Source organism: Seriola lalandi, unplaced genomic scaffold (assembly GCF_002814215.2).
Source record: "Seriola lalandi dorsalis isolate HSWRI2012SDOR001 ecotype SW California unplaced genomic scaffold, Sedor1 jcf7180002054486, whole genome shotgun sequence".
In the NCBI taxonomy this organism is placed as follows: domain Eukaryota; kingdom Metazoa; phylum Chordata; class Actinopteri; order Carangiformes; family Carangidae; genus Seriola; species Seriola lalandi.
The window spans coordinates 1165143-1237231 of record NW_019525039.1 but is presented as its reverse complement, the minus strand read 5'-3'; the positions used below and the strand labels follow the sequence as shown (position 1 = coordinate 1237231).

Sequence of the window (72089 nt, the reverse complement as noted above, 5' to 3'; positions counted from 1 at the left end):
GTTCTGGTAAACAAAGTAAACAAATAAGTGAAGTCTGTTAGCTTTTACATGTCAAATGAGCAATGTTCTTTGAGGTACAGGTTTCACTAGTAGCTAAATCATTATCAGTAATGTGGGATATTGAAATGAAAATGAACAGGTAAATGATGTCATGAGTCAATAACCAGACTTGGTAGAAGCAGCCAGTCTTTTACAAATAAAAATAATAACTGTAGACAATAGTCTAGAGTTTGACGAAGCGCCAAAATTGCACATCTAGCGTTATCTAAGCATAGCATATGGTGTCTCAATTTTTGAAGCAACGTACTTATTATGCAACCTTTATTATGACTTTCTTCTTAAAATATTGTGACTGTCTCCATTGTGTACACAGAAATGATCTCAAAATGTTGGGTACTGGAATTGACTAAACCAGATAGATTACAGTGCAATAGAATAGATATAATCATCTCAATTAGATGACTACAGTAGATGAATGTATGGGGAAATATATGTTTTAGTTCAGGACAACAGTAACACAGGCAGGAAAGTAAGATATATGCACATTAATTCATGGTTGACCAGCCTTGGTTATATATATATATATGTTATATTATTATTATTATTTTTTTTAAACTTGTCTTCACTTACTCATCATGCTGTGATTCATGTTATGCATTTGAGTCAGTGTAGTTAACATGGATCCCTCTCATGTTAGAGCATACATTCTGCGCAGTTCATTTGACATGGTGATTACACTGAACAAGTGCTTTAACACACTTCAGTAAATGCGTAGCTCTGGATGTGGAATTAAACATTTCTGTTTGACTGTCTCTTTACCTAATATAGGCCCCCATTTTCTCGTTGATAGTATCATTGAAACTAGCTGTGGGCTAAAAGATAAATTTGTCTGTACAAAGCTATCTGCTTGCCTGATCATCATGCCAATTACTGCACAGGATTGGGGGTGGGGGGGTCGGTCAAATTTGAATATACAGAGAAAACGCAGTTATACACGCTTTAAAAAGAAGAATTGCAATCCATATTTTTGCTTAAAATTGTCACTGTCATATTAGAGCTGATGCCACGGATGTTACACAAGAGCAAGACAAACACAGTGCTATAGAGCTAAATGTATAGTGTAACTTTGGGTTTAGGTAATAAAGTCTTAAGTAAAACTGCACTTAAGAAGAAACCCAGCCAACTATCAATGACCCTGAGTAGTTCACTAAATCAAATGTTAAATGGAGTGCTGGCACACAGCTGATGGCCTTGCGCTCAATTGTTACTACTGTCTTTATGCCAGTAATGCAGCATTTATGGATGTGGAGGGATATGATGCCTGGAGCCAGGATTAGTTACGAGGAAGGCAAGGTGTTTGAGAGCATGTATTGGTTTTTTAAAATTAGTTTATTAAGCCAGGCATATCATCTCATAGGCATCCCTATGGGGTGGTGTAAGAAAGGAGAGGAAAAGTCTGAAAGACAAACGATTGGATCCCTTTTTTTCTGTTAGTAAAGGCTTAAATAATAGAAACTGAATATCCTAAAGCAAAGAATACAGTGTTAAGTAATTAATTTTGTATTTTCTTTTATGTTCAATTCATCCTGACAGCTTCAGTGGTTGAGAGAAAAGCCCGAGTATAAAATATTACCCCTGGTAGAGGAGAGTGCTGTGTCCTGCATGAGACAAATTTCTACACCATGCATGTTGGCCAAAGCTTAGACTTGGAAGGCTTCCTATTTGGCTTGACAAGGAAGTGGCAAGCACATTTTGCTGGACTTTGGGTGAAGCAATATCTGTTTTAATGACAGCATTATCAAAACTCTTACATTTAACAGGGCATGGCATGATGTGTCCTTTTTCTGCAGTCAAGTTTTGTGATGAGCGGATTTGTTGTGGCTTTTGGATGTTATGACCTGGAGGCAGGGAGGCAGGGAAGCAGGGAGGCAGGGATGGAATGATCTTTTGGAGCAAGGGATTAATATTCTTATTCATTTTGTCTCGTTTCCTCTCTCCCCTCAAGGGCCAGTGTGACTTTCATTCTCCTGACATCCTGGAAAATGCTGTTAAATGTTAATGGGGACTATTTTTACATGGGTCGCGACCATGTCTGGCACACACGTATATGCCGCACACGAATCTGGCCATTTGCCTACGCAGACAGACACATTTGCAGACAGTCGCACACACACATATACACCCACATGCACAACTACACAGCCTGCTAAGCTCAGTCTTGAATAAAACAAATTTATGACCGTATTATTATTTCCGAAAAAAATGATCAAATAATCCCCACTTCCCCAGGCCCCCCTAACCTCTGCAAACCTCTCTCAGTCAAACTTTTCTTCTGTCTTTTTTCTATTATCTTCAATTTAAATTCAGTGATGGTGCTGACTTTTCATTTGATATCTTTTTTAATGTTTCAGGGGACACAGAAAAAGCTTAGACATCTTACAAGCCCTCTGCATGTGTCTGCTTGGTGTAGCTCTCATCGTCTGACGTAGACACGTATTATCACCGACAGCGTGTCTAAGCCATTCCTTTCTGCAGGCTGAAGGCTGGAGAAATTCTAATGTAGTGAGAGCCACCCGCTAAAGGTGACATGCTGTTTAAATCAAATAGACTTTACATTTCTTGGACTTGGAGACGCTACATGTTGAGTGTTCTTTTATGGTAGACTGTTGCGTTACACTTTTAAAGCGATGGGAGAGGGAGATAATGACATATAACTAAAGAAAGCAGCAGCTCACTTTGTTTTGACACATTTTAAGCTGGTGAATAGAATAGAAGCCGAGTGAGATCACATAATAAGTATCATGAGTCAAGGATGACTGATAAAAACGAGTGAGTCAACACTACACATATATTGCCTGAAATCCTGAATGTCCACCAGGTACAGCTATGTCCTGCTCTAGCTCAACAAACACGAAAAAAAACCCAGAAAACCCCATGGTGTCAGCAATATGGGGACAACTCAGGGCAGATGTGTCAAATACTCCCCACTGCCTGTAACTCAGTGAATTGTCATTGCGTAATTGGTAGTAAGCAAAATAGTACACCAGAAGTACCACAAGTAGATGTAGCGAAGGCAAATGCAAGAGAGGCAAAATAGTCTTTACTGGCATGATGGATCAGGGCTAGTGTAACCAGAAATGCCAAGTAACAGCTCTCTTTATGATTAGAAATTTTTCATCTCAATAGTACAGAGAGTATAATGTCTCAGTGTGGTGAAGTATATTTTACATATGATAATTCACCACACACCACATACTGATACTCTGACAGTATGTAATATAACTTAATATGCATGTGAGCCACTCACCACTATAGACTCTTCATGTGACATATCACATCCAGTGACATGCAATTTGAATGAAATGTTTCTGGTCTCTGAATGATAGCTTAGTTGTTTTTTTTTTTTTTTTTTTAAAGATGAAAGGCATAGCCTTCACAGGGTGGCTGTATACAGTGATAATGATGACGATGGATAGAGCTGTGGACATAAAAACAGGTCTGTCTCTATGCTAGACATGACAACAAACAAAGAAAACAACATCAAAAAAGCTATTATTCTGCAAAGAAAAATGCCAGAATCATGCGCCTCAGGTGACATGCAATTAAAATCAAGTGTGCTTGACAGTTGGACTTTGTGGCATCTTTTTCTTTATCACAAACAAAAGCTATGAACAGAAAGTCAAACAAACAAAAATTACCTGCTATTACTCTTTAGAGAAAGTTGCAAGTGTGAACCACCGCGGGTAACATGCTATTAAAGTCAGAGAAAGCCACACTGTAACAATGAGACTTGCCACAGCGCAACAGTTGCACAGCAATAGCCCTGGAATTATAGCCTATACCAAGGTCTGCATCCGTTCAGTTACATTAACCCTGGATTGTTTACAATGCTGCAAAGTCAAAATCAATAGAGCCTGCCAAGAAGGGAACAGCCTAATGTTCCATTAGAACTCTCTGCTATTCAATTACAGCACCAGAGTTGGAGAAGTTTCAGCTAGCTCAGGTCTCCAGAGGAGAAGCACAGAGAAAGTATGAGCCAGAGAGAGGGAACAATAAATCTAAAACTGACAAACAGCAAAAATGAAGTTATGGCATCCTCCTACCTTTACCCACCCCCCACATTTTCCTGTCTTCCTTGAAGCTGCAGTGCACGATATGGATGAGGAGTTCTTCAATCTTTGTTCCTTTGAACTTTTTCATTATGTTTCATACATTTTTTTTTTTCAATCTTACAGATCTCTTTGACCGTTTTAATTATCCTTTTAATGGGCTCCACCTACTAAGACATGCCTTCTTTTATACCTTGCCTCACTCACGTTACATGCATACATCTATCCTATCAAGACTGTGTGCACCAGGGAATTTTTTTCCTCGCCAGGAAGTGAAGCCCTTACCCAGGCAGTCTATTGCACACAACTAGGCCTCTCTCCAGAGAGCAGGCAGCACTACAGGGGAGGGAGAGAAAGAGAACAAACACGACACAGAGAGAAGGCAGTACATAGAAAGAAATGTCATAGAAATAGGGTGGAGGAAGAAAAGGCCTAATAAAAGGGAAACGATCGGCATAAAAAGAAAAGTCAAATCAAAAAGAGGGACAGCAAGAGAGCAGAATAAATGAAGTTTTCTTTGTGCCTCCTGTGGCGGTGATAGGTCCTCATGGGGTCCCTGTGGGGACAATTATAGGACCTAGTGGCAAGAGTCGGTGTTTGTGTGTGTATGTGAATGTGTGCGCTCATGCGTGTCACTAAAGACAGGCCTTTGTGGGAATAGAGAGGAGAGGGTGAGATACAGAATGAACGTTGCATCCACAGCATGCCTTTAAAATACACCTACACACCGTGAAATAATTCTGCTGCTCTAATGATAATCCCTCTGGGTTACAATGGAATCATCTTCCAAGTTAATGTATGCTTTTAAATGCAGTACGTATACTATGTATATTCCGCATATATACAGACTGTAAGACAAAGAGAGAGAAGAAAAACAATACTCAAAACATGCTGAAATTCAAGTACAGCATCCAAATCTGTTTGTTCACCTAATTCAAACTTGCCTGTTGATCAACGAGCCTGTAATATCAATCAGTGAAGTGCCTTTAGCCCAGCCTGTTAATTTTGCATCCACACATTTTTGTTGATCTCTGCACTTTTGCTATAATTGATCTGTCCACAATGTGTACCTTGAATGTGACTCATCTGTCCTACGCCATGTGGCTCTACATTTATTGTCCGAACGCATCTAGTGTGCTGTGTCTGATATCTTCCAAGTCCTGGCTTGTGATGTTGCTCCCAGGGCTGGCAAAGATTTTGGCTGCTTTACAGCTTTATACAGTAGCCACACAGTCTTTGCCCCAGGTCATGTGTCTCTCAAAGCTTCCCTGGTGCCTCCAAAAGCCCGCTGAGTACTTTTCTGTGCTTCTCCGGTGCCTTACAGTTCCTGGCTGTTGCCTTGCAGTGCTTCCTTGCCAGATGATCTGTTGCCTTGCTGCCAATTGCTCAAGCGACTCCTTCCTACTACCTATTGTGTTTTTGCTTGATGGGTGCCTGAGACAACTCTCTCTCCCCATCCTGTTCAGTGCCTTACCCAAGCACTGGGATTTAGTGACGACTGTGCAAGTTATGCTCTGGTTGTTAAATAAACTCTGTATTATAGATTTGATCTTTTATGCACTGTTTGTTATTATGACCTGTAAACACACACACGATTGCACACACCCACACACGCAAACGTAGGAGTTATCAGCAAATAACTCTGAACACATAATCAGAACTTACTTAAAAACAAATCAAAGCATGTTTGCAGCAAAGGTTTGCTGTGCCAAAATTACCAACAATGTCGATTTATTTGACCTCACACTCAAAGTACACATCATAATATCAATTTACCTGCAAGGTAGGTATAGGTATAGCAAAACAAAACAAAACAAGACCGTAATTAACCCATTTGACCCTTCCAGCAGATATGGAAATTAAGGCCAACATGTAAAAAATGTGATACACAATCACAACTCTGGCACATTAATGGCACATATTGGGGTGTTAACCTGTCTTAGTTTCTCTGTCTCTCAGCCTTTTTCATTTTCCTTTATTTTTCTCTCCTTTTATTGTATTCACACATTCTCTGCTAACTGTTTAGGTCTGTTTGCCTCTCTCTGACCCCTTTATTTCCTTCCAACCTCCTTTTTTTGTCGTTTTTCCCCCTTTCCTTCTTCTCCACAGTTATCTTTCTCTCACCCTGTCTTTTTCCCTCCCTCCCACCCAGCCAATCTAATTTCTCAGTGTGTCGTTGCTGTTGTTGTTGTTGCTGTTGTTAGTGTGTGGTTTATATGCAGCGTTCTGTATTTAGCTCTCTCTGGGAGTCACAATGTTCCATTTACCTCTCCCACAATGCACTGCTGGGGGATGGCCCCGATTATGCTAAATGTGCATGTGTGTATATGTGATGTTTTTGAATAAGGCATAATACATCTGCGTGGGAGGGGTGTCATCTTCATCCGCTCCTACAGCTCTTTGTATCCTAAAATTTATTTCCTCAAATTTTAAATTAAAAAGAGCTTAAACCTTAGTTATTAAAGTGCACTTACACTTTTTTGATAGGGACACCAAACTGGTCACATAGTAAAGAGTAAACCTACCTAACGTACCACACTTCCCTTTCAGAATAGAGTTTACCACGTTTTTGGAAATCATAGCACATGGGAGTACCATAGCACAGGTCATACTAAGTATCATGAAACAGACAACACTGACAACAACAGAGAATAGTTGAAACTGATTGGCAGGCGGATGTTAATATCCTAAACTGGGATGCTTCGAAAACGTTTGGTTATCCTTCCTAAATAAGAGATAACAACATAAGCAATTACCAAGATGGTTCAACCAAATATACAGCATTAGCCAAAATAAGTTTTAAAAAAATATTTTTTTTTTTACTTTTTCTTGATTTTAAAACCTTTTGCCTAATGTCTGACTGGGCCATAGCAGTATCTTCATCCCCAAAACAGAGGTCCAACAGAAGAAGTTTGGTAAGCACTTCAACCCAACACGCTTTAAGTTGAAGCTTACTAGTCTTGTTTACCTCTTCATCAATGAAAGTATGAATGTCTGAAAACCAAATTTAACCTCAGTCTCCTCTTTACTGCATCAAGCATGAAAACACTGCATCCATCTTTTCTATTCTCTCCATCCATCGTCTCTACTCTCTCATCCCTTCCTTCCTTCCTAGGTTTCTCTTCCTCTTACCATTTTCTGTCAGTATGTCTCTTTCCCACCTCTCTATCACTGTCCATGTTATAGTACTCTTACCTCCTGCAGTTGTCCAGGCACAAGGGATCCTCTTTTGTTTGCTGAGTGTGTTTGTCTCCCTCTTTTTTTCAACATTGTCTTGGCTAATGACATGGTGTCATTTCAGCGAGTTGTTCGTGTGTATCCCTGTTACTATTTTCTGGTGTAGCTGTAAGCCTATAGAGTGCTGCAGAAATTAGTAAACCCCGGAAATTAGTTAGCATCTTAGCACTACCGGTTGCCCCATCTATGGTTTTTTTAAATGGGTTTTTGGTTAGATGACTGACATGTGGTTAAGATGCTTGAGTCATTTTCACATTTTATCTTATGAATAAAATATACCACCGCAGGCCATGACACTTCACCAAAAGCTCTAGGAACTAACAAAACACATTGTTTCTTTTCATGAATCTGTTTCTTTCTGTGTCTGATGTAAATATCTAATATGCGGTGAGTTATTCATTAACACTTGTGGTGTTGTGGTACTCAACAATTTAGCTCATGCTTGTCACCTTAAAGTAATTAATAACGGTAACACTTGATTGCCAATTTCAAGTTCATGTCAAGCATAAGTAACATGTAAAACATGACCTATTGTGATGTGAATTTGATTAAATGCAACAGAGTCCATGATAAATCCAAGATGCTACATAGTCTTTTTCCCATCCATCCATCGTTTTCCACATATTGTTATTTTGAAATCATCACAAAGGCAGAAGCAGAAAGTAAGGTTTATTGCCAGGTAGGTTATCAATTTCAAGATATTTGGCTTGGTGTTTGGAGCAGTATCCAATTAAAGTATTTTTAGGAAATAACAATAAAAAGGTAAAATACTGCAACAGTCAAAAATATAAATATGCATCGATGCATATACTGCAATGATATAAAATAAAACTATGAAAAAGATTCTACGAAAAAATACTATATGTACAAAAGTGTTTTAGAATGACATGATGTACCTGATGTACAAAAGATCACAGTATGGACAATATGTGTTTTGTGCAGTGATAATACTTCAAGGTGTTACTGTAATGTGGTTGTTGATGATGAGGCCAGACGCACAGGAAAAAGCAGATGTTGGTCCACCACTGGGGATGACTGGACTGGAATTGGTCCTGAGACAGACAAACATGTGATAGGCATGTGTTTGGATCATACAAGTTCTCTATATTCAAACATGTTAGGTCTGTTGTGTGTGTATAATAAATAGTAAGGGTAGATATGAATATGCTAACATAAATACAGTATGAATATTGACATTAATATGCTGAGATAGACACAGTTTGAACACAAGTAACAGTGTGAATATCATGAAATGTATGAGGTATAATAAGAATTCAATGTACACACTATATAATTAATAAACAATAGAGAGTAGTACAAATACGTATATACTGTAAAATACAGAACCAATACAGGCAGTGGTATAACTTTGGTATAAATATTCATTATTATGAATCAGCAGTATGAACATGTATACACTGTGGGTCTGATATAATCTATATAATTATAGACAAGTAGTGCAGAGTGGAGCAGGATGAAAATAGATGTTACTCACCAGTCTAAAAGAAAAGTTGTGAGCTAGGCATCAAACCGCATCTCTTTACTCGCCAAGTGACGTCTCCAGCGATGGAGAGCCACGCCAAGATTTACTCGTGTTTTTCTTCGCCGTTGAACGAGGTTTCTTGTCAGGAGCAATCCTTTGGGATACAGATGAAGATAGCTTTCTAGGAGCATCTCTGCGTTTCTGTGATGCTAGTCGGGAGCTGGAGCATAACTTCAAGCTCTGGAGGAAGCTGTTCTTCTTTGTAGGCTGAGGGCAGACTAGACGCTACACTGACTCACACAGTATCTAGTGTCATAAAGTGGTATTACAACACGGGAAGAGTCAGGCTTAGTTTGTTAGCATGCTGATGTCAGTAGATATCTCTGTAATACAACAGATGGAGGTCTGAGTCATGACATGACAGTGTAAGTTAATTTTTTTTAAACATTATAAACTAAAACTCTTGCCAGATCTTTAAGTCGATATGTAGAAGTGAATGAGCATAACATGCCAGGAAAGGGTGCTTCACTCAAGTAGCCACTCAGGACCATCAGATTTCATGTGGTGGTCCTACATAAGGGCTGAATGAAGCAACTTTGGCTCTGTGCTGTCTTTGTCCGTATGGAAGCTTGTTGGGTGGGCCATTGTATGAGGTCTACTGTATGTTATGGATGCTTGTGTGGTCATGTAATGGGCATCGTCTGGACATTTGCATGACAGCTAACTCATATTGGATTTTGCATATGTTTCATGTTGCTGTCTGAATTGTGATCTGAATACAATTAGTTGTGCAGCCAAGCAGATGACGTTTGGTGCATGGATATTTGTAGTTTAATGTACTGACCTTGCAATTCTCTCTTTGATTTACCTTTTTACAACCTTTATTTTTCTGCATAGTCACTATTTTTTCTTTCCCATTTCTTCTCTGTAGTTCTGTCTTTTGTCTCCACACTTCTCAACAGCATATCTCTTCACAAAACAAGCAGTAGACTGTTGTGTCCTCAGGGAGTTTAGTGGATATTTCTGATTCAGCATGCCCCCCCCCGAACACCCCACCACAACCACACTTCACAGTAAAAGCGCGATGACTGTCAATATCAAAATGAAAGCACGCCTGCTGTTTAGAAAATGTGAGGGCAACCTGCTGTTTGCTTTCATGAAGCAAGATAAGCAGTGCCTCACATATACACTCAAATGCACACAAACCTGCACATACACAAGTATGCATTGGCTTCCTCACAGACACAAAACATTTATATCTGCTCAAAATAAAGTATAAAAAATAAAGCATGAAAGGAAACATATCAACAGATACTTACAGGTGCATACAACCCACATACACAGACTTGCAAACGCAATGGTTGACAATCACACACTCACATACACATAGAGTGTGCATAAACAGATTACACCATTATCACACAGTGTAAAGCTTTTACAGGACACAAAACTGCAATGTGTAAAAATACACATATATACACACTGCACATATACTGTGTTGTAGATTTAGTTGTAAATTGATAAAATTCCTTTTTTGCTCATTAATGTACGCTCAGACACACATAATGAGTAAAAGTGAAAAGAAACAAACAAACAAACAATAATCTATCTCAAAAAACTAAATGTAAAACTAAAAACCAATGCATAGAAATAAAGGGGGGTTGGGGATAACCAAAATATTTACATACTATTTGGCCCTATGGGTCTAAAATGAACAGTGTGAGGTTGGCAGTTGGATATGCCTGGAACACAAAATTGTTCATGAGAGTAAAAAACAAATCTCCCTTTTTTCTTTGCGGTATTATACAAAAGTTAACACAAACATTAAAAATCTAATTATTCGTTTTTTCATGTTGATTATCAAAGATAATCCAAAAGTAATATGCAATTCATGTTTGTTATGGGAGAAGTGGTGTGGAGAGGGTGCAAAATATGTTATGTTTAATATCAAATGTGGATGCATCATTATGCCCTAAAGTGTGTTTGTTGGGAGTTAAAATGGATAGAGTTAAATCTGCTGTAACACAACGCTTGATACAAGTGGCTTTCCTTTCCTTTCGGATCATCCTTATGATGTGGAAAGTATGGAAGCCAAATTGTTTTCGTTTGATTTACTGGCTAGAGAACTTCATAGACCTGATAATGATGGAATTTGTGTTATCAGCCCTGCAGGGGCTTTATAGAGATAATGGCTTAGATCATGGACACTTATAAAAGGCTATATAAATAAAAGGTATTTCATTTAAGAGATGATTTGACTGTTGAAGAAAAAGCCAGTATAATGAATTGAAAAATTAATAGAAACATGAAAAAAGTATATTACATTTATATCTTTTTGTTTTTTTGGCGTGCAAAAGTATTCAGCCCCCGAGTCAATACTTTGTAGAACCACCTTTCGCTGCAATTACAGCTGCAAGTCTTTTGGGGTATGTCTGTACCAGCTTCGCACATCTAGAGACTGAAATTTTTGCCCATTCTTCTTTGCAAAATAGCTCAAGCTCAGTCAGATTGGATGGAGAGCATCTGTGAACAGCAATTTTCAAGTCTTGCCAGAGATTCTCAATTGGATTTAGGTCTGGACTTTGACTGGGCCATTCTAACACATGAATATGCTTTGATCTAAACCATTCCATTGTAGCTCTGGCTGTATGTTTAGGGTCGCTGTCCTGCTGGAAGGTGAACCTCTGCCCCGGTCTCAAGTCTTTTGCAGACTCTAACAGGTTTTCTTCCAAGATTGCCCTGTATTCGGCTCCATCCATCTTCCCATCAACTCTGACCAGCTTCCCTGTCCCTGCTGAAGAAAAGCATCCCCACAGCATGATGCTGTTACCACCATCTTTCACGGTGGGGATGGTGCGTTCAGGGTGATGTGCGAAGTTAGTTTCCCGCCACACATAGCATTTTGCATTTAGGCAAAAAAATTCAATTTTGATCTCATCTGACCAGAGCACCTTCCTCCACATGTTTGCTGTGTCCCCCACGTGGCTTTTGGCAAACTGCAAACGGGACTTCTTATGGCTTTGTTTCAACAATGGTTTTCATCTTGCCACTCTTCCATAAAAGCCTGATTTGTGGAGTGCACGACTAATAGTTGTCCTGTGGACAAATTCTCCCACCTGAGCTGTGGATCTCTGCAGCTCCTCCAGGGTTACTGTGGGCCTCTTGGCTGCTTCTCTGATCTTTGCTCTCCTTGCCCGGCCTGACGGCCATGTCTTGGCAGGTTTGTAGTTGTGCCATACTCTTTCCATTTTCGGATGATGGATTGAACAGTGCTCTGTGAGATGTTCAAAGCTTGGGATATTTTTTTTATAACCTAACCCTGCTTTAAACTTCTCCACAACTTTATCCCTGACCTGTCTGGTTTGTTCCTCGGGCTTCATGATGCTGTTTGTTCCCTAATGTTCTCTAACAAACCTCCGAGGCCTTCACAGAACAGCTGTATTTATACTGAGATTACATTACACACAGGTGGACTCGATTTACTAATTATGTGACTTCTGAAGGCAATTGGTTGCACTGGATTTTATTTAGGGGTATCAGAGTAAAGGGGGCTGAATACTTTTGCACGCCACAATTTTCATTTTTTTATTTTTAAAAAAAAATTAAAAATCATGTAGCATTTTCCTTCCACTTCACAATTATGTGCCACTTTGTGTTGGTCTATCACATAAAAAAATCCCAATAAAATACATTTACGTTTGTGGTTGTAATGTGACAAAATGTGGAAAAGTTCAAGGGGTATGAATACTTTTGCAAGCCACTGTATTATTTACTGCTATCTTGGAAGCAATGCACTGGGATGAAATTGACTTTTGTTTAATCATGTTGCTGTGAGTGTGACTCTGTATTTATGTTCCCTGAGTAATAACTGTTTAGTGAGAGATGATTCCTACATGAACATACCATTAATGTCAGTGACACTGGAATGTGCAGACAAACTCATTTGATTAAAGTTAATTTTATTAAAATTATTTTTGTTTTACAATTAAACGATTCATTTGATTCAATATATTGAAAAGCACAGTTGCACATTGTGTTAGATATATTTGGGAGCTTGAATCCCGACATGTTTCACATTGTATTTTTCTTACAGTTGAACTGTTATGTATGTCTGATTAGTGAGGGCGATTACAGGAATTTGACTGGCATATCTTCAATGCGAAGAAAATGTACAAAATGTGTGGAAACAAATCAAAGTAGGGAAAAATAACAAAGCAGCAACAGCCGAGGGAGTGAAAACCTGATTTATGCAGCACTTGAAAAAGAGGAGGAGCTGCATCCACAGTATACAAGCACTCTTGATAGCTCTTTGCAAAGCCTGCTGAAAACCTTTTTTGTGGCATCTCAGCCTTTTCCACTGCCCTCCATTGTCCAGTAAAGAAGTATAAAATGTAAGCAACATTTTTAGAGATCTGAGTTTGAAGCCATTTCTCACTTATCTATTCCACTAATAACCGTGTCTACACAATCGTTTGTGATACTGTTATCTCCTCTTAGATGCCTCTTTCTTCTCTTCCTCTTATCACTCTTCTCTTCCATAATTACTTTTTTCCCATCATCCTTCACTTTTACTACAACACCTTTTGTCCCACTTCATTCCTTCTCATCACTGCTGATCATCTCTCTCCACCTCTTTTCCTCAATTCTCTCTTTTATTGTTTTGCTCCACTTATTTTTCTCTCTCTCATTGCGTTTTAATCTCAACCATCCTCCTGTTCTTTTATATCAGTATGTTCTCACATGCTCTATATGTTGTATCTCAGTACATCATACATATAGTATATCTCCACATTCCTCCTGGTATTATTCCTCTCTTTTCTTTTCCTTGCCGCTACTTATTCTAGTTTTCTCTAGTCTGTATTTCTGACTACAGTCACAAACCACACACTAACCGAGCACTTTCTTGAGAACACCATACTAATACTGGGTAGGGCCTCCTTTGCTCTCAAAAACAGCCTCAATTCTCTGTGGTACAGATTCCACAAGATATTGGAAACATTCCTTTAAGACTCTGCTTCATTTTGACATGATTGCATTACGTCATTTCTGCAGATCTGTCAGCTGCACATTCATGCTGCCAATCTCCTGTTCTACCACATCCCAGAGGTGTTCTATTGGATTCAGTTCTAGTAACTAGGGAGGCCACTGAAGTTCACTGAACACTGTCATGATCATGAAACTAGTTGGAGAGGACTTCTGCTTTGTGACATGGTGCATTATGATGCTTGAAGTAGCCCCTGGAAAATGTTCAATTCTGGCCATAAAGGGATGCACAGGGGCAGTAATAATACACTGATAGGCTTTGTCATTCAAACCATGATTGATTGGTATTTATGGACCAAAAGAAAGGAAGAAGAAAGAAAACATTCACTGCACCATTACACCACCAGCCTGGATTGTTGACACAAGGCAGGGTGGGTCCATGGATTCATGCTTTTGATGCCAAATTCTGACCCTACCATCTGCAGCCTCAGCAGAAATCCAAATTCATCAAACCAGGCTGCATTTTTTTCCATTCTTCAACTGTCCAGTTTTTCTGAGCCTGTGTCCACTGCAGCCTTGGATTTCTGTTTTGGGTGACAGGAGTGGAAGCTGACGCGGTCTTCTTCTGTTTTACTTAATCTGCCTCAAGGTTCAATGTGTTTTTCATTCTGAGATGCTTTTTCTGCTCACCACTGTAAAAAGTGGTTATCTGAGTTACTGTAGACTTTCTGTCAGCTCCAACCTGTCTGTGGACATTCTCCTCTGACCTCTCTCATCAACAAGGTCTTTCTCTCCACAGAACTGCTGCTCACTGGATGTTTTTTGTTTATAACAACATTCTAAATAGACTCTACAGACTGTGTGTGAAAATCCCAGGAGGTCGGCAGTTTCAGAAACACTCAACGCAGCCCGTCCTGCACCAACAACCATGCCAAGGTCAAAGTTACAGAGTTCACATTTTTCCCCCATTCTGATGTTTGATGTGAACATTAACTGACCTGTATCTGACTTGCTTTGTTGAGTGTATATGATATACAGTATATATAATTATATGATGAGTATATAATATACAGTATTCATGTTCTGGCTTTGATTTTATACTGTATGAGTAAAAACATGTATCTCTTTTGTTGAGAAAATTTCCAAACCCACTCAAATCGATGAATATAGCTCACAACAGAAGCCTGTTATGCTGTGTGTAGAAACTTACACCGTGGGTAAGGCTTTTGTGTATATTGCACTGAAGTGCAGATTATGTTTCAAGTTCTTCCACATGTTCTACAAAAGCATGAAGTGTTAGAAAAAGCAAATATGTTTTACTTCTATTAGGTAATCAATCCCTTCTATCAGTGTTGGTCCAAAGACAGGAGGGATCATAAGAAGAAGCATATTAGCATTCTTACGTATTCCATAAGCTTTCCAAGCAATGTAAGATTTCGGTGTTATACTCATTTATCATCACACATTTTTTAGTTTAACAGCACTGAAAAATAACACCACAGCTGTTTGGGGTATTATATCTTTCATAAATATCCTGTCTATCAATTGTCATCTTTCTATCCTACTCCATCACACCATTAATCTCTTAATGTCCAATTGAAATCCCACTCCCTCCACACACACACACACACACACACACACACACACACACACACACACACACACACACACACACACACAATATGTTTGTGACAGTGTGACACTATTAAAGTCAATCCCCCCTGCTTACTATTCATACATATGAACATACACACACACACATACACACAGTGTCACAGTGTCCAATATAGGGTGACATAGTGTCCATGTAGTCACAGCTGACAGGATCGATGCTGATTCTGTGAGTGATAAATGAAGATATGGAAGAGGATGCTGGATATATGCTGGATACTATGCACCACTATAATATGCCACATACATAACAAATAGACCCAGACAGCTGGGAACAATATCTGATTTCTGCTCGTTTTAGGGGTTGGAACATACAGTAGTGCTGTACACACACACACACACACAGACTCACATATACACATACGCATTTTTGCAAATGTATTCAAACTAAAAACTGAAATATCACATTGAGAGAAGTATTCAGACTCTTTGCTACACATGACATTTAGTTCAGGTGCCTCCCATTTCTCTTGATCATCTTTGAGATGTTTCTTTGCCTTGATTGGAGTTGACCTGTGGTAATTTCAGCTGATATGTCATGATTTGGAAAAGAACACACCTGTCTACAGAAGGTCTCTCACAGCTAACAACACATATCAGAGCAAAAACCAAGCCATGAGGCGGAAGGAACTGCCTGCAGAGTTCAGAGACATGTTTGTGTTGAGACACGGATCAAAAAGGAAGGTCTGAATATGTTCTGAATGCACTGTATGTACTGTACATCCTCAATGTATGACTTAACCAAGGACACACGCAATACAATACACAGTACAGTACAGCATATACTGAGAGAATATGAAAGCAGCTGAACCTGAAAAGACTGAACTGACTGAAAGGACGACTACATTTACATCAAAGCTCATACAGATGAAACCACACAAAGAATAGTCATACAAAGCATGTTTGTCTTCTACAGTGCAGCATGATTTTTTGAGAAAACAGACATACAAAAACACACACACACACACACACACACACACACACACACACACACACACACACACACACACACACACTCACAGATGTGTAGTCTTACCCTACGAGACTGGATCTCTTTGACGTATAAAGGCAGTAAGAATTCAGACACTCCCTCCAATCTGACACCTTCCTTTGTCACCCGCAGATTCCCCATACCATCCTAAAAAGACAAAGACACATACAGAGAGAAATCCAGTGGTTATTTGGAGAACAAATTAAATAATCAAAATATTTTGTGGATAAACTGTTTCCTCATCGCCATCGAGTGAGAAACCATTCATTTACTTCATTCATTTACTCATTTACTTTCTGATGAGTTTTCTACTAGTCATATTTATAGATCATATAAAAATCTATTACCCAAAGGGATCCATTATATCATTCATAGTAATGCACACATATAAAGCAGAGAACAGTGGGGGGATGCAATTGCCAAGTTATCAGTTATTCATACAAGTATGTAGTTATGACTTGTTTATGCAACTTCAGGTTCCAGATGGCCTCATTCAAAGACATTTGAGGGCTCATTTGAGTGTAGATTGATTGACTGCAAGAATGCTAATTTCAGCCATTTAAAATTAAATCTGCAGGAAAATAAAACGTGACTCAGAATACACTGTTTGCCCAATATATGTAAAAAGAAAACATTTTTGAGTGCTTGTGAGTATTACGACAAAATCCATGTATTTCCTTTTCCTGTAAAACAATGATAACTCATCTTGACCACACTTTGTTAGTCCCACTCACATCTTAAATTTATGAAAATACACATTTCATGGCATATGTCTAGTTTCATTTGCTTTATCTTCCAAACTTGCCTTGACTAAATATCACACTGGATGTCAATATTAAAGACATTTACACTTTTTAAGGTCTTGGGTTTATACAAATTATAATGTGTTGAGAGCTTTTGAGGATCTCTAAAAACCCAGTAGATACTTATTAACATTAGTCATTGATGAGCATTGTAATATTGATGTTAGATGGGAATATCATGTACTCACACAGGTCATCCACAGCCGGATCCTGTTTTACAGAGAACATTCTTAACAGCCTATTAGGAATATATTTTTAATGCAAGCATGTGATTATTAATACATTTATTCAAACTCAAGGTGCATCATAGAACATAGAAAGAAAAGGCCTATTGTCAAAGCCTCATGAAAGCTGTAGTTTTAAAATGCTAACAAAAGAGCTGTTTTATCTCTGTCAAAATGACAAGGGGCGTAAATTTTATGTAACTATTTCGCTTACAATTCAGACATAAAGCCCCAGGAATATATTTTTAGCTTGTCAGAGAGACAGAAAGACAAGAAACTCCTGCTGAGAAAACCCACTGAGTTATAGAAGCAATTGGAACAGGGGTTAGCTCGGGAAAGAGGGGAGGATTTTGGCTCTCTATGGGGGGCCGCTTCAAACAAAGGTCAGCACACTAAAACATTACCTTTGAATTAGATCATTTTTAGTACATGTGCATTCATGTTTTTAGACCTTTACTTTCATTTTGCAATGACTGAACTACTTAAAAAAAAAAAACCTTTCTTTCCTTATTAATCATCTTAGAAGTTACCAAAAAAGAATGATGCCTTATGCCATTTGTGTTGTAATGTAAAATGAAAATCAAATATAAAATAATTATCAGGTTGGTGCAATGCTGCATAAACACATTTGTGTTCCACTACTATGGCAAGGACTAGTTTAAGTTTGAGTATCAGACTTTGAACTGTGTAAATTTAAATGTGAAGCACAAATTTGGGCTGTGCGCTTTACTGCACTATTTCTGATCAGCTGGCCGGCTTCCTGTGATAAAAATGGCTTTGTGCTGGTTTATGATCAGTTGCGCAGAATTTTACAGATTCTACTCGAGTGAATGCTTGAAAAATTGTTGGATCAGACTTACATGGTAAGATTGAATTCCTTTCGAACAGCCATGCAGGGTATTAGGATAGTAGGGGCTCTTACAGAGCAAAGAGGCAGCTACTGCACCATGTCAAATTGATGCTTAGGAGAGTGACAGTGCAGAGAGCATAGCAATGCAACAGCTGCTCTAACTGTGGGCTTGGACAGAGTTTGGTGAGGCTTCTGGGTATTGTAGTATATGTCGGGGAGAAAAAAAAAAAAAAAAACTTCCATAAAATAACATCATAAGTAAGTAAGGCAGTTCTATGGCAAGAGAAAATCATGTTTTTGAAACTGTACACAAAGTAAATATAAATGTCCACCAACAATCCTTTTGTTAGCATATTGTACCAGTGCTATTTTTATTCTTCTTAACTTTCTATTATTGAGAAAATATTACTGAAAAGAACAGGTGTGTTCCTGGTTGCCTCAGGTCAAACATTTTCAGAAAAAAAAATTGCAACTGTGAAATAGAGTTCTTTTTGGGGGGTAAAAACTCAAACAAACGCTGTGGATTGAACCAATTCAGCCTTCAATTGGAATAACTCTCCCACAGCCTGTGTCGCTCGATGACAACAAATTAGTCTTGCTTCCCTGGTTCCCAGCTTTCTTTTCATGTTCACAAATATTGATGAAACTGTCCATGAAGATAGGAATACTGTTCAGAGTGCTGCAGTGAATTATCATTAATTCTTAGGTGCAACAAACCAACAAAGCCTTTCAAATTGGAAATGTACTCAAGGCACGAGAGAGAGGAAACAGTGAGGGAGAGAAATTGGGAGGATGAGTAAAGAGGAAGAGGAGGAAAAGAAATACAGATGGGGAAGTGAAAAAATCAAAGAGGAATAAAACAGGAAACTGGAGCAAAAAAAAAAAAACAATGCCTCGTGGTTTATGCCTCCAACAACCAGTATAGTTGTAGTTAATTGCTGCATGAATTCTTGAGTTATGGCCAAAAACGTGTTTTGTGTTGTCTCAGAGGCCTTGACCTTTGACCACCAAATCCTAATCCATTCATCCTTGGGAACCATCAAAGGGAACGTTTGTGCCACATTTGAAGAAATTGCCTGAAGGTGTTACTGAGATTTTGTGTTCATGAGAATGGGACGGAAGGACAGACAAACCAAAAACATAATGCCTCCGGCCATGGCTGTCGCTGGCATGAAAAAGACCAAAATCAGAAAGAGTCAAGCTCATCAACTGACATGCCTGTAGTGCTGGGCAGTGGTGGTGGTGAAGGGGAGCTGGGGGAATAGATTTATGTGTGGGGGTGGACCAGCATGCTACACATCAAAAGGAAAAAAATGAAAAAATAAATAAAAAAAAGATTATAAAAACTATTTTAATTAAAATGTTCTACTTTTTCACAGTTAAACGATATGAAAGACGAAGCAGTGAAGTGAGTGAGTTTCATATATACACTCCTACAGTCCAATCAAACGCAGTGTTAAATGAGAAGAGTTTTGTTAAATACATATCATGCTTAAGATAAGTAAAGGGTTCATCTCCAACATGAGAAAACAGGAACAGGATAAATACTGGGAAAACAAACGCTTTTGTATTAGACCTTATTATAGAAAAAAAAGTGTTATGAGTATGTGTGTAAATAAGTCATTTATGTTATGTTATTTCCAGGTTTCTATAGTAAAAATGGATTACATGAAATATGAACATTCATTCCTCACCTCATTTCATGTATGTGTGTTATTGTTGTTTGGTGTGACCTGTGTGGACTTGGATCGTCATTTTAATGCCTCATGAAGGTTTAAATTTCTGTGTTGGTTTCAGAGTAAACTTTCTGGTGACAGTGTGAAGGGGTTTATCACCTTCTCCACAGATGATCAGCATTGATCCATTTTATTACAAATCTGTAATCAAGCAAGTGGGCAAGCGCGACACTCCAATATGTGATTTTTTTTTAACAAAACACCAATACTAACCACATACATTCATCAATATGTAACCCACAGACACGCACATTCTTACAAATGGGAGCATACCGAAGTGATAAGTGTGTCAGATCAATACGTTAAACCAGCCAGAGGTTTCCAGTGTTGTTGTTAGATCTATAGTCATTACACCGAATATACAGTGGAGCATGGAGCTCATTCAATAAGCTATAACACAGCCTGAGGAGCTGTAGAATCACAAACTTAGTCACTGCTTGAAACACACACACACACACACACACACACACACACACACACACACACACACACACACACACACACACACACACACACACTACTAGCTACACTCGTATATATATCCATATAAAGAAACACATACTATAGTAGAACATGCACACACACGCAGAGGGAGAATGGCATACATACAGAATGAGCTCAGTCCGAACACATTCACACTCACTACTTACCCCTGGAATGCCTCTCTAATCCCCTCCTCTCTCCAACCTCTGTCTCTTAATTCCAAAAACATGAAGACCATAATGTTAACTTTAATCAGGTTGTTTTATTCTACCTCACCTTTCCACTGTCCAACACTGAAGCCTCATTCTGATTGATTGAACATGACAGCTCTCCCTCTTTCTCTGTATCTCACACACTCCTGTTTTTTTTTTTTTTGTTTCATTTTCAATCCAGTATGCATCATTGGCATGAATGGTACATGAACAATATTGCCTAAGCCTAGAATACAAAGGGAATTCTTCAACAAAAAGAAGAAAATAAGTAAATCTCACCATTCATTCATTTATCTCATTGTTCAGCTCTCACTCCCTCCCTGAATCTGTTTATCCTACTTCTGTTCATCTCTCTCTCAATCTCTTTCTCAATGTGAAATTAGTTTTGGAAAACAGATCAGAGGTTGTAATGTGCCTTATTGCAGGTATGTGCACACTCTGGTAATCATGTTGAAAGGGACGTTCATGGCAAGACATGATCAAAAATTTAAATGATTTGGCGCTCCCACCCTGCACAGTCAAAGATTTGCAAACAACTGAAATCAAAAGCTTTATGCATATTTTGCATGAACTCCATTAGGGACGGGAATCGAGAACAGGATCCATGTGAGAACTGCTTCCAAATTGTCCAAGCCATCAGAGTCCAAGCTTATCAATTCCTTCTATCGATACCTGCATGTTTCTCTGAGCTGGATGGGCCCATTCGCACACCACACACGTTGCCTAGGACCCTGTCTCCCCCTCGTGTTAAAGTGGGTGTCAGCTGGGTGTTTACAACTTTGATGACAGGATGAGCTATCCATCTGATCACAAAAATAGAAGAAGAGCACCATGAGAGTGAATAGTGGAAGCAGCAATAAGGTAAATTTAAACTCTTCTCTCCAAGTTTGATGTCAGTAAATAACAGTAGGCTAACATTAAGGTGCTAGCTCGCAGTGCATCTCTCTCTAGTCTGTCTCTGTCTCTAACCTATCTGGGTAGTGTGTCTCTGTCTTGATTACCAGCCACTTCCTTGCATTTTGTTTATTAAATGCCACTCAAAAAGATTATCTCGTTTCTCAGTCAAGGTTCACTTACAACTCTGGAAAAATAGATTCTTCTCTGTCCTGCCAGAATGTTATTAACGCAAGATGGATTGACATTGACTATTGATTAAATATTGAATTTAAAATTTGATTTGCTTGGCATATCAGGCAAAATGGATGCACGTCTCAGTGAATTCAGCCAAATCTGGGAAATCTGGGAGAGTCTGTTTTAATGGGTCTGATGCAGCTGGTACCATGAATAATAAAGCTGCAGCCATAGTGTTTAAGCTTATGTTTAAATTGTACAGCTTATAAGTCAGGTGTGACTGTTTGGCAATAACTTATGCTTTTTTTTTTTTTTTCATACCAAAAATTGATCAGGAATCATTAAGGGAATTGATAGAGAATCGGACTGATAAGCAGAATGGATATTGGCATTGGTATCAATAAAACTCCATTAACTATTAGATAGCCTTTAATTTAGAAATGTTCACTGCTACAGAGGTACAAAATGCACGTACTGTATGCTTTTAGACATTGGTAAAATGGCAGGTCTTAACAATGCTCAGGCTTCTTTATTAAATTAGCAGAGGATGTTATTGATGGTCCATTTACATCACTTTTTTAAAGGTATCTTTATTCACAAATGACATCCATTTTATCTGTTTTCCTGCCATTGCTAAAAGCTGGTGACCCAACATTGTTAAATTATAGGCCCATTTCCAAACCGCCCCCCTCACCCCTCATCAATCAATTTTAAGAAAAGAAAAAAGCACTAGCACAGCTGCCTTTAAAGTAGTTAACAATTATGTTCATCATTTAGACATCTGGCATCACTGAGCAGCTTTTGACTTATGATACCGTAGCCATGCAGTTATGAAACAGACTGTTCAGTACTGGTTTGTCACATATATTTGTTGCTGATTTGAAAATGACTTGCAGTGCAGTGTGCACAAGCTGACGGGATCACCAGTTGCCTGTCACTATCATTCTGAATTTTTTTTAATTGTCTAGGTCAAAAGAGGTCTGCTGCAAATGTCTGTTTTTATGCAGATGATACACTGTTACATTCTTTCACCTTTCTGCTTCTACGTAAATTCAGATCCTCTCTTGGCTTTGTCATGCCCTTAATATTTTCCAAGAATCTCTATATAATTTTCAGCTTGCAGCTTTTAATTGAAATTAAAACGATAAAATTAAAAAAATTGCATGATTTGGGTGTGTGTTGCTTCAGATGACAAAATTAAATATAATACAGGAATGCCAAACACACTGTCTTCCTCTTTCCCCTGCCTTTGCCATTTCGGTTTGGCTGCATTAGCAGTGAATGCATCCTTTTGGCAGTAAATCAAAATGAACAAATAAAAATAATCAACATAATAGCAGGCAAATCAGTTAGTTTGGCAACAATGACAGCACTAATCAGACAACAAACTATCCTCTGCTTGGCTTTGTCTGTTTGTCTGTTTCATTTTTCTCTGCCAACTGAAATGGGCTTCACTGGTATAAACTCTACAAGTGTTTCTTTGCCAAAGAAAAATCAACAAATCCCAACAATGATAGTAATTGTTCATCATCACCAAATGAACTATACTCTCCTGTATCCTTCCTTTTCTTTCCATCAGTGCATTCATGTGTGAGTTTACATTCAGCAAGCTTTTGCAAGTCTATTTAACTCTCTATTTAAATGACATGGAAAAAGTAATAAATACACCTATATATGTACAGTAAGTACACATATGTTTGAAAAACACACTGTCAAATTGAATAGAATTATGGTGAACAAAACAGATATTGCTCCATACACTTGATACTTTGGATCAACAACTCCCTCTTAGAGCTGGTCAAAGGAATCATCAGTGGTGGCCTGTAGCCCTCGTCCCCTGAAAGTTAAAGTAATTTTTATTTTGCCTTTTTCTGAAGAGTTATACACCCCACTAATGCTAACTGCAAGACTGGTTCACACGTATACATCATTTGTTTGTATGCAATGCTTGAATGTGTGCATACACAAAAAAGCACCTAAGAAAAAAAAAAAGAATGTACACAGTAATACATACACACTCACGCATATGCACAGTGAGTATGTAGATACAGTATGATCCCCGTCACACAATGAGTATTCAAACACCTACAGAGTCCTGTTATGGAAACTGCTGATAGATGTGCAAAAAGAACCTTGACTGGAGTAAATTGCATGTGGCTTAAATTATGGACCATGTTCCTGTTTCATTCCTCCTAACAATGCTGCATCTCTCTGCCCATATTGAAAAGCACATGAGGGAGATTTTCAGAACCAATAAGCCCTCAAATACGAAAGACCTCAGGGTTAAGTTCAAACACTAGAACTTCTTACTTATAAGCAAGAAAGAGAGAGATGATATACAAGAAGCACTGCCACAGGATAGATCACATGTACAGACACACTTTCTTGAAAGTGCATCAGCAGTGGTTTGGAATAATGATTTGTCCTCTTGTGAAACAGGAAGACTCATGAATAACAGGTAGCAAGAGCATTGCTTTCAGTAATGGAAAGCAATGTTGTTTATTGGTGCAAAACAAGTAGCCATTCATAGCGCAACAAGCATTTCACACCATAAAAATAGAAATAAACATAATTTGTTTTTTGTGCTAACAGCACTTTAAGAGACAATTGAAGGACTCAGGAGCAAAGCATCTTTTAAACAAACAATGTCGAAAAATCCCATGGTTGACAAACCATGCAATCAAATAAAGAAAAAAAAAAAAAAAGATTTCAATGACATAAACAGGAATTGACTTGTGCTGCAATCTGCAATATGGTGAATGAAATGCCATACCATGTCCACTGTACATTTAACGTGGCTAAATCATATCTTGAAAGTGTCTAGACACGGCACATCTTAATGCCAGCTATAAAAAGGTGCCTGTGTGTGTGAGAGTTTTGTATGTGCAAAGTCACCAGAGTGTGTGAACGTCCTCTTCAACGTAGTATCTGTGGCGATAATGATGGATTCCCCCATCATGGCGAGGTTAACTGGCAAACTGTCCCATTAGGTGAAAGCATATCATGTGCAAGGTTATACACACAGAACATTCACACCAATCATAGACAAAATACCGACATGTTTATCACCATGACTTTAAGGTGTCCACACACGTGCACATATCACACAAACACACGATAGAACCATGTGTCCCTGTGGTGATGGATAGCCTGGGAAAGTATTTTGCAGGCACTTCTAATATTCAGGACTGCTGTAATTTTTCACACAACCTTTTATGTCAGCCAATAGACCCAGAGAGAGAGAGAGAGAGAGAGAGAGAGAGAGAGAGAGAGAGAGAGAGAGAGAGAGAGAGAGAGAGAGAAAGTGTCACCTTTTCCTTGGGTAAACAGCTGAGAAAATAGCTGAAGGGATGCTCAAATTAGGAAATGCAGAAAATGCTTTGGTCGTCCTTTGCCTTTTTGACCATTTGGAGACACAATAGGTGGTTCCTGACTGAAGAAATGACTTTGTATAACTTTTTTTCTAACTTTATCTCAAGTGTTTCATTTGGTCCTTCAAACTATTTCCATGTAGAGTTAGAGGATAGAGGATGAAAGTCAGCACAATTAATAATTCCTATAGACGTTCTGAACCCATCCTTTCCGATACTGATTCTGATACCTCAACTTCTGCATCGGCCAATACAGAGCACCGATACGATACCAATGCTGTAAAAAAAACAAACAAAAAAAAACAGCTGTAGACTACTAACCAATGATTGCTGTCACTGTCATATGGAATGGTGCAGGTAAAACATGAACAAAAACATGAATGCCATAGCATTTTTCTTTTCACAGTGGAAAATGCTTATATTGATCAAAATGCTTGGGGCAGAATGATTCTTATACAAATTCTGTTTAAATAATTGGCTTTGGTAATCAAGTCGCCCACTTACAGTATTCATTTTCATACTTGACAACATTTGGAAAAAGAATTTAAAACTTTTGTAGCCTACTACTGCAAGCTGTCATATTCTCTCTGACTCATTTCTCTTACTGTCTCGTGTTTCTTCTCACCTTGTGTATCTCACTGACCAAGTCGAGTTGTGACTGGCTGAGTAGCATCATGTGACAGAAACACTCCAAGATATAATTATTCTTAATATTTCATTGGTTATAGGTCCAGACTCCAACAAGACAACAACTGGACCCAGACTGTGGTCCGCCTATTAGTGATCTTGGCCAACATCTAATATTACGCTATTCATTAGAAATCAATTTTTCTTTGCAGTTCTTTAACAGTAAATGCTGCTGGCTGCACAGTGCAACTTCATGTGTAGGCTACTGTTTTAGAGCAGTGAAGAAAAAGTAATTTCTGGAAAAACTATAATATCATCTGGGTGTGAAACTAAAATTTACATACACAATACATGTACAATATATTATGTGGTATCAGATCAGTGCATAGACTCATGTACTCGCTGATTCCTGATCCAGTATTTTAGGCAGTATCAGATGCATTTCCAATACTTATATTGGAATCTGAATTCTAACAATTTCATGAGGAATTCATTAGCAATTAAGCTTTACCAGATGCTCAAAAAATACCAGATTTACAGTTTGTACTTGGAATGTTTCAAATGTCATTGGCCTTGGCCACAGTGGTTTCATCATTATAAATTCATATTGAAATTGTGATTGGATGGTGAGTCACTAGAATTAGTTCATTCTGGATATTTCAACCTCATACTCCAAGTTTCTGAAATCAATTTTAGAGGCAAACACCTTATTGAAATTATTGACAGCTTCACAGGAGGCAGTTTGCTTAGAGAGTCACGCTACCTTAACAGCTCCCCGGGGCTGTATGCCAACAGCCACAGCATGTCTAGCATCTTTTTTTCTTTATCTCTCTCCTCTCCTCTACTACACTTCTTATCTTTCTTCTTTGCTCTCTCCTAAAATTGCACAACTTCCTCGATCTTATGGTGCTCTGGCATGGCACTAACACTGCCAGAGTCGGATTAAGGGATGGATTTTAACTTGGTTAAACCATGTTTAAAATGAAAGCAGGCATGGTATGCTGTGTCATGTTATTAGCCAAAGTAATTTCCTGTAGCAAGAATTTAGGGTGGGTTTAAAAAAAAAAAAAACTCTCAGCACAAATAAGTAAAGTTGCAATACCGTAAATTCTTAAATGGTGTCCAGGTAGAGAACCAGGACTTTATTATTGAGGACATGCCTTTATTTCTAATTCCCCCTGTTTTAAGAGTAGACATTGTTCATCTGCTCCCATATGCTGCGTTAATTTGTTGTTGCTGCCATTTGCCGTTAATGTAAACCCAGCAATCCCTCCATCTGTTACACATTAAAATACTTTGGGCTATAGAGGGGGGTAGAATTCCTTCACCTCCCTATAAGGGTTCCTATAAGAATGATGAAAACTAAGGTTACTGATAAAAAGAGAAACTCAGTACTGATTGATTTAATGCTGTGGAACTGCACATTACAGTGCATTGCAAAGCTTTTTTCCCCTCTCTTTCCTCAGTCTATATATTTATCTGAACACATGTTTATGCATACCTTATTCCTTATTTTGACATTTCCATGTATGAAATATTTGGTGCATGTGTGATATATTGATTAGATCAAAAGTTAGCTATGATAAAATAGTGCCCAAAAACTGGGAAGTAAGAGGATCACAGCAACCAATCCAAGCAATCTCACTTTTTTTCTGAGTATAACAGTTTTAAATCTGGTGTTTGTGTCGATTTTCCTGCACTACGCACCAGTAGCGATGTGTTTAGCATCGAACAGCAAGTTTGCAAGAGCTGAAGAGGGCAGCAACTGAGATGGAGTAGGCTGCAGGAACTGGTAGTATGGCAGAGCCTTTGGTGGAAAATGTCAAAGATTTCTGACACCTCCGATTAAAAAAAACAAACTGTGTTCAGAGAAAGGATTAGTCTGGGAAAGAAAAAAAAATTGACAGTGAGGACAAACACTGATTACCATTTCCTTTGGCACTACGTTTTCTCAACCGTTGAACTTCCATTTCCCTTTGCATAAGCACACTTACTTCATGCACGGTATTACTCCGCAGATCAGCCGTTTGAGTCATAAAAGGCTGTTTGACAGAAATGTAAAGTAGTGTAAATGTTAAAAATATAGTGTACACTTAAACTCATACTGTTTTTTTCTGTGGATATTTTTTTTTTTTTTAGATGGCAAAGATACATTTTCTGCTGTCCCAATCCACAGCAGTACATTGCTCAGCGTCTGTGCCAGAACTCCTGCCTGCTTCTCCAAACTGGCAGGGCGCTGACCCGAATAGGTAATACACTGACTGTGGATAAGTGCCTCATACAACCCCACGTCAAACAACCTGAACAAAACTTTCAGTTTTTTCAAATCGACAAGTGCAAATCTGACTTCTGTGTACAGCTAAAATGGCCAGACAAGATTTTCTCAGTAATGTGTCCATTTGTAAGTGAAGTTTTAGTGAAAATGATGCACCTACTGGGGAGAGGCTATATGATGTGTCAGCTTTCCCAGGAGGACGGATATTAACCTTTCTAAAGTACAGCACTGTGCTTTGTGTTTGACCGTGGTTATACATGAACAGACAGGCCTTAGTGTCCACAAATGGAGCACTCACTTGTCTCCGATGTACGAGATAGCACCTGCGTCCTGAATCACCTCTGACTGATAAATGACAGCAGAGAGTTTGCTGCTGCTTCACTCACTCTACACAAACCACTCACCCGCTCAAAATCGCAGGCGAAATCACGAAGGAACAAGTTGACAAGTGCAGTTAACATCACCTTGCTTTCAACAACAGCTGTGTCCCACTTTCACCTCTGTAGCCTGTGAGACAGTGTGAGTGACAAATGACAGCAAAGGTCTAATGCCTCTTCACACTTGTGTTTGTCTGCTTGCTTCACCACTTTCACCCCACTCTCTCTTGTCATGAAAAATAAAATAAATCTAAAATACTAGGTCAGTAGGGAGAGAATGGAAGTAATCCTGCAACACTCAGTGGTTAGATGAAGGCTCTCCACCCTCATTTGTACAAAAGAATCAAAAACCTTTCAATGACTTTAAAGATGTTGGAGGAAATATAAAACTTCTGGAGGCCACATATGTATGGTTTTGTCAAGTACAGAGAGTGCAAAAATGTTAACATATTTTCAGAAAATTCATCCTTTTATTTGTTTTTAATTCAGACATCTAAAACATATTCCTCTAACTCATGCATTTATACTTTTAATCAAAATAAGATTTTCCTACAGTATGTTGTTGACTGAAACCTTTGCAGAGATAGCGAAAGAGTTTGGACATCCTCCACTGATTTTTGCTGTAAGTGAATATAAGAGTGACATGACCAGTCTCAGGAAATAGTGACAGGTTTTCTGTCAGTAGCTCTCCGTCTGCTCGCCTCAGCGCTTCCTGTTCAGCCCCTCTGAGCTGCAAAACATGTTCTAAGACACAATCAGAAACAGGCTGAAACACTGATGTCAGAAGGAGAAACAAAACAGATTTACGCCTGTTGGATCAAACTTACATTCTGCCCCACATATTTTGTAAAACGTCTTGTGTTAAACTGCTTGCTAATGAAAAAATAACAGTTTGGTGAATAATGAATTCAAGTTCTTATATTTGAAACAGCAGTAGCAGCAGATAATTAAGACCTAAAGCTAAACCTCTACTTTGTAATAATGACTGAGGTTAAGAGGGGGTAAGTTTTAAACTTTCACATGATGGGCTAGAGTTTGATTTACATTTGAATGGCAGGGGCTGAGTGATGCCCAAATGTAAAGAAAAAGATCACTTTGTGTTTCTTTGCATTAAAAGTATAATATCCTAATATTTTTCAGCACATCTCCGGTGTATTTACTCCTAACTGACCCATTCATTGCTTCCGTTCATAGTGCATGGGGTTTAAGCTGTAGCTGGTACCTCCAGTGCCTGAACTCAGGCTTTTAGATTATGGACACTGCCTGTAATTTGTAATTTTCTCTACTCTGCTAATTTTCAGTCAGTTTTATTGCCATTGTCTGTTTTATTTTAATAGTAGCCAAGTAGTGGGAGGTGACCACAGTCACTGGAAGCCCAATATTTTATATATTTTATGTATTTATTTATTTAACCAAAGGGCAAAATCTAGAAGAAAATAAATCCTTGAAGTGGTAGAAATGAATAATTGCCCAACTCCACAATGACTCCTCTACAGTTTCAAAGGTATACATTATGAAAGCAACATAAATTACAACAGCAACTCAGCCCACACATTCAAGTTCTGCATTAACTAAACAGCCTGAACTGGGACTTTTTAAAAGCTGACAACCCAGAGTGCTAATATTGACTTGCTGATATTCAGAGCGGCTGCAGTCATTTATTTGCCTTCCTAACACAATGATCACATTTAATACATAATGCATCCGAGTTTCTGAAACTTGCGTTCAGCACAAGGATATTAATAATCACCTCATGTGAAACATTTTCATGGTGTTATGAAGTCTGACTCACCACAAAAGCATAATTCAAATAACAAGGCAAAATGTGTTGCCATTTATGAATGCACGCCGTTAAAATTCAAATGCATCTTTTTCCTACATTATAGCAACGTGTCAGTGACAACACAGTGTAAAAGTAATGAATTTTCATTGAAAAAAACTCTTCAAACTCCCTTTGATGAGTAATGTAAGTACTCACAGTGGTCCAGTGCTTGCAGCCAGACAGCTCTGACTTTTATTCAGCAATTTCAGACGCTTAAATTTGCTACAGTAAAAATGTTTCCGGTACTGTTTACAAACAGCCTCTAAGTATTACATTAAACATTTTCATACTAAGTGGGATGGGCAAGGGTCTTTCTAGCTTTATTTCTTACTTTTTCTCCCTCTTCCATCTTTAAACCAAACAACTGGATACTGCACTTATCTTATTCTTAGTCAAGAGTACACACTGCAGTGATGGGGCCAGACAGAGGCAATGCCTAATGCTAAATCTGTTGCCATGACCCCAATCCCTGTCCAATATCACCTGTGGAGACTAATAATAATTTCAGCAGAGTTTACCCAAAAGAAGATGCCTGAGGGCCAACATAGGGATTCCAAGTGAAGCTCCCAAAATGAACAACATGACCACAGACCAGCAGGACTTGAGGTTCGAGCATATCGAAACACAGTTTAAGGCCTGTCTGCAGGCGAGCAAAACATCATTTAAGTCTTCACATTCAAACAGTCTAGTGATGGTAACTGTTTCCAAAACTCTCACTGGGAACAGATTGAGGCAAGCCACTACTACTGGATCAAACTCTCTGGTGTTATTCTACAGACTGTTCATTACATCCCATACCAGATATGCATACAGTAAGTCACATGTGTACAAACCAAGCAAATAACTAGACAATTCTCCAAAAAGTAATGCTGGTTATGCATTCATGCTGTATACATATAGCAGGCCAAATACATGTGGTTAGCCATTCATGTCAAAGGATGGAGGCTCATCCACAAAACGTTACATTTTCCAAACACATTTTTAGTGTTTGTATAACAATAACAAGTGCTGCATTATATCTGCCTCTCCACCTAGAATGCATCAGCAACTGACATGTCATAATGCCTGACTTGATGTGCCCAGAGCCACAGTGTCTGTCTGCGTTGCTCATGCACAGAGTAGAAAAATAAGCCAGGTGACCCGGCATCCGCCCCTGCTACCACATATGTGACTGGTTTAATGAGATGAGGGTGACAGATCATCACTGCTGGATGCCCAAGCCACCAGCTCCCCTGTCTGCCAATCACTGGCCTCCGAAGAGCACCCACACATAGAGTATGTCTTCTAACACTTTTGGGATTGTTTTCAGAGTGACAAGCATAACAAAAATACATCTGCTTTCATCTGTAGGGTCTATGTTGATCCTGCGGTGGCAAAGAGGCAGAAAATAAAAGGAGCAAAGTTAACTATTTTAGTATCTAGGATGCCTCAAATTTTTGAGTGACACACTGACTAACAAGTGACAAAAAATGTCCGGCTTCATCCATCATCCATTCATTTCTGTCCTTCATTTCTGCCCACTGTTTGCAACTGCCAAGAATGTCTTTCTACTTATCTGTGTAAGAAGTTCCTTTGGTTCCTTTGATGCTTTATACACACTTGTAGTACGATTTTAATAAAAAGAAGAGGATGGAAAATCAGAAGAATGTCTTCTACTGTACAATAAATATTTGTGAAAATATATCTATTATTAACAATATGTAGTGTGAATGCATAGCCAACATGTACCATACAATTTAAGTAATGTTAGCGCTTGCTAGTACCTTGTGTGTAGTACATACAGTAATAAGAATAATATGTGACAGGGGCTTTCTTTAGTGACAAGTGCATGCTTATGTGGTTTGCCAACTACTTGGTCACTTGTCTGCCTGGAACTGATATGACCTGAATACCAAACAGAGTGGAACATATCATGACTGACTACACAGCTGATGGACAAGTTAAGGTAGATGTTTCTATGTGCCTGTCCATGTCAATAGCAGGATGCATAATTTGTCAGAGCATGTGTCCTTCATCCTGTGTTATGGACAGATGAGAGACCATTTAAACTGATATCAGATGGCAGGAATAGTTCTAAGATGCCACTACAGTTAATATTCATAATATCTATCCACAGTAGTTTAAATAAAAGGGCTCTTTCAAGTCATCACAGTCAATGACAAGAAGGTAAAATTACCCTTGACCCAAACCAGCATGAATACAGACAAAGATCTGTGTCTTTATAGTTAGTCAGTAAGTGGTCGTTCCACGACTGCTCACCAGAACAACGTCGGGGCTTCTTGCCATTCATTTTCCAACCCACAGATGCATAATTTCCATACTCATCAAACCATTTCCTGACACAATATGCCCTGTATGGATCCTTCTGCAGTCTTTATGTTTCTCCACTAATCTATTCAGGGTTTTCTTTTAATTTGTCACCGATGTGCAGTTTTTTGACGTGTGAATAGAAGGTAATGTATAGTGTTTATAAAGTATGATTGTATTGGTCATGAGTATGACCAATAAAAAGGGATGTATGTGTATCCTCAAAAACGGACACAGTGCATGAATAAAATGTTCCATTAAAGCAGTTTGACCTGGTGTAGTGTGTTCACTGTCTATGTATGAGATATTGAGTAGATTCCAGTAGTGAAATGAATCTTTTTAGAGTCTGTTGTAAAAATCATATTAGAACGTCTGGCCACTCACTTATATTTGTATCACAGTGTGGTCAGGATGTCCTTTTTGAATGGACAATTTTCAGACATAAAGTGGCAGTAAAAACAAATGAACTACAATGACCTCTTGAGCCAGTTAAGCCTCGGAACAAGATGAGCAGAGTTGTTAGATGTGCAGTACAAATAGTTAACAATGAAAGGCAGACAAGCAATTGAATTGGAATCTCTATACACACGAATGTTCGTGCATGTGTGTGTGTGTGTATAAAAAACCTTGGCTGTTGAGCACTGGGTGACATCAGGCGATGAGGTTATCAGATCCATGTGTATCCATCAGCACAAGAGTACATGGAAGTGCTATGTACAGATAGGGAAAGTGTGTGTATGTGTGAAAACCTGTCTGCAGTGGGTGTGTATTCATTTGCGCGAGTGTGTGCCTCCAGCCAATCTGTCAGTGCAGTTCGTACATGGCAGTGTGTAGACAGATGGGGAAATGCATGTGTGGTGAATATCTGTGTGAGCGAGCTTTTGCCAATGCACTGCAATGACGTGCATGTGTGTGTGAAAATTTCCTATATGACTTGTATAATCATCTTTGTTAGTGAGACTAAGTGAGTGTGTGTGTTTGTGGTTGTGTGTGTACGCCTCTAGCCTACAACCCAAGAGTCTTGTTTGTATGCTGTCAGTCACTGCAGACAGCCATTGGCTAAACAATACAAGAGAGAGGAATTGAGAGAGATGGAGAAAGAAGTGGTAGGAAGGAAGAAGAGATGAAAGAAAACAGGGAGATATACACATGGGAGAAGGGAGGAATAAAAAGAGCGAAACAAAGGAAGTTAGAGACAGATAAAGAGAGCTGCGGGGAAAGACACGGAGAGAACGGAAGAGCCACAATGGCAGAGAAAGCAAGAGCAGACACAGAAAGCACGAGGGGGCGGGGGGTTCTCAAGGGTCCACGGTCTTTACATTATGAAGGATGAGTCACAAGTATTGAAGAAACCTGCACACACACACACACATACAGCATATATATATATATATATATATATATATATGTCACCTTGGTGCTGTAAGATTCTTCCCCCAAGGTCTACTTGTCTTACGAGAGGTGTGCTTCACTATAATCTGGTCCAGGTCAGCCAGAAGCTGAGAAAACGGTAAATCAAACTCGAAGGCTTTTATAACAATATGAACCAAAACTTTCCTTTAAAAAGAAAAAATACCACATATTCCATATAATAAGTTATTTACGAAGAGCATATGCACATATTAATATCTTAGTAGTATTAGTACTTAAGTATCTTGTTTGATCTTGATTGATTATGAGCAAATGTCTGAATTGCACACAGGCACAGGAAAGTACATAACGTCAAGTTGCGCAGTTAAAATTCCAGAAGTTAGAAAGAACAGCAATTTTAGGACAGACGATGAATCCAGAGCGTTTTAGTCATTTTCTTACATTAACTGTCTGATCCACCCACTTTATATGTCTGCAGCAAAGTGGTCCAATCAATCAAACGTTTGTTTCTGTTTTGCAGGGTAGTGAAATTTTTTCAATGTTTTACAAACGACTGACAAGCTGATAAGACACTTCAAATGTAAATAGTAAAACAATTTGAGACTGAAGCACACAAGAAATAAAAATGGTAAAAAGCAGTAAAATGAATAAGAGAAACAAATATTTAAAAGATAAGCAATTTAAAAATCAATAAATAAAATAAAAGCAGATAAAATAAAAGACGATGACAAAATTGATGAGAGAGAATAAAACATTAAAATAAATGATTAAATCAAATGAATAATGAATAACAGTGACCATAAAACATTCTAATTAAAAGCCAGGATAAAAAGGTAGTTTTTAAGTTTGCATTTGCAGCTGGTCTCAGTTCCTTGGGCACAATGTTCCAGCAGCTCCAACCAACAAAACTAAAAGTTGCCTTACCACAGGCTTTCGTCCTGCACTTTGGAACAACTAAAAGACTCGCGTGAGAGAACCTGAGGGTCGTCCTGGTTCATACATTGTAAGCATGTCGGAGAAGTAAACTGGTGCAAGGGAATTATAATAGTTAAAAAAAACTATATGGAAACTGAGAGTAAACCAATGAAAGGATTTTAAAAGAGGTGTTGTGTTTCCTCCTTCTGGTCCAAGTACTGCAGGCAGCAGACTTTAATAGCAAACTGAAATTTATAACTTTCTTGTGATAGACCAGATAGGAGAGCATTACAATAGTCTAGCTTGCTGAATATAAAAGTGTGCATTAGTCTCACTGCGTGGCTGAGGATACATAGGACTAAAATTTATCCTAGTTCATTTACCTTGTCCACTAAGTAGCTAGACCTTTTCAAGTGCTCTTGACAATGACGCTGAGCCCCTGTCAGCATAAGGTATGAAGAAACTTTCATATTGTAGTAACTTTTAACTGTAATGTCATACTATAGTATGCCAACCCTGGAAATATGCTATCTAAAGTGTCATCAATAAGTCATCAATCACAGTTTTTACAAAGTGGTACAGCTCTCTGGGTTGGATTAAATATATAGTTAAGGATATGACACTGATATAAAGGAAAACATGTGCTTAACCCAATGAACGTTTGTTAACACCTTTAATGGGTCACATATGTTACAGCCTATTTCTTGGAAGCTTAACTCATACTTGCCTAAATATTTGTAGATAGTATTTCCCATTGACGCCCATGCAATTTAGTTGTAATTATAAAGGAAATGGATAAAGAGTTAGTTATCACAGTTTCTCATAGTTTTCAGCTGCAGTGGAAATTCCTTAGTTTCGTGTCTTAAACTGCTATAATCAACAAATATAACAGAATCCAAAAAAAAAACTCGGCTCTTATAAACATATTTTTACAGTTCCACAAACTGGAGCTGTGAAAGACAACTGAAACATGTTTCATTCTGCCTGAATAACAGCTTTCAATAATGGGTTTATTTAAACCAAAATCTTTTCAGAAGTTTCTGTATCATTCCAACAATAACACAAACTTCTCCTCTGCTCTTCACATACTGACCCCTTGCTGACAACAAAAATCAATTACTTGTGACAGAGAAAACAAAAGTCATCTTTTGTCCCCCCGTTAGGCATCGATGCCAATAAAACATATACTGTAGTAAAGTAAATCTGTTGGAACACACAGTCTTGTGGACATTTAAAAGGGATTTCTCTGGCAAATGGAAAACAATTGGAGGATGGTATTTAACATCTAGCTGTATCTATTTTGTTCGTCAGTGTGACTGTGGAACAAAACAGAGGATTCGTGTAATTTTGCTTTCGGAGGGTGGTGTAATCCAGCCTGGAGACGCTTCTAGTTACAATGAAGCAACGAAACAACAAGAAAGACCTTTACAGCAATAATGAGAAGGTTGTTCATAGAGGAGGCAAGAGATGTCACATTCTTTCACTGTATTTCTCTCCTTCTCTCTCTCACACACACGCGCATGCACACACACGAACACACACACCAAGCTTAAATACACATGCAGATTGAGTGATGACTGCTATCAGCAGACTACGAGCAGTAGTATTACCTTCGCCTGACCTTAACATCTTCAATTAACCTGCAGTAAAGCCTCCAGACTGATGGAAGTGGCTGAAGGTTGGTTGACTTGTATTGTAAATGGGGTGGAGTTACCTCATAGACAGCAATCTGTCAGCTTGTGTGGGAAAGGTAGATTCATGGCGTCCTTTAACTCGGTAGGAAAACATTGTGCAAGCTCTAGAAATTAATGTTTATACCTCATGAAAAGAAATTTCACATCCACAGCATAATAATCACATTATCCTGTTACGTAGAATATCAATAGTATTTGTCAACTACAAGAATGGCCTGGCAATCAGTGGCATGGGAGTTTTGAGTGGAACAGAAGACGCAGCGGAGTCGAGGTCAAAATCTTACCAGAACTTTATTTGATAGATATATTATGTAATGAAGTTCTTATCCTGTAGTTTAGCTAGACTGGTTCCAGACCTCTGGCCACATCTCAAATTTGCTTAGTGATTGATGCAGGTCTGATATGTTATTCACTTTGGTGTTGTACTTCATAGCTACTTCCTTCATGAACTACTTAGTATACAAACTTTAGATTTTTCTGACTCAAGCATGACGTAGTAGCCAAAAAATCAAATATCATTTACTGTCAATAATAGATCAAAGTAAAATGTGATACTGAATGCACAAGGAGATGTTCCAACAGTAAAATATGTATTATCAGTGGCCCACCTCAGATTAACCATCCTGAGGTTGTTTCTATCAAAAACAGTTCATTAACTATAACTAAAAGAATCTCAACAGTTGCCTGACACTTCAAAAGCAAAGGTTTGGCATAATATTCTTGCAATTTACAGATTGATTTGACGATTGCACACACAGTCAAAAAACACTAATAAAAATACTGAATTGATGCAGTGCTGGTTGAAAATGTGAGTTGTGTAAAAATGTGCAGGTTTGCAGGCTTAGCAGAATATGCTGCCAGACTGAGCAGGATGGCTTTTTCTTTTTTTCCCTCGATTCTGCCGCTGTGACTTCCCTAAAAGGCACATAATACAGATTGATGACACCAAAATTTATAAAGCGGTCCAGGACTTCTGCAGCATAACATCCTTTTTTCCCACTTTTCCTGTCACTCTTCACTAGCTACTGAAGAATGGCTGTGAAAATAAAAATGATGCCAGGCAGATTCGTATTCAAACCCTACATAAAGAACGATGTGACCAATGGAGCTAAGTAGTCTCTTCTTTCTTTTTCCATGGGAATTCCTGCTCTTTGTATTTAAATGAAAATCTAACACTCTTTATTCTTTTCAGTAGGGATTCTCTCCAAGGAACTGATGGTATTCAACTCCTACTTGTGTCCACATAGGCAAACAACAGGTGTGTGACATAAATACCAAACCAAAAGGTGTCATTGATGCAGGTGTTCAGATCACCAGCCACTGCCAGGGGATACAGAATGTGGCAGTATGCCATATTGGCACACCTGGAAAGAAAGAAAAGGAAGAATCCTAAACACAGACCTACTTTTACTTTGCTGCTAAGTATAGCATAACAAATTAAAACACCCAACCCTGTTATATAATATCATTATTATGCTTTAATTTAACTTAGCTACACAGCCACTGACATGACTAATTTATCTGATGTTAAAGTAACTATGCAAAAGTTAAATTCTTAATTTCTCTCATTAAGTATAAATAGCTCCTTAACAATGTAGGAACAGTGGCAGTAGTTTGTTATTACAACACTAGCGGTTGTTGAATGCAGTTGACTTGATGAACAGACTGTATGTCACATACTGTGCTACTGCCAGAGTTGGCTCCCTACTAAGGAACTCTGTGACCAGTGGCTATTTATAAACAGGCCTCCTGCTGGATCGCAAAGTTTGTGTCAATCCCTGTCTTTTTTATCTATAACCTCTATCATCCCCTCACTTTCTCAGCATCCCTCTCTATCTGACATAAAAGAGCAGGTGTCAAGAGGGATCCTCCTTCCTCTCTCTTGCTCTCTGTTATGGTAAGAAATTGGATGGCAAGTTGCTCCCTGTTGGGTGTCAGGAGGGAGGCTTTTTATCATCTGTATCTGTCAAATGAAAATGCCTGGTCTCTAAGGTCCTTTCCAAATGGCCAATATGCTATTTGGTCCATGCTGTACTGTTTTGCAGAAAAGTCAAACAGGTGTGGGTAAAAGATCTGCTTGGGGTACTGCGTTTACAGATGATGTCACACATTATGATTGGCTATACGCTGGAATATTCTAAATTCTGTATTTAATTCTGTTCTGGACATAAATGCACTGCTGCAGTCTGGAACACGGGCTGCTCCATTATTATTCATAAAAAAGTGGAACAAATGGAAATCAGTCAAGGCAAAAATTCTGCACAACTATGATAAATCAGTAGTTTGCCCTGTCTTGACAGAAGAACAACCTCAGTTGTGTCTCCAACACTCAAATCTCACACCAACTGTCTCTTAATACAAAATCCTAATTGGGAGTCTCTCCGAGAACTATTTTTCTCTTCCGAGCTTGAATGAGACACTCAAATATACAATAGAGTATCTGAATCACTGCCCCCTCAATATGATGGGCATTATTTATTTCTGTCGAAATGTGTTCATGTGTGTTCATCATTAACTTACTGTATCTTGGTCAGCTGATAAACAAAGACAGTAGAGGAAGTGCGTGGCATCCGTACACTTTCTGACATACAGTACATGAAGAACCCTGTTTTAGTGTGGCTGAATAATGGGACATCGATTGATACGTGGGCTTTATGGTGCTATTACTATTGTCTAGTTTCCAATACAGGGCGGGCAGAGTTAACCTGGCCTAGACCACAAAGACAGGATAAGGACAGGTGTTGCCTTGAGGACATGGCTAACAAGCACTGCAGTTCAAGATTAAACAGGTCTATTTCTTTCCTGGTTCCCAGACAAGATTAAAAAAAAAAGACTCGCCCTGTTTCCATTATGTAATCGAGAAGGACTCATTTTTTTCCAATACAGAACCATACTAAAATAGATTGGTTCCCAATAAAAGATGAAAAAATAAAGGCTACTCATTAGGCTGGTTTATATTTCCCATTTCCATTTCAAAGAAAGCCATTTGGCCTCATTATCCTTATTTTTTCTGTATTATTTCTACATTGCTCTTGCACCAAGTTCGTATTATAAAGGTTAGAGTTATTTTCCCATTGAAATTTACCATCCAGCATCAGTGACAGTGTGAAACTAAGATAAATTACAACAGAAAATGAGTGGAAGATGAATGTGTTCTAGTGTGTTCAATGGATTATGCCTCTGCTGTCCAATGTGAAGTGATGATGAGACTGAGTGGAAGTAGCAAAGAAAGGAGGAGAATCCCCAACAGACAGTGACATGCAATAACTGCCATTATACTCTTCTAGACAAAGACAGAGAGAGGGATTCCCCTGTTGATGAAATGTGCAACTCCCCTGTAAACAGTCATTTTTCAACATAACCTTGCACATCCAGTATCACTTCACAAAATGTTTGGCAGATCTGTAACACACATGCAATGTGTATTATACAACAGGTGGTTCAACCATAACCATCTGGTGACAGACCAATCAGATGTTCCAATAACTAATAATTCACAGTTTGCTGTGTTTATTGGTTGCTATCCCATCCAGTGATCAATCAAGTTTTTCTCTTTTTTATGATTTGCCAACACAGACAATACGATTTGTGTTATGCCACCATCAAACCACTATTCCCATTTGTATTGCTCCAATATGAATCAACAACAATGATTCAAAACTCAAGAAGAGCAAAAGTCATTCTGACTCACTGACTGAGAGCAATTTTCTTATGCTAAGATCTGTGATGAACATGGCCTACCAAATCCCATCATTGAAATATGTGGGACTGGAGTCAGGGTATTACCTGTAACAGAATAAATCATAAGAAGACTGGAAGATGAATGTGTTCACATATAGTCCATGGGGCATAACCTCCCTTCTCTTTGTGTCACAGCTACTGTGATTGAGTACAGCTTCCCAATAAATGGAGGCAATCCCCATTAGATGGCAATAGACAATAAATGTCAACCTGCTCTTCAATAGAAAGAAAAAAGGTGAAAAGGAATGCCCAATGATAACACAATTCCTTATTCCTCCTAACCATCTATCATCATCTATCATCAGCATCTAGAAATCCCATTGCTTCTGCAATAAACTATTTTTTTCATTTTTTTTCTTACTTTTAAATGTCAAGGAACTAAATCTGACCCCTGCCTTCACAAAATAAAATCAGTTTTATATATATATATGAAAAATGTAAAGAGAAATCAACCTAGGTCTTGTTTTTTCCTTTGTGTGGATGCTAATTCTGCATCTTATTTACCACCTCTTTGTTTACCCCTTGCTCAGTACCTGTGCCTAGTTGCAAAATGATTTGTGAAACCTGTTAGCTCAACACAGCTAAAGTGCAAATTAAAAACATGCATTAGCATAGAGCATCAAAATGTTGAAAAAGACAAATTTTATGTTATTCAGGTTGGCTGAGATTTGTGCTTGTTAGTTGGCCTGTCATATTGAAGAGCCACATTACGAACAGGTACAGTAGGCGGCACGTATGTGAAGCAGTACAAGAGATTTTGGTTAAAATCAACCAGTATGTTGGATAATTCTTGGAACAATTGCTCCAACCAAAACAAAAACAGAAAGTTATTTAAGAAAATATATGCTATAAATGTTATTCCATCCAAGTCGAACAGTTTTTACTAAATTACACAGTATAGTGAAACCAAACATTTATCCAAATAATGGAGTGGAGGGAGAGAGTAAAAACTAAAGCAAATTTTAAAGGTGGACTTAACAGGGCAAAAGTCTCTGCACAGCTCATTTACATCACTCTTTTTATGATCTCTATCCATCCCTCTCTCTGTTCATTTTCTCTCCCATTTCTGACTCTACATCCATGTGCCAGTAGCCTATTATCTAAACAGGAGAAAGGTAAACAGTGGAAAAAATTTAAAAAATAATGAAAATTAAATATTAAAGTGCTAACATTTGAAGTGGAGGTGTTTGTGTTGTGCATGGGTAAGTGTCCATATGAACTGGTGTCTTGGCTTTTTCCCCAGTATGGTTCTCTGGTTTGATCAAATTGTAACTGCAGGCAAAACACATTAATATGCTTTTATTCAAAGAAACACGGTTATAATCAAAGACGAATGCACAAGAGATCCATGTAATAAGAATAACCTCAAATCAGGTGGAGGCCATTGTTTTGCCCTTTTAATAGCTCTGGCTTTTCTCCACTTTGAACAAAATTGCCATGTTAAAAGGGGCTCTGTGCTGTGATCAATTCCTTATTGGATTTACACAGTGACTAATACAGGACAACTTCCCTTTTAAAAATTAATGTCACAATGTGGGAAACATAATAATGGCAATAATAGGCTACTGATCAGCAATAATGTACCTGGGGAGCTGTGTGTGTGTGTGTGTGTGTGTGTGTGTGTATTGTGTGTGTGTGTATTGTGTGTGTATTGTGTGTGTATTGTGTGTGTGTGTCTTGTGAGCAAGACAAAGAAAGCAGAGAGGAAATTGACTACAGAGCAAATCAAATGCTTTGTAATCTTCTCACCGGGTTTGTTCCATTGATACAATAGATGCAATCAGATCGTCATTTTTATAACTTTTTTCCTCATATCTTTATTTTATACTCATCATCTTCCCTCTATCCCCTCATCTCCTCTTCCACCACTTATTTGTTCTCTTCACTTCCACCAGTCTCCATTTTTTTCTATATCTTCTTCTGCTTTCTTTAATTTCTTTCCTGTCTTTCTCATGTTACCTCCAAATCATGTTGTCTCTTCTATTGTTCATTTCCTGCCCTGGCTCCCCTCCCCCCTTTTCCTCTTCTTCCATGACCCTGCTCAGTCCTCTTTTCCTTTTCCTCTCATATATCACCCCATCATCTATGTCCCCTCATCTTTCAGTACTTTCCTCCACCAGAAGAGGGCATTTCACAGGGAAATAAAACACTCCCCTCTCATCCTCCTCTTCCTCGTAGAAAATGGAGGAGGAAAAATAGGGGGAGGACCAGGAAATCAAAATTATCTATTTTGATTCCCTCTGTTTTCAGACAAGATTTCTGGCAGTCTATCCTCTACACACACACACACAACAGAGACACAGATTTTCTACAGAGGCTGGGTAGACACTGCAGCCTCCAAAGACAAGAATGTCAAGAGGAGAAAAAGCACGGGGGGAAGGGATAGAAGACAAGAAAAGATGAGAGCATGAAAGGAAGAGGACGGGGATCTGCCACGGGGGCCCTGGAAGGGAAGAGGAAGGAGGAGAAGAAGAGAAGGAGGGAAGAGAAGAGGAGGAAGGGGGAAGGAGGTGAAGAGAACTGGGTGAGATGAGGCAAAAGAGGGTAGGAGGGGGGGGTGAACTTGTTGGGTGCAAGAGGAGAGATTGAGAACACAGTACAAAGATAAAAGAGACAACAGACAGGGAAAGCAGACAGTCAAACTCAATATACAATGATCATGACCACAGCAGATGTGTTTGTCTCACACTTAGAAGGGAAAACATCTTTGTCCCAGTGCTTGACTGTGTTTTTGTATATTATTTTATGTAAATATATAAATGAAACTGGTTGCTTTCCCACACATGGCCATAACATATTTTCTTCCAGTGTAACTAGGGCAACAATGTCAAGACAAGCTCAGTTGTTCAGAGCTAGATTAACTATTGTGTCAACTGTGTTTAAAATCAGCACCATGTATCTTTACAGCTAAATTGCACACAATGCTTCTAATTATAGTTTGTCAGCCAGGGCTTCTCTAGAATAGAAAGGTTTTGTGGGCTTGACTATAACTGTGTCTTCTTCCCCTTAAATTTTGTTTGTATTGTCCAAAATTGTTTACCTGTTGTACAACAATGTAAAAACATGACCATGTGTTTAATTAACTTTTGTCTGCTTCTTCAGATTCCTCAAAAATACAATCAATAGTTTTGCCTCATTATGTTTTTCTTGTTTTTGATTGTTTCCTTTTTTCTGTTTTGGAAAAGCAAAAACAAATCTTAGGCATGAAGTTTGCAATTTTTTTTAAATTAAAAGATCAAAGTATGAATTAATTAGTGGCGAAGATAAAAAATTGAGATATTTTAAATACATTATGTCAAGAAAAACCTTGGATTCATGACTTTGTAAATATGAGTGAAACCCTGATGTCACACTGAATTAAAGTTAATAAGTGGGGTTTTAATACATAATATTTTTAATATAACTTGCAACTGACTCCTGTTCACTATGTTCCATGATGTTTAACAACTAATACACATTACAACAGTATAAACAGCATATAAAAATTATGCACAAGGTTGGGCTGAAACTAATTTCTTTGATTCTGGATTTATTGGCTAATTGATGCCCATAGCATTTTCAGACTGTTCAAGATGACATTTTCAAATTTCTTGCTTTCATGGACCAAACCTAAAAAATGTTCACTTTAGTTTCGCAAACTACTAAGAAAACTAGCAAATATTCAACCAGTAATAATTTTCATGCATAACAAATTATTTTAAATGAAACAATTGATAAATTATTAATTTTTGGTCATTTCATTTCTACTACATTTTGTTAGGTGACTTTTAAACTGCCAGGTATGATTTGAAAAGGGGAAAGAAATTGATGTGTTACTGGACCATGGCAGATCACAAGCCGTCAAAGAAACAGTCTGTACAAAGTTATTTTCTATCTTAAGACCCTTTCTTAGTAAAGAATTTTTAGAGAACGCAATCACCTACCATAATGAAATATGGGAAAGGACATCATGCAATATTTTTCAAAAATGGTTACACAGCATTTTGGATGAAATTCTCTAATTAATTCTGACAAAGATTGCATGACTCAGGACATCACTGCTGCATGAAGACCAGAGACACTGCTGTGAGTTAAGTGCTACACACACACACAAATTTTGGATTAAAGTTGTTTTGGATTAAAATTGTACTACAATGTACTGTACACACACACACCCCTCAACCCAGTGCCCTCTATTCACACACATTTCAGAGCAGTGGGGCGTGAATCAACACCAGTTTAGATCATCAGACCTGAGATTGAACTGGACTGACAGGCCATCGCTCAAAGAGACCAGTGCTGTGTGTGTGTGTGTGTGTGTGTGTGTGTGTGTGTGTGTGTGTGTGTGTGTGTGTGTGTGTATAGGGGTGCACAGGTATCAGTGTTTTGTGGCTGCATGTCTGTGAATGGGTGACTTTGTGTATGTGTAAATGTGCGGGTATGTCTGCGCTTGTTTTAAATGCTTTTGTTAGGACTACTGTGCACATCTGTTTGAGTTTGTGAGTCTGCATGTGTCATGTGAATGTGGAGGGTTCTTCTTATTACTCTTCATACTGTAAGAGTGTTAGGGCTTCACTTTACACTCATGACTGAAGAACCTCCTCCGGGAGTAAATGACATGTATTATTAGTCAGTGGCTTCAAGTGCAATATTTGTCACACTTTCTCATTTTCCCTCTCTCTCACACGTCACAGCAGCAGACACCATGTAAAAAGCTTATGATGACACTTTGAATTCACCCTTCCTTCATTTTAACATCATGTTAATTTCTAATAAAATTGTCAGTTTTCTTCAAATTAGATCACAACTCTTAAAATGTCACAACAAATTGCGTGATTTTTTTTATAGCGGACACGTACACTGTTTGTTGAATTTCAACATGTTGCCTCAGTGGAGCAAATTCCAAATGTCTCCTATAGGTTTGTCTCCTATATATTACATTTGATTAGACTCTCTCCTCTTGAATATCCATGGAGACAAGGTCAATGATAATTAAGACTGATACAAACACATATGTTCAGAGGTTTTGAAACTGAACTGTTTCATTTAAATATCTTAATAACTTGAGTTGACAGTTTCCTTTCACTTACCTCTACAGCACAGGATGTCACAATAGGGCTACATGCTTTTATAACCCAAAAACTCAAACTACACTGAAAAGAATAATAGTTCCTAAAATTTTAACAGATGATTTTAAATATAAGTGTCCTTGAAAATACAGCACAGGCATTTCAAAGGTGCACTATTACTCTGACAAACAGCAGTACTGAGTGCAATTGGTAACCTGATTTCACATTTATTTAAAGTAGCCTTCATGCATCAATGTATCACAGCCTCTTACTTTCCTTAAAGAAAATCAAAGAAAATACAAAAAAAAAAAAAAAGATTGGAAATCATTACAAAGTTGCCATAAGTCCCCTTACTTTGCACGAGCTAAGAGAGATATCAAAGGACATCATGAATAAAAAAGATCATACAGGGTGATACATGAAAGAAATATTATCTACTATCTATAAAAAGTATAGAATCTGCAAGTGTGTTAACTCATTCATTGATTTTTGCAATCCCTAAGTCCCACTGTTGTACCAGTGCCAACATCATAGAGAGAGAGAGTGCAACTGTAAACGTGAAATGATTGTCATCAACTAAAAGAAGTTTAAACTAGTTTTTCCAGACTTTCAGCACTGGGGAATAACAATAATTTATGGTGTGATTGATGACGATGTACTTTTCAAACAATGCATTGTTTTCATTTATTGTTTTTGTTATAGGCTTCAGGTCAACAAATAATGAATACTATCAGAACTCAATTTTTAGTAACAAGAGTTTCACAGCACAGGTAAGTAGATTAAAAACAATAAGAAGAATTCCACACGGAATAGTGGCAAACTAAAGGAAATGATGCAATGCTGGATCAGTTTAAAGTAAAAAAAAAAAAAAATGGCATGTTGACTCCTCCTTTTATGCTTTGGACCTGTGTTTTGACCAATCATTTTCAACCACTTTCAAAACATCTTTGATTTCATCATTTAGAAGGTTTTGGTTTGTAAGGTGGAAAGTTCTAGACAGATTTTCTGTGCTGTACGGCCCTGCACTCCGTAATGGCATGTAGATGGTGTAGACTCTACATTATAGAGCATATTTCACAAATCTCATTTTTGCATATCACTCATATTTTAGATTGGAAAAAAAAAAAAAAAAAATCTGCTACCCTAGGAAAAAAAACAAGCACCAGTGTTTTTGCTATAACAGCCTGTATTACAATACTGCAAGTTGACTAAGTACAGCGGTATGACATTGAACATGGTCACCCCAGGGCCCATAAACTAGTGTTATACCACTCTTAGAGAATTTTTTTTTTTTGTCTTTTTTTCTATGCAAGCTATTCTGTGAATTGGATGAAGGCTGTTACAGTGGAAAAGCACTGACTTATAATATTAAAGCTTGGTTCATTACTGTTGCTGAATTCTTTCATCCCTTCAGCTCACACTGATTCATGAATTTTGAAGGATCTGTACCCTTGCACCTGACTCTTTGCTATATATTAACATAATTTTTATTCCTGCTGATAAAAAAGAAACAATGAATTTTTTTGTTTCCCATACACTTCAATAGCATGCTGTTCATTCACATCCTTTGTGTTATGGTGTTATGTTGCTTGTGCCATTACCATATTATAATTCAAATACAGTATGATTATACGTGACTGCACTGAATATGTTATAATATGTTAAAGTGAATAGTGTTGTAATTGTCTACTTTGTAATGTTTAATATCACCTCATTTACTCTATTCTTATTTATAACCTTGTCTTTTCCTTTGCTGTATCTTATTTGCCGCTGCAACGATCCAAGTTCCCCACGGGGGTCATTAAAGTTTAATCTCCTCCAGAAATCATTTAATGCACAAATGAACAGGGAATGCATCTTTTAACTCTTTGTGGAATAGATTTGATCTGTAAAGGCTATTCAAAAAATAAACGGATTTGAGTTCAACAGAGGTTTTTTTACTCTAAAACCTTAGAGGTTAACCATCTCAAGTGTTTATATACTACTAATGTGTAAAGAAAGATACATTGCTGGAGAGGACTAGTGGTGAAAGAGGTCATTGTAAAGCTTACCAGACTTATCATTCACTTGCTTATTATTTACAGGTGGCCAGGCTCAAACATAAATGTTCCTACCAGTTCAAGGCAAAAAAAAAATAAACCAAGAAAAGTAGTGGTTTAACAAGGTAAAATCTAGATATTTAATTTCAGTTTTGACAGTCAATATCAATTAATGAACGTATATAAAGACATTTTCCACTGCAGAAGAAGTTTTTAAGAAGACATAGGTACAAAATCATTTCCATTATACCTGCTGCGATGCTTTGATCACATCACACAATCTTTTCACATGTAATAGTTTTGCAGCAGAATAGAGGCTTAAAAGAATTTGAGGCAAAGTTTTTTTCTAACTGAACTATTCACTTGGGCATTTCAGCTCAGAGAGCAGAATCAGAGTAACAGCTGAATGCTTTGAACTATGGGTCATCACTAAGTGGCTATTTGACGCTGAGTACAAGATAACTTCTCTCTGTGTAACTTTAGTGTATCTGTGTGCTCAGACATCCCTGGCCTTCACTGCAATCATTATCCATATCAGAGTGAATGGAGAGAGAGTGTTTGTACAAGGGAGAAGTTCAGTGCAAGATCATCTCATCCACTTTTCTCCTCTTATGCGTGACCACCCTCTGTATGGTTTGTTTGCTCCAACAAATTTTCTTTTTGTTTCAAAAGCAGCAAGCAAACAGGGAATATGTAATATGTATAATGAACAGAGAATTATGCAAAAATGTAAATATGCACTGTAAATGAGAGTAACCAGGCAAAGAAGATGCCCACACAGCAGGGATTATGTTGGGAGCCATTTAAGTTTCTTTAAGGCTCCATGTCTTATGAAACCTTAAGAAAAAAAAACAACCCGCATGAAATCTCTAGCTTTGTACATGTTCAAACACACACACATACTGTATATACACACACACACACGCATACACAGACAAGTGTGTACCCTGTATCCCTAAAGACACTCAAACAAATGTTCCATTTGATTGTCTGAACGCATGCAGTATCCAGTCTCTACTTCCAACGCACGCACGCACGCACACGCGCACACACACACACTCACTGACTCCATTAAGACAAGTGTGTCTTCATTATTTATCATTGTTTATATCTTTGATAGAGTGCCAGCGGAGATAACAAGGCTAAAACTGCTGACTGATGGATATTTTGCCATCACACATATACGGTGCAGACACACTAACACGCTAGATGGAACACCCCCTGCTACACACATATACACACAGTGAGCTTATAGAGCTGTCCAAACAAGCAGGGGATCTGCTGTTAATGTGTGTGTGTCTCTGGGTGTGTGTGTTTGTGTTCCTTATTTATCATTGTTTGACATATTGCCACTGGAAATAATAGGGCTAAAGTGCTGACTGATTCAGATTTAGGTGTCACATATACTCCCAGACACTACTTTGTCAAACACACAAACACACACACACACAAATACCTGCGAGTCTATTCATAACAATACACATCAAAGTGATTTTATGTTAAAAGTTCTTGTCTCTCTCAGTGAGTTTAAACTGAAAATGTTGCTGACCCTATAAAAAGATCTTATTGTTTTGTTTGGAGACAGATTTAAAGTGGTAATCACAGAGACTTGTTTCTTTTTTTTTCTTATATCCATTCTTTTTGGTGATATACCTTCAATGCTGTGGTGGTTTTGGCTGGCATTCCTCACAGATCATGCATCACTCATACAGCGTGGGTGGTGCTGTGATGTCTTGTTTGAAATTTAATTCAAAACGACACTCGTCTCCGTCTGTTCGGCCACGGCGGCTATCACTGCTCATGTAATCTCATCACTTGCATTTCAAGCTTCAGAACTCTGAGGACATTCGAGCTTTAAGGCGGGCTGTCAGGAACACGGATCCAAAGGTTTAAGGAAAAGCTCCTAGTTGATTAAATGTATGGAAACCCTTTTTTTTTTTTTACCATCTGCTATCATGTAATTCACCACTGTGCTGAGCAGGTGATGATACTGTAGAACACAAAACAAAATATAGAGACTAGCTCAATAAATTGTTCCTCTTCAGCTCCACTCATGACACCACAGGTTAACACTTAATAATAATAATAATAATAATAATAATAATAATAATAATAATAATAATAATAACAACAACATTAGTATTAATAATACAATCAAGAAATTTGAATAAAATTGAAACCTGTGTGCTGCCTTCCTTGCAACAGTAGGCTTTCAGTGTTACCAAACCATATTTTGTAGTGACAATAATAATTCCATTCATCTTATAAAAAGCCACAACCTGGTCCTAGACCCACTGATATGACAGGAAAGATATCTCACCAACAATTTCTCTGTCTCTCTCCCAGGGAGAACTTTACTGAAACCATGTAAATGTTTGCTTTGTTTGCACAATGCATCACAATGTGGCTTGATCATTATAGCGACGTCACGGTCCATGTCAACTGGCGAAGCTACAGCTCCAGTTAACTATTCGATCTGTCAAACAAATTACACACATAACATACATAAGCCAAATCCAACAGGAGGTAAAGGGAAATTCACTGAGCTCAGTGGCTTAATGTGTAGAAAAAGGTACATAAAGAGAAAATGAAATGCTCCAATGAGGACCATCAAACCTACGTTCTTATAGGAACATCAATCAGTTACCTTATAGGAATAGGTAAAACACACATGGCTATTTGGCATCTAGTTACAGGGGTAGTTAGAGATTGTCTTACTATTAGTTCTATCAACCAGAATTAATACAGTTATATCGATACATTAATACAGCACCCCTGTACATTTATTTGAATGTAGAGCTGCTTAAGATAACTGTTGCATGTTAAACTATATCATTACAGCAACATCATTCAAATCCTTTCTATTGTCTTTTGCTTGTGTGTGTGTGTGTGTGTGTGTGTGTGTGTGTGTGTGTGTGTGTGTGTGTACTGACCATTCAAGCGATTAACATCAGGTGTGTCAGCACTCTAAGTCTGATGGATATGTCACATTAACCCCTCTCCAGTGAGTGTGTGTGTGTGTGTGTGTGTGTGTGTGTGTGTGTGTGTGTGTGTGTGACAAAGGAGGACAGAGTATTTCACGCTGGACTCTCCCATTACCTGAGGTCAGCACTGTTACTGACAAAGTGAGAAAAATGTGCGCTTGAAGGTGTGTGTGCATGTGTGAGTGTGTGTGTGCGTGTGTGCATGCGATAAAATATACAGTGCAGGTGGGAACAGCCATAATGACAGTGGCTGGTCTAGACGAGGAGCTGAGTACAGCAGGTTTGGGAGCTCATATTGCCTTCAGCAGCACATTTTAACCTCTCACTCACACATACACACTCATGCACACGGATATAAGCAAATGCACACAATCAAAAGAAAAACAGTAACCGTGACAGTCATGCCCTTTGACCCTAATGCATGCAGTGGCAATGTGCTTAGTTCTGAATTATATTATAATGGATCTCACTTTAACACGACAATAAGTTCTGATTGAATTTATGATGTTGGGTGAAACATTTTACGGAACTTGTAATACACTTATGAGCATTTAAATTACAACTGCATTTTCGTTTTTCTTTCTGGCACTGTTGCTCATTACCCTGAAATGAATCAGTGACATCACATCTGGTGATGGAGAATACATAATTCCCTATTATGTACAATGAATAACATAGATGTTATTGCTTGCTTGACATGAAACAAACAAAATTCTAAATTTTAACAGCACAGATGAATGAGTCTTCATATCTTACCTGATAAAGACAATTACATTTGTGAAGGTCAGACGTAAGATAAACTTAACTATGCTACAAAAGGGATTTTTTATCTTCGATGCTGTATATCCTTAACATTAAAAATATACTTGTATATACATACATAGTTTGACAGTGTAAAACATTACTGAGACAAAGTATAGATACAGCAAAACAGCTCGTGGACCATGGGCCCTGAACTAAAAGACAGTGAAGGTGAGTGTACCTTAATGAACACTGTTACACTCACACAGCCACACATCAAACTCCACACTGTCTGTCTCTGCCAGCCCATCATCCACTCACTTCCACTCCATGAGGCAGTGAAACAGACACCTATCCAAGTCCCTAAGGACACCAAAGGCAGAGGACAGGAGGGAGAAGCTGAGCGTGGATGATGGGACGCTCTATTTAAACCACACACTCGCAACCACAGATACACACACACACACACACACACACACACACACACACTTACTCCCCCCTTGTTCCTGTCTGTCTTCCTCCATGCATCATTCACCATCCTCCCTTGCTTACCTCCCTCACTCCAATCTCACTGTTTTCATTTCTCTCTCTCTACCACACCGATCGCTGAGATTAGTTTATTTGTGAAGAAACTCGAAGCTACACTAGGCAAGGCTTTTACAAAAAAATACACATCTCATCAACATAAATCACAAGTGCAGCTGTGACAGCAAAGAGCACACCGTCTGCTAATTGAGATCATGTACCTATTGCACTATTTGCCTGAAGGAAATGACAAATTCAAGTCGTCTGCTAAACAGCATTGAGTAAATGTTCTACATGCAGAAGGCTGAATCTTTCTCCTCACTCTCTTCCCTTTAATCTCCTTTGGCATTACATGTCATAATATCTGTACATTTTGTTCTTCTGTAAGGAAATGATAAGCCTGTAAGAAATGCTCTGACTTAAGTAACCTTGTCATTTTGATTTAGTAAAATTAAAGATAAATCTGCCAGTAACAGATTTTGAAGTATTTAGTATTCTGATGGTGTGTTTACATGTAATGGAACATTGCAGTTAAAGACAAAGAAAAGCCACACATGAAGACAAAGATGCAAATTCACCCTTAGATCCTGCAAAAGATAAGTTTTGTCTGTTGTTTACTAGAAAATCAAAATGATGCTTCTGTTTCACGGTCATTCGAACCAACATGTAGAAGTCTGTATGGGTCTATTTGTTACAGGTAACCTTAGGCATCACAAGCTCACAGAGGAGCTGATGTACACGCCTTGCAAATCTCAGCAACGCATCATGGGGACCTGAGCATCAAGTAAACCGAATGGTTAATACAGCTTTTGTTGCGAGGTTGGTACAGAAAGGAAACAAAAAACATCGTTATACTCAAAATGTAATATTCTGTCTTTCCTTTTTGCCAGACAAGCAAGTACACATTTAGGCCCGTATTCATGTTGTATGTGCGTGAGGTTTAAAACCATTAAGAATCACTGTAGATGTTGTATGGTGCTCCTATAAGATTCAGGCAATGTGATATATTTGGATTTGGATTTGTGAAAGAGCAACAAGTATTGTTCATTTAACATCATTAAGGGTTCCTGGGAGTCCCTGTTCTGAAAACACTGATCTATAGTGCTGAACACTGCTGGTGTCTGTCTCGCCTCAATTTTATGAGCTACTCATCAGCTAGATTTGTTTTTGCCTGTTTTATTCTTGTTGTATTTCCCTGTTGCAATGCTATTTTATGCAGCCATAACCTCATTGGTAATTAATGTTTGTCATTTTTATTGATTTTCCCATTGTTGTTTTATCGTCCTTGTAACTCTGATGTAGAAGTGCCGCAAGAATAAAGTTTTATTTTATGCCCCGACTGATTGGGAGCCAATCAGGATTTAAAAATAAAAAAAGCTCACTTCACACACTGCCAGTAAAAGTTTACCATCGTCACCTGTGTGTGTGGATGCTGAAACAAATTAAAGACCACTAACAGTTTTATTGTTTTTCTTCCACCCTTTATCACTTTGTTGTGGTATTTATTGGTCTGATGTGGTTTAGGATCAAAAGTGCAGAAAGTTGTTACATAAAGTTAAACAAAGAAATCTTTCATCCTTAGAGTTTGGGTCTCGCTATAAAGACAAAATACTGATATTTTACCATAAGCACTGAGGAAAGCTTGTCACCAATATTGTGTTGATGGAGGCAGAATTCATTGGTGTTTGAATTCAATTGTGAATGTTGATGAATCACATCTTGTTTATGACTTCAATGTGCAAGAGGAGCCTTTTGAAAAATGTATGCACATATCATAAGAGCATGCAGAACAGCAGACTAGAAACTGTGTTATGAAGAGACACTGTGAATTGAGCAGGTACTGCAATGACAAACACACACTGCACACTAACACACACACACACACACACACACACACACACCGTAGTCTCGTCCAGACCAGGAATTAGGCAGACTGATTGGTGAGTGACAAGTGAAATTGAATTCCTCTGCAGTGAAAGCCCAAAGGACGCACACACACACCTACACACAAATGTGGGTATAGACATACACAAACATGAAAACACACTCGCTCAAACATATACACACATACATCAGAATGAGCAATTGCTGAATAATTGCTGGCACACAAACGCACACATATACTCTCTCAGTGTCCCTCTTTCTCTCTCTAACACACACACACACACACACACACACACACACACATACACATACACATACACACACACACACACAAACATATACTCCTATCCCCACAAGTCCCTCCTCTCCAATTTACTGCCAAAGCTGTCTCTTCAAAAGCAAATCTCTTTTTCTCCTCACACTATCACAATGAGAATTGCATCTGGCAATTCCAAACAAAACAAAAAGTTTTGGAAAAGGCCTTCATTATGCTGCAGCCGACTAGACGTGATTTGAATGGTGGCCGATGAAATGACAGTCATGGAGCAATAAAAGATGTAACTCCCTATAGCCAGATTTGAATTGAGAAATGGTGAAGGGAAACAGTTTTCAGAATTTGTGTATGCGTGTTTTCATGTATGAGAGATTTTATTTTTAATGTGTCTTGCCTTTATGTTACACTGTTAATAATCATAAGCTTCATGACATATTCAGACACACAACTGCAGAGACAGAAAGCAGCGGGATGTTTCTGATGTGACCCTCTTACACAAGAAGGCCCGAGTGTCAGAGAGGTGAAGGTGCAAACAACAGCAACAACCAGCACGAGAACAGTATATAGAGAAAATTTTAATATATGCAAATGTACTACGATGCAGTGATACCTCAGATTAAAAAATAACACTTGCATTAATTGCAACATAAAACAGACTACAATTTACGCATCATGGTTGTATGCCTCCAAGTTGCAGGAAATATAGTATTCTCCATAAAAAAAGAGTTTGTGAGTTATGGCCAAAAATGCATTTTGTGAGGTCACAGTGCACTTAACCCTTGACCACCAAAATCTAGTCAGTACATTCTTGAGTCCAAGTGAATGTTTGTGCCAAATGTAAAGAAATTTCCTGAAGGCGTTACTGAGATATCAGGTTCAGGAAAATCAGACATATGGACGCATGGATAACCGGATGTACAGACATATGGATGTCTGGAGTGGGAATGACAACTCAAAAACATAATGCCTCCAGCCATGGTTGTCACCAGCATGGAGGCATAATGATCAGCCAAAAAAAACCCCATCATCCAATTAGAGCTAAATGATATATTTTATTATGAGCTGAGAGCAGACATGCACAAAAGATACAGGTAATCAGAGTGAAAGGCAAGGCACAGCCTTCCTCCTTCTATATGCAAGTGCTCAATTACCTTTGGTCAATTAAATGTTATTCTATAGACAATGCCAGAAGCTATGTGTCTCCAGCAGTTTGCTCTCTATCGTGTACATCATTAAAGCCTACATAAAGTATGCTCTGCCTCTTTTCTTCTAGTTCTTAAAAAAAAAAAAGACTAATGATTTTATTTTCTTCCCTCTCAAAATCTGTCCATTCTGTACTTTCCATGTCATTTTGCTTTCTGATTAATCTTGCTAACCCGAGTTAGTAGCTTTGGCACACATAATGATAAAAATTGTTTGCTCCATCCCAGTAATTGCCGCAATGTTAAGCAGAAGTTACCATAAGTTACATGTCTACTGTGAAAAACATGTGCTTTTAAATTTATGTTCATGCAGATGCATGAAAGTTCTCTTCAAACCAAGACAATTATCCCACCAGAACACTGCACTCCCAGAATGCAGGCTTACTTGTGGTTCCTAGAGTCTCCACTAGCAGAGCGGGAAGCAGAGCCTTCAGCTATCAGGCTCCTCTCCAGTGGAATATTCTTCCAGTTTGGGTCCGGGAGGCAGACATGTTTAAAAGTAGGCTCAAAACTTTCCTCTTTCATAAAGCTTATAGTTGGGGCTGGCTCAGGCTTGCCTTGAACCATTATGCTGCTATAGGCCTAGACTGCCAGGGGGACTTCCCAGGATACACCAAGCTTCTACCCCCTCTTCTCCCTTTCCATCTGTACGCATTCATATCCCATTAATGCATGTTTCTAACTTGGGTTCTTCTTTCTCCTGTAGTTTTGTGCTTTCTCATCTCCTCCTGTTGCTTTCTGCAGGTATTTCTGCCTCTGGAGCTTTCTGGCTCTATGATTGCAAGCCATCTACTGCCCCTGTAATCCTGCTCAACACCCACAAATGTAATTATTATTATTAGTATTATCATTAGTCGTATCAATATTATTATTATTATACATCTCTACATGGAACCTGCATTGTGTTTTATTTTTCTTACTCTCACTTTTTCTCTCACAGCGCAACTGGTCGACACTGACAGACGCCCACCATGAGCCCAGCTCTGTTCAAGCTTTCTACCTGTTAAAAGGGATTTTTTTTTTCTTGCCACTGTGGCCATGTGCTTGCTCATGGGGGAAGGTTGGGTCTCTGTAAATAACATTATAAAGAGCACAGTCTAGAACTGCTCTATATGAAAACTGCCCTGACAAAACTTTGGTTATGATTTTGCACTATATAAATGAAACTGACTTGACTCTTTATTTCATTTTTATATTATCCATCTCCTAATTATGCAATTGCAGACTGATTAAGAGCACAGCAGTATTTAAGCAAACACCACTATTCTAACTCTTGTGATCTTTTCTCCTCTTCTTTTCAAGTACTTTTTACTGCTTAATGCTGTCACACACAGCTGTAAACATGCTTTGAAATGCTAATACAGCTGCTGTGTGACATTTTTGATGATGCTTCTACTAAATATCACTATGTGTGTGGGTGTATGGAGAATGCATGCTCCATTAACAAGTGTAGCAGCCAACATCGAGTCATATATTCTTTTGGCAAGTCAATACTCGTTTGTTGTGAGGAATTTAAGCTTAAATGACCACTTGCATCCCTTTGTCACATAGTATATGGAGCACAAAATGTTATTTTACACTGTTCAACATCCAGACTTAACTTCAGGAATTTGTTAAAAGGGATATAGGGATATTATTTCCTTCATGTGTGTATGCTCTCTCTCTCTCATGTTGCCTGCAAACACAGTGTACAGGTTTCACCTAGAGGTTTGCTTTATGAAAATACATTCATAAGAAAAATTAAGTACAATCTCAAAGATTACACAAATACACAAGATAAAAGCAAAACTGGTTGCCAATGACCAATTACAGAAAAGACCAGGCCATGTTTGGCGTAGACATCTTTTCAGAACAAGAACCTCATACTAACTGTGAAGCTTGGTGGTGGAAATCTTTTGGTTTCGGGTTGCTTCACTGCCTCAGGGACTGACTAGCCTGGAGTCATTGATTCACCTATTAATTCAGTATCATATCACAGAGTGCTTGAAGCTAACGTGAGGCCACCTCTCTGTAAGTTGAGCGTTAACAGGAAGTACAGCTTGGTGCAGGTTAACAATCCTATGCACACTAGCAAAACCACCAAGGACTGGCTCAAAAAGAAACTATGAAGAGTTATAGAATAACCTAGTCAATGCCAAGATTTAAAATGTTGTGGCGGGATTTGAAAAAGGCAGTATATTCAAGAAATCCCTCAAACATCTTGCAACTTTTTTGTTTGTTTGTTTTTTGCATGGAAGGGTGATCAAAAATTTCAGCAAGCCAATGTCAGAGACTAGTGGACAGAAGTTTTTTTTTTTTTTTTTTTCCTGCTAAAGGGGGCAATACCAGCTTGTAAGGGCCAGGTGTACTTACATTTTTCACAGAGAAATATTACATCTGATATTTTATGTTGAATTGATGATTGAAAAAGCAAATACATTTCCCTTGTGTTTTTGTTCAATTATATCACCTTTATCTATAGGCACTGTATGAAAGAGGATCAAATGTTTGCTCATTCAAATATGTTGAAAAAAAAAATTCATGGGATGTGCTTATTTTTTCACATGATTATTTATTGAGGATAAGTAGATACTAATGAGACTCAAAATTATGGTCGGGTTCAGGTGTAGTATGCACTTCATGGTCTCATAGGTTCAATGTCTGCTATATTGGGTTATCATGGACATTATGGTTCCTTTCCCACGTTAAATTCTCACCAATAAACATTTCACCCTCCCTATGCCCACATGGCTTTCAGTGCTTGAAATTTAACTGATCAAATACAGAGACAATAAAACAGCTCATTCTCTCATCTGGAAGACAGTTTATGTGAATGTATTTTGACAAACTCTCACACACGACACACATGGCTACACATCAAACTCCAGACTGTCTGTGTTGACTCATCATCCACTGACTTCCCCTCCACAGGGCAGTAAAATAGACACCTCTCCACGTCTCTGAGGAACTCAGAGGCAGAAGACAAGAGGGGGAAGCTAAGACTGGATGTTCAGATACTATATTTAAACCACATGTACACACATACCTACTCAATCCTTTCACTTCTTGTCTACATTTGTCACTCTCTCCTACCTATTAATCTCCACCCCATGTCCCTCCTTCCTCTAAACCTCCATAATAATCCAATCTATCGCTGCCCATCTTACTATTTTTGTCAATTTAGTTTTTTCCCTTCTCTGTCAGCCATACTGACCTCTTAAGTGTCAGGGTCTCTCTTTCAGACTTCACCATGTAGTACTGCTAGGGAGTGGAAACTAGAGCTGGGCAGCTGAAGAGATACTGTTGCAGGTTAACACAAATGATATTAATCTATGCAATATTTATTTCAAGATCAGTCCAACAGCTGACAAAACAGGACCCAAGTGAGATGTCAAGTGCATTTTTAAATTTGTTTTTCATTATCATTGTGTTTTCTACAATACTATGGTTCAATTGTGGTGGATCCAATTTATATACTATAGACCTGGGCTATATCAGATATTGTATGTTTTGACAGTGAAGGAAATCTTGATTGAATAACCATCCCAGAGGTCCATTTTCACTCATGGTGACTTTTTACTTATTCATTTCCTTCTTAAACTACCATATTCCTTTCATTGCAAGAGACACATTTATATGCAACTTTGCAGTGCCAAATATACAGTGCATTTTGGGGGAAATATATTGCTATTCAGATTGTTTCTTTCACTTAAGAATCAACACAGAAAATTCTTGTCTTGGTATGATCTGTAAAAGTTTACTTCCTGAATTTGAAACATTTCGAAAAAAGGTTCATTAAAAGTACTGAGGCTCTCACATATAATTGTTCTTTATACACCCAGGTTGGTTGGTCCTTTAACCTCCTGTACGTTAAAGCACTTTTTGTTCTTCTGGCTCTGTGCTTCAGCACATTTAATTTGAAATAACACTGGGTACTGTGTTGAAGTGCAAAGTCTCAAGTTTAATTTGAATGGGTTTAAATCAATATAGAAATAGCTGTGTTATAACCATTTAAACAGATAGTGCCCAAATTGAATGGGTTCAAAAGTAATTGGACACTTGGTTGCTCAATGTTTCTTGTGCAGATGTGTGTCAGTGAAGAAAAATCACTTTATGAGTGCAGAGCATGTCAAGAATGCTCAAAAACGGGGGCACGCCTCAAAACAAAAATGCCAGGTTACATATCACAAAAGCATCTGGAACAAAGTTCTGCGGACTGATGACACAAAATGCAACCTCAATCAAAATGATGGGAAGAGGAAAGTGTGGCTTGTGTTATCTGTTTTTATTCTCCCTGACTGTACTCATCATTGTTGCTGCTTATTTGGGTTGTGCAAATGGACGATCATCAGAGTGATCACCGATAGCTCATGCCTTTGCAAATGTCCAGACGATATGTTTTCCCATTAATGTAGAAATGTATTATTATTTGTAGTATTAAAATCTTATGCCACAGTTTCATGTGTGAAACCGCATATAACCATGTTTGGAACACGCACACACACACACACTCACACTCACTTGGACCAGCTGATTGTAATGAACTGCGCTGTGGTTTAAGAGGAGGAGATCGACAGACAGCACACGTTCAGTTTCTTAGTCAATGAGAGAGAAGCATTACTTATGATGACAATTTTGTCTTAACATACCCATAAAGTGTATTTGTCATCTTACTGTCATCACTCACGTTATCCTTGAAAGACACTTTTGCTTTTTTGGTCACTTCTCTCTCATTCAAAGGGTAACGTAAAGTAAGGTGACTTTTTTTTTTTTAAATCTCAATAAGGTTTCATGATTAACAAACAATAAGAAACAAAAAAAAAAAATCACCATTATAACCTGACTGGGATTAGGAAAACATTGTGGTCACGGTCAAATAACAAAACTATCAATGATGATTACAGGAATAAGATGGGATTAAAAATCTAAAACCCATAAATTACACTGACACCCTTTCATTTCACTGCACTGCACGTCATTGATGAATGCAAATGACTAACGTAGACAATCTGGATTTGAATATAATGTTTTGGAGACAAAATGACTTATTGTTATATCCTGCATATAAATTGATACATGACATAATAATTGAATCATTTCTATATCTGCCAAACTTTCCAGCAACCAGTAGCGATCAGTCACCATACAGTTGACATATTTGCCAGATTTTTATGTGTGTATGAAAATTGCATGGGACTTCCTTATTATTGTTTCATGTATCACACTCACTCATTTATAATAAAACAGCTTCTCTATTTAACTTTTATACTTCTGTTCATGGACTTTTAGCTTTTTTTTCTTCCCTGCCTGCCTTTATAAGTCCTCCTATCCCTTGATCTCTCATACTGTCTGTTTTTTTACACACTAGTATACAGCCTACGATGTATCCTCTGCTCTTTCATGCTTACTGCTGGCTGCCTTCCCTCAGGCATATTCTTTAGCTGCCTTTATTCCCCCTTTTTCCCCACCTTTCATATATTCTGAAGTTGCTTATTGAAACATAAGGCATGGTGTGGGGAGGCTTTACCAGAGATTTCATGGGTCAGATTCAGCCTCATTTGCATATATACTATCACTGTGTAGTACCCTGAGCCCTGGGGCAATATGGGATATTGGATGTATTGGTGCTGTAACACGTGGATGACATGCTCAGAAAGACTGACTTGAAAAGAGACACATGGTCACACACAGAGCCAAACACTGACTAGATATACATCAAAGTAATGCTTGTTATTGCTCTGAAATTGCCCGTCTTACCATTTCGCAGTAGTGTTCAGGATCTTTAATTGGAACACTTTTCCAGATCAAAACAATCATATATTTATTTTTACCTACAGTGGATGTTTCACCGGTGGTTCTTTCTCCCAATCACTGACAAGTGAAATGTACTTTTGTACTACCTTTTGCTTTTTAAAAACACAAAACCATTGTGTCTCAAAGTGCTTTCCAAAAATAAGTGCAGTAAAAGATAAGAGCCAAATAAATAAACCAGAGCAAAAACAAAAGGGTTTTAACACTTAATAAAAGAAGAGCATAAAAAATAATGTCAGTTACACCTAAAAGTCAGTAAATAAAAACAGGCTTTGAGTTTTCAATGTTTGGACTGAATCAGCTGATTTCACTATTTCACAGAGGGGTTACCAAAGATTCAGTGCAGCCACTGCAGAAGTATTTTAACAATTAGTCTTAACTATCAAACTAAACAAAATATGGCTTCTGACATAGTCTTTCAAAACAACACATATGATATACTGGTTGAAAATGAAATATATTACAGCTTTGTGATCTACCCCTGTGGCTACAGCTGTTAAGTTAAGGTTTGGTTAGGCACTGAAACCACTTGATTAAGGTTCAATAAAGATCCCAGTCATGGTTAAAAAAACTGTCTTGACAGGCAGGTAGGAAGCAGAAACCACCTCTGCGGCTCTAAAGCCTCTCGCATTACTTCCACCTTTGCTGGGGAATAATTCACACATCCACAAGCAAAATAAACCATATTAAGCAGTTGAGCAAAATAAAAAAAAAGTACTGGAGACCCAGGGTCGAGGAGCCAAAGGGCACAGCAATAAAAACGTTGTCTAACATCCTCTTTTTGAACTAAGGATTTTGGGGAAATCTCAGTTTCATTGATTTGGACAAGACTCTAAGTATAATATGAGGAATTGTTTTGTTCTTTCACCAAAATAACACATAGCATTTTCCACAGAGACTTGAATGGGTCCACAAAAACAGCATTTAGATCAAAACTAAATGACGAAATGATGTGCGTCCCTTTTCAATCTAAATGCTGCTAAATGTGTGAGAATAAAAGTCATAATATAGTGTTAATTTAACATTCAACATTTAACATTTAATATGCAAACAAACATCATATTCAGCAAGAGTGGACAACACTAATTGAATGAGATATAATTCTAACCGACAGGACTATATCTACTTGATTTATTGTGCAACTATATAACTGGTGTACCTAAATTATACACATATGCACACAGGTGCATGGGTATATATACAAATACACACACACACACACTCCTGTTGTACAGCTGTTGATTTTATCATCACTCTCATGTTGCACTACATTAGAAGAAACCTTTTAAACCACCTCTTACAGGTTCCTCACATAAACTCAGACATAAAACCAAAACCATATAATATCCTGGCATTTTAACGACACACACACACACACACACACACACACACACACACACACACACACACACACAGACAGACAGACACGCCTCTTACCGGGGTGAAGTTCATGACTTTGAGGATCCAGATGGTGAGCGCCAGGTTGACGATCATTGTAACGAGAAGCAGGAGGATGAAGAAGTACAAGCATCTCTTCCTCCATCCGTAGATTCCCACTGCTGGGTATACTTGGGCACCACACACCGACGCCCCCCGTTGGTGGAGCGGGTTGGGCTGCGCCGCAAGGATATACTGCTCCTGTGTCATCTGAAAAACACACGAACATAACGAATACACACATAAGGATCACACGTTTTTATGAGATCTTAGATCTTCAAATTTATGTTGATGAACTAATTTCCTTAAAACTGTGAATCCATTTTGAATGAATTCAGTGTCGGGAAAATCGTCATCATTTGTCAGCTGACATTAGTTTAGTGACTCATTCAGTTAACATATACCCCTTCCGATTTCTCTTTTTCTTTATAACTGCAAGTTTCTCATTTTGGAGTGAAAATCTCCATTCGTTCAGCTCTGCACAGAAGCTAGGAGAGCATAAAAGGAAAGATTTTAAGGAGAAAGGGGGAGAAAGAAGACAGAAGTGGCATGTTTATTCCTTCCTTTTTCCATCCATGCAGTGCAGGAAAAGATACGGCAGAGAGAGGGAGCGGATGAACTTTTGTGGATTTGGTCATGGTGGAGGGAAGGATGGAAACTCTACTAAAAAGTTGAAGATAAAGAGGAGAAGCAGAACATGAGTGGACTGGAGAGAGAAAGATAGACATGAAGCATGAGAGATTGAAAGAGAGGAAAAGTGAGGGAGAGCAGGAGTGAGCGTGCAAGAGAGAGACCAAAAGGTGATAAAAAATAAGATAGAGGTGGAGTAGTGACGTGGAGAGATAACACAGCATCAAGTAGTAAGAGATAGAAAGAGAGGATGGAGAGAGAGAGAAAGAGAGGTGATGAGAGAGGGGGCAGATAAGACAGCAGAGGAGGACAGAGTCCATTAGTTGTAGTGGAGCAGGAGGAGTCATTGGTGACAAGAGATATGGAAACTGACTGCAAGGCACTACTATCTCTACTATCTCTGACTAACTCTCTCGCACTCTCTACCTCAGATTTTTTCTCTCGCTCACCCTCTCCCTTTCTCTCTCCCTAATTCACTTCCTATCTCACTTCGGCACCTCTCTCTCTTTATCGGTCTCTCACTCTCTCCCACACCCACACACACACACACACACACACACACAATGTCTTTACTTGCTGAGACTGCATGACCTTAACACCTCAGCGACTGTTGATTTTTTTTTCTCCGCGCAATACTTTCTCTCCATATACTCACACATGATGACAGCAACAAGCCTTGATGGGAAACAAAAATGCTGACTCTTGCCTTGACTGCAGAGTAAAGAGGGGAAAAAAAAGAAAAGAAAAGCAGACTTGGCCTGTTCACGTTTTGCTGGGTTTTCAGTGGAAGAGTCTCAGAGACAAATATCAGCGTACTATCTGTATCTCCACAGGGGTTCTGTTTCTTATACACAAAAAGCAAGGACCTACTGAGCTGTTGATGCTGTGACAATGTAAAATCACCTTGGAAACTTAGCAAAATTTAACTTTTGTCTGGAGTTTTGAGATTTTTTGTGTATGCCTGTTGTGGTAATATACAGTATAATCTCACTACAGATACTGAAGGACTTGCAGCACCTTTAAATCCCCCCATCAGAAAAATAAAAATTACTCATTTTATATTGAAAAGCTACTAAGAATAGCTAAGAGCAGTAATCTCAACAATATCAGTCTGAACAGTCCTGTCCCTCTGAACAGCGACGGTGTGTTACACAATCCAACACAGTGGTGTGTTTTCCTTTACACTCCTGGAACCATTTTCCACCTGAATTAACTGCTTTACTCAGTGACTGAACTGTAATAAAACAGAGCAAAAAGAAAACAAATCCATGCGGAAATGCATCCAAGATGCAATGAAAAGGCAATTAAGAAAATTATCTCCAAAGGTGCACAGAAATACATGTGGCTGCATTAACTATGAAGCGTGAATTCAATGTGTAGCAATCATTAAAAGTTTAGCACAGCAATATATTTGTGAAAAATGGATGACAAGAAAAATACAGCATTTTATTCAGATTTGAAGGAGGCGATGAAAACACATATTGCAATCCGTTTTTTTGGCAGAATAAAGATGAAGCTACTTTTAATGTGAATACAAAATATGCAATCAATTTTTTGGTGTAAATGTAATCCAACTAATTTTGATCTAGGCACAGACTGGATATGAGACACATATTAATGCCAAGTACAGAGAGGTCTTAATGTTTGTCAAGTGGGCTAATGGATTAATGATGTTTTGCCTTTTCAAAGTGAGGAAATTCTCTTGCAATGTTCTCAGCTGGTTGATCTGTTTCATTTTATGGGCGCATCTGTTCAGTCTGTGCAGATACAATGCATATGAATTAATAGCAGGGTATTGCTATGGAATAGAGTTTTGGGGTGGGCTAGTGATCATTTTATCTAAGTATTCAGCAGGCACATCACTAAATCAATAGCTGAGTGATTACATGATTCAGAATGACTTTTGGATTGTCTCTGGTCAGTTTCTTGACTTCTGTTACTCTGTGATGTACTGTAAGCATCCCCTTTTATACTCTTCATTCACTGTCTTGCATCTGTATCTATGACTTGTCACATTTCTCTCAGAGCCATGCATCACCTTGATAAAATATTTTCTCATCCCGCTATAGTTCCCCAATTCCATATATCAAATATCATATGATTTCATACTGTTTCACACAGTCTTTTGCCACAGAAAATCCCCCACTCCCTTCGCTTTGTCACCCTTTTCTTGTATCTCAGTCTTTCTCTCGGAACTATCCTTGCTCATTCTATCCATCTTCATTGCCACTTCTCAAACATTTCAGTTAGTTTCTTCCTCTCTTAATTCACATCTAAAGCACTTTTCTGTCCCTGCCCTCTCTTTCCCCTTCTCACACGCATCCCAACTGCATACTTCTCACCATCTCTACATTCTTTCTCATCCTGTTTTATTAACTCATGTCATTGCTTTCTTCCTTTCCACTCTTTATCAATTCATTTTGTTTTCCCCCTTTTCCTCCCTCCTTTCTTCTGTCCTACACTGATCCCTCCATCCACCCCTGCCTCTTCCAATGCATTTCTTAGATTGAACTGACAACAGGGTCATCAATCAATCCCATGGTGCACCACAGCTTGGAGGCCCTGCACAGCGTGACCTTACTTTATTAACATCATGATATCTTGAAAGCCATAAAAGCAACAGCTACGAGAGCCACGTCACCATGGTAACCATTACAACATACTGTCAACTGTGGTCTAACGATGATCTCAGCAGAGCCAATTTGTTTGTTTGTTTGTTTATTTATCAATTTGTTACTGTAGCTTCCAGATCATGATTAGACAACAGCTTAGAGAAATTACTGACTGTTTTCACCACAACATTTTGCCACACAATGTGCGACTAAGAAACACAAATAGCACAGTAAGGAACAAAAATCTCCTCATTGTAGGACCAAAATTTAGCATTCATCAATTTAACACAACGCTTAGAGCCTTTCAAATGTTATGCAACATTTAAAGGGTTTTACTTTTCCCCATGTAATTGGTTGCAGTTGGGCAACGCACACACAGCACTGCTGAAAATCAGATGTCAATGTGGGGGGGTTGATATGGCCAATCTCATCCAATTTCAGGTAGTAGACACACATGTATGGAAAACACACTCACAGATGGTATCCACATGTGACAAGACTGAGGCTCAGCTCTTTGCTTTGAGGATTAGATGAAGAGAAGATGGGAAGAGATGAAGGAGGGCAGGGAGAAGACGAAAGACAAATGAGAGAAATGAAATATATGATTGCGAGCCGTACATACGACTTATCCACCTCCACAACCCTGAAAAAAAGAGAAGCAAAAACTAAACATTATTACTTTACCAAGAGCTAATAACAGGAGATCAGACAACAGGAGATATTACTTGATGAAGTCTTTCTATGAAATTGTCTTTCATCTTTCAAGCAGTTTCATTTCACATAAAAAAGACTTTCAAAATCCATTATGACAAATAGGCAATCACAAATTTACCCTCTTATTGCAAGTTCATAAGAGTTCTTTGTAGTAGATAACAGCTCATGGCTTGGTCCAAGTTGTCAGCCATACGAGTCAGGATATCATTGTGATGATGGCAAGTATATAGCTGTCAATGTAAAATCTGATAAAAAAAAATAGATTTCAGTTCCCTGATGTGCAGTTCCATAGGCATGTCCTTTCTTGGTGTAAAATGAAGCTTCTGAGCATGTCCGGGAAGAGATTTCAGAGGAATCGGACATTGACGCACAGAGTCATCTGCTCTTATTATGTAACTAAATGAATGTTAATGTATGTGGGATGTATGTGTCAAGTCAAGATTCAGTTTGGTGGACGTTGCTAATAAAGGCAGAGAGTGGGAGCAGATGCACACATGCGCTGTTTGATAATGTATGTGAAAGCAAGATAAATTGACAGATGGGTGGATATGCATGGACTTGACATGGAGACATGGGTGGATAATGAATAAATGTATGGATGGACAGACTTGTAGACACAAAATTCACACAGCTTAAGATTTCGTTTCATAACTAAAATCCATGTCAAAGTGTAATTAGTATGCACACTGCCGATTGGTGCTGCTGCTATTTGTGAAGTGCTGGGGGCGATCCAGTGTATCTGTCAGCCAGCATCACACAGCCTCTCCTCCCATCTGCTTATACTCAAGACCACTGCTCCAATATCACTCCGCTTCTGATGGCCTTGACATTCTCTCTCCATTTCTCTTACTCTTTGGCTTTTCAATTCAAGCTCCCAAGGAAAGCATTTGTGTAAGAAAAGGATAGGTAAGTGGTGGATATGAAACACTAAGTTTTTTGTGTGAACCTGATAACTTAGGGTTAGGGTCCTTCTTCCACGTCCAGTTAATTAAAGAAAGTAAAGCTAGCATTAAGTGAAGTACATTTTTGTTGTTGTCAGATTGACAACACTCTGAAATAAAGAGAGATAAACGTCAAGGGTATTTGTCCTGTAGCACCATTTGGTTTCCTGATCATCTGCAGTAGAAAAACTAGAAACCATCTTGCAATGGGATCAAACCAACAGCAATGCCTGTCGACATGTTGACATTCCAACCCATCAGTACTCGGTAGTCACAGGTCAGACCACATTCATTTTTACCCTCTGCCTTTATTTTGATCTCAACTACACACCTGTAAAGTTTGTTGTTTGTCTGTATACTGCACGTTTGTTATGCAATTGATGTGATAAAATCCGTTCACAGACAGACACCGGCAAAAGTACTCAAATCCGCCTCTGTGGTAGTTCCTGCTACAGTAGGTGTCTCTAGGACAACATTGTGCCAAGATGATACACATATACACATGCACAGACTCAGAAGGTAAAAATAATACCAGCCCTGCGCTGGCAGCTGGTAAAAACAGCAGCCTTTCTTTTTGCAAGAGGGGAAAGAATATAGACACAAATTTTAACTAAAGTTGTGTAATAAATGCTGTTATGAATTACTGCACCTTGAGAGTACGGGTTATAAATAAACTAACAATGTTGCTTCTTTTTTGAGTAAGGACCGCTGTATGTTTTCTCTACTGTTCAATTATATACTTGTTATGGTTGAAAATACAGTGGCTTGATAAATCATAGGCCTTTCTTTTCTACATTATTTGCCAGAATGTTACTGTGTTGAAATATTACTTCAAAGTCAAGGGTCTTTTCAGCTACTCAGTCATTTGGAACCTCCATTTCCAGGCAACTCCTGGTCTCTGTTGTATACTGATCACTAAAGATATATGAAATCTGAGTTGATTTCTCTGTTGTGAACCTATTCAATATATGAATGCCAATCAGTGTATCCTTATGGACTTGCGTTAACATTCTATGGTGTGGTGTTTCAGTACTGCACTGTCCCCACATTCACAGTCAATTAAGGCCATTATTGTGATGTGGTTTTCTTGGACTTGCATTTGTGACCTTTTTCGCTGGCCATCGTGGCTTTAACTGCTAATGCCAACAACTTCATGAACTTTTGGTGATGGATTATTACTTTAAGTGGAAATAAAAGCACTGGGGTCATCCATGCAAAACACTGGATACATTATTTGGGTAATTATGAAATGCAATGGGATGAAGACTCTATGTGGTTTTCTACATATATGATATTCTCATCAGAAAAAAATGATAAAAGACTACAATGGATTTAATGATGCTGCGCTTTTCACAAAATGACAATAACTTAAATAGTCCATAATGTTGTGTCTGAGTGTAGAGCATGGGAGAAAACAATCCAAACTCATCCTAGCAATAGATTATTACTGTGTGTGTGTTTTGTTGGACCATTTCTGTCATCTTATCCATGTAATTGCTGGACACACTCTAAAGAGTACAGTCTAGTCCGACTCTATTTGAAAAGTGCCTTGAGATAACCTCTGTTGTGATTTGGCACTTCATAAATAAAAATTGACTTGACTCTCTTTACATCTTCTGTTGCAGGGGTTACTGTATATTTCTACATGACATGGTTTTGGTTTTGTTTAGAGATTTTAATATATATTTTATTTCCATAGCTTTTAAAAAAGGCAGAAAAGACAACCATTTATTATCACTTTAATATAAACTTTCCCTTTCATTACCTTATTTACCTTTCTAAATACCAATTATTTCTGTTTTCATTTTGTTTGTAAAGGACTTTTTGTCATTGTACTGTGGAATTCTGTACTAGTAAAGCATGTACAGTTAAGGCAATGGGAAAATATATGAATAAAAACAGCTGTACACTGTAGGGGGATCAGGTGAGCACACTGTATGTGTGACAGATAACATAACATAACAAGGGATTTCTGTACAGTACTTCCACATGCAACAAGGCATATGCATTTGCTTTTCATATGTATGTGAGTGTGTTGGTGCCTATGTGATAAAACAGTAAGCCAAATGAACTGGGAGCACTCTGTGTTGGCTGTAGGTTGTTGGTTTGGACAGTCTACCATCCCTGTCACTGTGGGCACTCAGGTGTTCAGCCAGTGGATGGATCACAACACTCACATTCACAAACGCACATACGCGCGCGCACACATGCATTCATGCACACGCACACAAACTGTAGTAAAACAAATGCACAAAGAGAATTCCACACAAACAAGCAAACACACGTATGGACAGACATACAATCACACTGCAGATATGTGCATCAGCAAACAAGGAACACAGGAACATCGGCTAACAAACAATGCATACACACAGGCATGCACACACACAAACTAGGATACTGTGCACTGACGCGTTCACTATTCCAACAGATTTAGGAGGTTGTGCTGCAGGCCTAGTGTAAAAAGAGAAGGCTTAAAAGGACAACTCTTGCACTCTCTCACAACAGCACACACCTTCATACTCCTATATTTGTGAGGAAACTCATTGAAACAATGCATTCACATTCATGCATTAATGCATAATTCAAGGCATAAAACTCAAACTCCTCACAAAGATAGCCATGTGAGGAAACACACACACCACACAAACTTGTTTCACTCATTGACTTAATACATTCCCCAGCCCCTTACCCTGAGCGAAAACAAAACCAAATCCTAACCCTGAACTCTGAATCCAAGTCTTAACCCTCAGAAAGCAGTGTCTACCTGTGGGGATCTCAATTTTTGTCCCCACGGTGACACCAGTCCCATGGGCTGGTGTATGTTCAAGTTAAAGTCCCCAGTGGGCTATAAAAAAAATAGCTCCCTGCCCCAACACACACACACAACTAAGCCAAAAGCACAACAGCTGGTACCATATAAACAACCTGTGACAGGCAGAGAGAGAGAACGAAGGCATAGCCGCATTAGAGAGAGGGACAGAAACTAAAAAAAGAAAGGTTTAAAAACATTCAGAAAAAGTGTGACAGTAGATAAAGGACAAGTCAATTCCTGACATGATCTACCATGTTTTCGTGTTAGTTTAGGACAGCATGGTGGCCTTTGTGTCAGAGTGACCTTCAACATAGCCCATGCTACCGTGAAGCCTCAGTTTATGACATGTATAATATTAGCCAAAGCTTGTATTACTTCACTCGTACTAATACATATACTAAAACAATAGCAATTTTTAGCAACAGATATTTTATTCAAATCACTTTTTTCGCTGATAATTTTTGAGGATAGAATTTTTAAAGTCTTAAAACAAGTTGCAATAGGTCCCTATATGAACACAAACTATTTTTGCTTACTGTAATAACTGATCCTGTTCATAGTGACCATTAAAAGGATGCCACCCAGTTCTCTTTTTTATGCAAAGATGTGTTCCAGAGTTTATCTGCAACTAATATAAAGCTTCAGCTGTGTGAATTAATTAAATCAAGTGAATATCTTCCACAGGCACAGTATGTTTTATATGACTAAGTCTAAAGTGTCTACTTTTCATTTATTAAAAAATGTCCAGCTTCTACTGGAAAAAGCAATATATCATCCTGTACTTCATCAATATAAGTCTTCATTATATCATAGATATGTTATCCAAGTGATTCATTTGAGCATTTTTGATCTATCCCTATTCGATTAAAGTAAGTTTATGTTTATGAAACTACTACTGCTTAAGGTCAGAGACTTCTTTTACGCTTAAAGGAAACCAAGACGACTGCTGGTTGGGAACAGGTTGGAAGGAGGATACCTGCACCAGTTTTGAAGTTGAATACTTTGTACACCCATCTATCCACCATTACCACCACACTCTTTCAGCTTCACACTTTGGTTCCAAATTAAGACATGGGTTGTGTTAAGCTGTTTAAACAAACAAGCCCTGCTGTGGTGTTTCTGGAGAATTCAATTTCCTTCATCAACGTGTTTCCCTGTTCATCTTATGTTGGTGTTTGCTGAAACCCTGCTTTGGTTCTAAAGCGGCTGCTTTCTACTACCGCCTCTATTTATAGAGGCTCTGGAGTGAAAAGTTGTTCTCATTTGTCTCTCTCTAGCTTTATCTCTATCCAATGATGTCTTTCGTTTTTTTTCCAGTACCCACGAGACTAATTAGCGGATGATGGAAATGAAGAAGGGAAACAAGGGATGCCAGATGAGAGGGAGATACATAAAGAGGGAAAAGCTGGTAAAGCAAAGGAAAAATAGAGATCCTGATGTTACTTTTTGATTGGCAGCTTTACTCTCCCATTGGTCCCCAACCTGGTCAGCAAGGAAGTTTCCACACTGCAGACCAGCTGTCACCTCATGCCATTGCATCTCACATGCTGCTATAAAGGATATTTGCCTTAGTAGGTAGTTGAAGGATGAATGGGTTTTTAAACTGCATGGTTGCACAAAATTGGTTGAAAATTGATGGTTGGAAACCGCTATCCATTGCCACTTTCCCATAGCAGACCTAAGTGCATATTGGCAAATGCATGTTTATACTTTCTATCATAAGAAACAGTTTAGCAAACAACACAACAGTTGGACAATAGAGCAGTGTTTCAGAGGTAATTTTAGTTTCATTATGGAGGTTAAGCAAGACTTATCTAAAAGTGCCCTTTCATCTTAAATATTTGAAAGGATAGAAAATATTTTTTTATCTTCCTGGCTGTCAAAATAAAGACATCACTACACCTAGAGCCTTTCAATTCAAAGCCCATACTATCTGTTCTGCAGTATCTGATATCACCTGCCTGTAAGTTATTAAGCAATGACCGTTTTGTAATGCTAGCAGGTACAAAGTGAGATTGAATGCTGGGTGCAGCAACTACGGTACCAGTACCTGGATGGGCTGTGGTTATGAATTCTAGTTTAGGAGGCTTGACATTCATC

At 38.3% G+C, this 72089-nt stretch overlaps 1 non-coding gene across 1 annotated transcript; it reads right to left on the bottom strand.

Moving 5' to 3' along the window:
• Positions 1 to 16423: 16423 nt before the first annotated feature.
• On the bottom strand, positions 16424 to 62477 carry LOC111659726 (uncharacterized). Its single transcript, XR_015437657.1, has 2 exons — positions 62278 to 62477; positions 16424 to 16621 (listed from the first exon to the last, which is right to left on the bottom strand). It is a non-coding gene; the product is annotated as an uncharacterized LOC111659726 (transcript).
• Between the last annotated feature and the right edge of the window lie 9612 nt (positions 62478 to 72089).